The 52,231-nt window shown below is 45.5% G+C and overlaps 4 protein-coding genes across 4 annotated transcripts in view; 3 read left to right on the top strand and 1 right to left on the bottom strand.

Annotated features, from left to right (window-relative positions):
• Nucleotides 1-3,335: 3,335 nt before the first annotated feature.
• Nucleotides 3,336-16,759, top strand: LOC130384888 (uncharacterized). Its single transcript, XM_056593285.1, has 3 exons — nt 3,336-4,170; nt 4,371-4,666; nt 16,700-16,759. Exons 1-3 carry the CDS (start codon nt 3,342-3,344, stop codon nt 16,757-16,759), a joined length of 1,185 nt encoding a protein of 394 aa, XP_056449260.1. The 5' UTR covers nt 3,336-3,341.
• An 11,823-nt stretch (nt 16,760-28,582) lies between these two features.
• Nucleotides 28,583-33,121, top strand: orai1a (ORAI calcium release-activated calcium modulator 1a). Its single transcript, XM_056592018.1, has 2 exons — nt 28,583-28,875; nt 29,383-33,121. Exons 1-2 carry the CDS (start codon nt 28,762-28,764, stop codon nt 29,938-29,940), a joined length of 672 nt encoding a protein of 223 aa, XP_056447993.1. The 5' UTR covers nt 28,583-28,761; the 3' UTR covers nt 29,941-33,121.
• Nucleotides 33,122-34,982: 1,861 nt separating this feature from the next.
• On the top strand, nt 34,983-47,066 carry LOC130384887 (histone-lysine N-methyltransferase SETD1B-A-like). The gene is made up of 17 exons (XM_056593284.1): nt 34,983-35,126; nt 35,322-35,420; nt 35,512-35,782; nt 35,918-36,030; nt 36,236-37,252; nt 37,431-38,078; nt 38,211-38,327; nt 38,713-38,737; nt 39,126-39,349; nt 39,909-40,011; nt 41,597-42,100; nt 42,199-43,221; nt 43,395-43,561; nt 43,666-43,791; nt 44,134-44,253; nt 44,767-44,904; nt 46,893-47,066. The coding sequence occupies exons 1-17, from the start codon at nt 34,983-34,985 to the stop codon at nt 47,064-47,066; spliced, it is 5,013 nt and encodes a 1,670-aa protein (XP_056449259.1).
• A 4,998-nt stretch (nt 47,067-52,064) lies between these two features.
• hpdb (4-hydroxyphenylpyruvate dioxygenase b) overlaps nt 52,065-52,231 on the bottom strand; it is a 5,141-nt gene continuing 4,974 nt past the window's right edge. Inside the window, exon 14 of the mRNA XM_056592707.1 lies at nt 52,065-52,231. This exon is cut by the window's right edge and continues 779 nt beyond it. The gene's annotated coding sequence lies outside the window, so the exon portion shown is untranslated.

Below are 52,231 nucleotides of genomic sequence, written 5' to 3'. Positions count from 1 at the left end.
TGGCTCAGCCTGACACACGGCCGGGTCACTTACCCGGTACTTCTCGTTGATCTCACTGAAGTTACACAGAAATACGAAAATGTCAAAAAGGAAAAAAGGTGGTGAAGAGGCAAAATAATTGGGTGGCGCTCAGAAGTTGAGGTTGAAAAGGAAAAAAATGTTGGAGCAAGACGTAGCCAAATGTGCTAAATTAACCGACCTTTTCCGTGGAAAAGCCAAGGTTGACGGCGACGCCCCCGTCAGCGAGACCAATGGTTCGGCGGGAACAGGACACAGCAGTATAGCTATGACAGGTGCACTAGCGAGCATGTTTGGCAATATAAAAATGACTTGAACTAATTATGGAAGTACCTGAGACGTCGGAGAACAATTCATAATATTGTAATGCCCACGGAAGAGGCAGTGAATGAAGTATTGATTAGAGAGCGATTTATTAGATACCACCGCTAATAAACCATTGGAACACTGCAACACCAGTAACCACAGCAACGCACAACAAACCCCGGCCCTCCCCCATCTCCCAAACCCTGTGTATGTGTATGACAATTTTTTTCCACTAAAATAATTGTATCTTGCACTATTTAGATAATTTTCAGCCTTGATTTTCCTTTCTAGGCACATGCAATTTCTAATATTTTGTACATGGACAAGATTGCTTATAAAATATTTCCCAGTGATCTTCACAATATTCTAAACACATGCACATCCCAACATTGACATGCCGTTGCAATGCACATATCCACGGATAAGGACTAGTTTTTATTATTTTACACGTGCCAAAATTCTACGTGCGCTATTCCCGCGGTCTCATAAAAGGCCTCTCCATCCCAAAGTCCCGGGCCAAATTTTTGGGCCAGTCCATCCCTGGCTTGAGCCATGTTATACCTTTGAGTAGTTCCCCGTTTGTAAACATGTTTGTAAAAAGATTGCTTTGTAGTTTTTTCTTAGTTACAAGTCTGCAAACAGCATTGTTATTATGAGGCTTGATGCCCCAAGAAAGACGGCTCGGACTGCCTGCCCCGGTACAGCCACCACCCATATCCGAACTTTTGCGGGTACAAGTGTCACAAGGAAATCCAGAGAACCCTCAAGATGTTACACAATAGCCGTAAGGCAAAAAACAAACCATGAAGAACTGACACTTGCATTTATTTCAATATCCAAAATAAATAGTATGTAAAAAGTGTGTATTATTGAAGAAATTAAAGAAAGGTGGAGCAAACATCTGTTATTAAAAAAAAAATTGAAAGATTTAAAAAACATATGAATACGCATAAATAAATAAACTATATAAATACAATATTTATTTAGAATGTTTATTTGCAAGCATTTACACATAAACATAAATGTGTCCCTCATCTTCCAGACACAGCATCTGCATCTGACAACTCCTGCGGGGACTAGCGACAGCATCTCTGAATCCATTTCCTCTAATGCTGTACATTAGTGTCGTACTTAAGCAGATACATAAATGTTGGCCAACACTCTTACACTGTCCGTTCTGTTCAACAACCAAAGATAAAACAATTCTAATCTAGGATATAACATCTCCCCGTCGACTATAAAAAAGGATGGGTTTATTGTATCACCCTTTCAAAGTGTATAACCTTGTCTACTCTTTATGAACATCTACCTCAGGCATCGCTCCACGCATTCCCCCGGCTTCTTTGAAAACAAATGCACATGGCTAGAGTAGAAGTGGATGGGGAAGGGTCATCAACGAGTTTTTACGACAGTGTTGTAAAATATCTCCTCCGAAGCTGTAGGGGTATGGAGTCAGTTTCCTGCTATAATTCAAACCTGAAAAAAAAAGTTTCAAAGGCTTGTAAGTCTGGGTTTGAAAATTCAACACCTTGTAAAAAAGGGATTATAACCTGAAAAAAAATAAAAATAAAATTCAAACATCTGTAAACATGATTTTGTGTTCTATTTTATCTTCTCCATCATTTTCACCAACACATTTTCAAAGTTCAAACAATTTCACCAGCGCATATGCAGAGTTTCAAATCTGGCACTGTTCTAGGTGCGGCCACACCAGACGCGTATCTCGCGTACTTTTTACGCGAGATACGCGCGTAAAATGTTGCTTGACCATTTTGTGTCAAAAATGGTCACATACGCGCAATACGCGCCATACGCGCATACGTCACTCGCCTAGATGAGTCCAGTCCATGTCCATGCAAGTGAACGGAGCGTTCCCTCTTCGTCATAACTATCAAACCAAACATCCTTCACATTCACCGAGCGAACATTACGAAAGTAAAATGCACATTTCTCGCTAAAAATGTTTCCATAAACGCATTTAATGGCGTAACTATGTTACTATTTCCACCCAGAATAAAGAAAGTTGTCGGCCGTGGCTGTGTGTGTGTGTGTGTGTGTGTGTGTGTGTGTGTGTGTGTGTGTGTGTGTGTGTGTGTGTGTGTGTGTGTGTGTGTGTGTGTGTGTGTGTGTGTGTCTTGCCCCAGGATGAGGCTCCTCACGGTAGAGGCTCCAACACTTGGGTGTGTGTGTGTGTGTGTGTGTGTGTGTGTGTGTGTGTGTGTGCGTGTGTGTGTGTTGCCCCAGGATAAGCTGCGCTGGAGTCCGAGGTAGGAAACCCAAACGCCGCCGTGTTTGGGTGATAGAGTTTAGATCGGGTTAGATTAAATAATCTCGGATATAAATAACAATAATCGGGTTAAATAACTTCACATGGTGTGTCTGGTGTGTTTCCAGCATTCGTAGTGTTGATCAGCAGATATATAGTCCGCCAAGACGTTGAGGTTGCTAAAAACCAGAGACTCTGTCCATGCAAGTGAACGGAGCGTTCCCTCTTCGTCATAACTATCAAACCAAACATCCTTCACATTCACCGAGCGAACATTATGAAAGTAAAATGCACATTTCTCGCTAGAAATGTTTCCATAAAAGCATTTAATGGCGTAACTATGTTACTATTTCCACACAGAATAAAGAAAGATGTCGGCCGTATGCTTCTGTCCAAGCTCACTACCCTCTGCCAGTGACGTCGGGTCAAGCTCAACGCTGATTGGGCAACGCGGCTATCGTCAGACGCGTATCTCGCGTACTTCGAGACGCGAAGTACGCGAGATACGCGTCTGGTGTGGCCGCACCTTAAGGGCCCTTACATAGTCGACGCGACGCTACGCTACGCGTCCAAAAAGCTACGCTACGCGACGCTTCGGCCGCCAGTCTACACAGCATACGCGAACGTCGCGGGCGTAGCGGTGTATTGCATTACATGCAATACACCACTTACGCCACGGGCGGCAGCAGAATCGCCGGTTTTTTTCGCGTCTTATATTGCAGGTGACATTCCGAGTGCCATTCCGATCAAAATGTCTACGGAAGAAGAGTGCATTTTATTGCTCCTTTTACACCGGCAACGACAACGCAGGAAGCGCAGAGATAGGCGGTGGTATGTGCGCCCTTTGAATACCACACGAGATCGGGATGGGGAATTTGTTTCTCTGGTGCTTCCAATGCGAAGCCTGGACGAGGAGAGGCATTTCCAATATTTCCGTATGTCGGCGCCAAAGTTCGATGATCTCCTTTCGCGAGTCATCCGTTACCTTCCCGACTCACACCAAAACCACCGGAACCCGATCGGGGCTACCCAAAGGCTTGCGGTTACCTTGAGGTACCTGGCAACCGGCATCGGCCTGCAAGCTCTTTCGGCGAGCTACAAGATGGGCACCAGCACTGTGTCGGGCATCGTGGAGGAGATGTGTTCTGCCATCTGGGACGCCCTTCAGGGGGAGTTCGTGGCCTTTCCTTCCCGCGGTCAGTGGCAGGACATAGCGGAGGAATTTTGGAGGCAGTGGCAGTTTCCCCTGTGTGTCGGGGCGATTGACGGGAAGCATGTCAGACTCAGAGCTCCAGCACGATCGGGAAGTGACTACTACAACTACAAAGGTTTTTTTTCAATTGCCCTTATGGCTGCTGCTGATGCCAACTACAGATTCATTTATGTAGATGTTGGCGCATACGGGCGTGAGAGCGATGGAGGTGTCTTGGGTCGCAGTGCCTTCGGATCCAGACTGGCAGAGGGCAACCTCAATCTACCCGCCCCTGCTGTCCTACCAGGCACCACAACGCCCAGTCCTTATTTTTTTCTGGGGGATGAGGCCTTTCCCCTACAGGTGAACCTGATGCGTCCCTATCCAGGTGAGAATAAAAATATTGAATATCTATTTATTGTTTTAATTACATTCATTAATTATACATGATTTAATTAATTATACATGAATTAGTCTAACGAAAAAAAATGCATAGCATAGCCAGGCAGGCACACAGTGCGCGCAATGGCACACTTGACGTCATTGCGTTCTGTGTTCCTGCATGACACTTATTTGTCTTCTCATCAGGTACTAACCTGCAGGATAGGAAGCGCATCTACAACTACCGACAGGCCAGGGCGAGACGCGTAGTGGAGAATGCCTTTGGCATATTGGCTGCGCGCTTCAGAATCTTTGGCCGTCCAATTGACTGCCAACCTGAAAAGGCGGTGAAGATTGTGAAGGCGTGCGTGGCTCTCCACAACTTCCTGGCATCCACCGAACGAGCCAGATACATGCCCGCCTCCTTTGTGGATACGACCGCTGACACCGGAGAGGTCCAGCCTGGAGAGTGGAGGCAGCATGTCGAGGGGGACCGGAATAGGGTTATACAAATAAAATTGAATTGAACTGAACACTGAACTGAACTGAATTGAACTGAATTCCTCCGCTATGTCCTGCCACTGACCGCGGGAAGGAAAGGCCACGAACTCCCCCTGAAGGGCGTCCCAGATGGCAGAACACATCTCCTCCACGATGCCCGACACAGTGCTGGTGCCCATCTTGTAGCTCGCCGAAAGAGCTTGCAGGCCGATGCCGGTTGCCAGGTACCTCAAGGTAACCGCAAGCCTTTGGGTAGCCCCGATCGGATTCCGGTGGTTTTGGTGTGAGTCGGGAAGGTAACGGATGACTCGCGAAAGGAGATCATCGAACTTTGGCGCCGACATACGGAAATATTGGAAATGCCTCTCCTCGTCCAGGCTTCGCATTGGAAGCACCAGAGAAACAAATTCCCCATCCCGATCTCGTGTGGTATTCAAAGGGCGCACATACCACCGCCTATCTCTGCGCTTCCTGCGTTGTCGTTGCCGGTGTAAAAGGAGCAATAAAATGCACTCTTCTTCCGTAGACATTTTGATCGGAATGGCACTCGGAATGTCACCTGCAATATAAGACGCGAAAAAACCGGCGATTCTGCTGCCGCCCGTGGCGTAAGTGGTGTGCAATACACCGCTACGCCCGCGACGTTCGCGTATGCTGTGTAGACTGGCGGCCGAAGCGTCGCGTAGCGTAGCTTTTTGGACGCGTAGCGTAGCGTCGCGTCGACTATGTAAGGGCCCTAAAGGTGCGGCCACACCAGACGCGTATCTCGCGTACTTCGCGTCTCAAATCGCCATTTTTTCCATAGGGAACCATAGTTTTAATACGCGTATTACGCGTTTCACGCGTATTAAGCGTATAAGCAACATTGTACGCGCGTATAGCGCGTATGTGGCGCGTATATTTACGCGCAATACGCGCTATACGCGCGTATATCGCGTATATTGCGTACATTTCAAGAGTTCAAAAAATTGAACTTTTTACGCGAAGTACGCGAGATACGCGTCTGACGATAGCCGCGTTTGCCCAATCAGCGTTGAGCTTGACCCGACGTCACTGGCAGAGAGTAGTGAGCTTGGACAGAAGCATACGGCCGACATCTTTCTTTATTCTGTGTGGAAATAGTAACATAGTTACGCCATTAAATGCTTTTATGGAAACATTTCTAGCGAGAAATGTGCATTTTACTTTCATAATGTTCGCTCGGTGAATGTGAAGGATGTTTGGTTTGATAGTTATGACGAAGAGGGAACGCTCCGTTCACTTGCATGGACAGAGTCTCTGGTTACTAAGCAACCTCAACGTCTTGGCGGACTATATATCTGCTGATCAACACTACGAATGCTGGAAACACACCAGACACACCATGTGAAGTTATTTAACCCGATTATTGTTATTTATATCCGAGATTATTTAATCTAACCCGATCTAAACTCTATCACCCAAACACGGCGGCGTTTGGGTTTCCTACCTCGGACTCCAGCGCAGCTTATCCTGGGGCAACACACACACACACACACACACACCCAAGTGTTGGAGCCTTTACCGTGGGGAGCCTCATCCTGGGGCAAGACACACACACACACACACACACACACAGCCACGGCCGACAACTTTCTTTATTCTGGGTGGAAATAGTAACATGACATAACATTTGGTTTGATAGTTATGACGAAGAGGGAACGCTCCGTTCACTTGCATGGACATTGGACTCATCTAGGCGAGTGACGTATGCGCGTATGGCGCGTATTGCGCGTATGTGACCATTTTTGACACAAAATGGTCAAGCAACATTTTACGCGCTTATCTCGCGTAAAAAGTACGCGAGATACGCGTCTGGTGTGGCCGCACCATAACAGTGTATTTCATTGTTGCCCGGTTTTGAAGCCTTGTAAATGGGATTCTGCAAACAGGTGTTCATACATTGAGAAATACCTTTTGAAAGGTTGAATATTTAGTTTTAAAAACTTGTAAAGGTGTACGTTTACGACATTGCAACGTATTTTTTCAGAACTGGCTTTTCAGCACTGACTTTTCAGAGATTTGACCACACAGGCGCAAGCTTTGAGTCACGTGAATATTGGCAGTGTTCTGACGCCACTCGTTTTGAAACTCCTGACAGTCGAATCTGAAAAAGAAAAAAACTTTCCTGGGGGCGGGACCATTTAGCTCTAAACCTATTGGTTGCGCTCGGCTGACGTACATTCCAATCACATGTGCCGTTCACCGGGCTGTGCGTGATTGACAGTGCTCTGCCGATGACACGAATAACAAGCGACTTTCGCGGTTGATTTTGATTTCCATTTTCTGGAACCATGGCTGTTTCCCAAAGTGAAGGCTGCAGCCTTGCTAGGACGCGTCCTTGCTAGTCGCGTCCTATGGAGTTGAGACTCTAGCTGTGTTCGAAATCGTTCCCTATCATGGATGTAGTGCACTAAATAGGGTGCACGCCATTTTGTAGGGTGTTCGAATTCTCTGTGGTCCACTATATAGGGCACTATATAGTGGACTTAAAATAGTACATACGTTCCCTACATGTTACTCCCGTATACCACAATGCAATGCGGTTGTATTTTTCCAGGGGAGAAGAAGAAGCTGAATAACCGCGAAAACGAATACATTTAATGATGGAGTCTCCGGCTTGTGTTTAGAAATGTCAACAATTTATTTGGGATTTAACATTCAAAATTAATTGAAAAAAACTGTAACATTCAACATCAATACAACCTCCAGCCCGGTTTGTTTAGATGATGTCGGCGCATCACGTCACACAAATACCAGGCGCATTTACTGGCGCAAATGACGTTTAGAAATGTTAGGCGTAGTGTCCGAATTCTCGTTCCCTATTCCCTATATAGTGCACTATATCATGTACACTATATAGGGAATAGGGAACGAGTGTATAGGGAACGATTTCGAACACAGCTCTGGTTCCAGAAAATGGAAATCAAAATCAACCGCGAAAGTCGCTTGTTGTTCGTGTCATCGGCAGAGCACTGTCAATCACGCACAGCCCGGTGAACGGCACTTGTGATTGGAATGTACGTCAGCCGAGAGCAACCAATAGGTTTAGAGCTAAATGGTCTTTTTCAGATTCGACTGTCAGGAGTTTCAAAACGAGTGGCGTCAGAACACTGCCAATATTCATGTGACTCAAAGCTTGCGCCTGTGTGGTCAAGTCTCTGAAAAGTCAGTGCTGAAAAGCCAGTTCTGAAAAAATACGTTGCAATGTCGTAAACGTACACCTTTACAAGTTTTTAAAACTAAATATTCAACCTTTCAAAACGTATTTCTCAATGTATGAACACCTGTTTGCAGAATCCCATTTACAAGGTTGCAAAACCGGGCAACAATGAAATACACTGTTATAGAACAGTGCCAGATTTGAAACTCTGCAAACGCGCTGGTGAAATTGTTTGAACTTTGAAAATGTGTTGGTGAAAATGATGAAGAAGATAAAATAGAACACAAAATTATGTTTACAGATGTTTGAATTTTAGTTTTTTTTTTTTTCAGGTTATAATCTCTTTTTTCAGTGTTGCAAAACCTTTTTTACAAGGTGTTGAGTTTAAAACCCAGACTTACAAGCCTTTGAAACTTTTTTTTTCAGGTTTGAATTATGGCAGGAAACTGACTCCATATAGGGGGCGCTGTGTAGAGAAAAGTGTGTGCGCAAACCAAGAAAACAGCGAAGAAATGGCCGATCCTGCATAGTGGGCCTTTAATCCATCACTGAGGCAGAAAGTGTACATTTAAGATGTCAACGGGTGGATTATTTTTTAACGCAAACAGCTCGTTTAGACAGACAAGAGTCGTGGCTTTAGACAAAGTAACGTGTATTTGTGAAAGGCATGTTTTATTACGTTTTTATTAAGTTTGTTTGCATTCTATACAAAGTGAATGGAGCGCTGTGCAAAGTCAATGGAGCGCTGTGGGCTGTTTATTGTTTTCCCCTATGATGGTCACCGTAGAACCGGTGGGCGTATTTGACACGAGCAATGGGCGTGTTTGGCATATGGCTCCGGCTGCAGATAGACCTACTTGGTGGATCCTTCAAATCCGGCGAAAGGAGGCTGCATTTGTCGGCCGCATTTGAAGGAGCCTTCGAAATGTGACAGCCTTGACGTGTCGCAGTGACGCAGTCGGCCTTCGAGGGATGGATCCCCTGAATTGAGACACAGCCATAGTTCGCCTTTAATAGGTCCATGTGGTCGCCGGTCGTCGGTCACAAAGGCATGTATATGAGCAATACACACTCTTATACAGAGTTTGTCGCAGTTGTTTCTGTTGTGGCTTAAATATTTGGATGGTTACCTTATTCATTAAAAAATATAGCATCATATTGACACATTGATCAACTTTATGTAGGCTGGATTGTTTACCTTCGATATAAGACATGATATGGCCATGATGATGGAGCAATTTAGAATAGGACACTTGTTTGCTGTTATCATTCTAGATCGGGGCTGATGGCTCTATTGTTGTATTGTGTCCATCCAGTGTGATTACTGAATCATTCAGTAATCATACTGGATGGACACAATACAACAATAGTGTAGGTATACAATATAAGCTTGACGAAACCCCATTTCCCTGTAGTGAAGAGCAGGAAACTAGATCCTGAGTTTAAGACTTGCCTTTTTTCCACCAAAAATCCTTCCAAATGGTTAATTTTATGAATACATGATATAAATGGGTATAAATAATCGTTTTTCCGACATCTAAGATTTTAATAATCTGGAACAGGGCTGTGTTTACTTGACAGTGTAAATATTGTTTACTTTTAAATATTATTAATTACTTTTATATTTAATTATTTAATAATGGGAAGTGCACAGGGAGAAGGCCACAAAAAATAACAACTTAAACATCAACATCTGGCCATTGTCAAAATTAGCACACATGGAAACGGAGGTAAGCAGTGGGGTATACTACGAACCTCGATTAGTGGGTTAGCGAGGTATGTTGCGCCCAACGCCTGGGTTAACTGTGACACGAAAGTCGCTCTCTTTTAGCGTTGCTGTATCACCATGGTGACTTATGCTGCCGACCAAACCTGGTAGGGGGAGGTTATCAGCTAAGACTTTCGGGTTAGATCGGCTGCTTAAAGCTAAGTGCAGCTTCCTAGCCCCTCCTTGGACAATGGCCTCACCATTTGTGGTGTTCCCGTGGACCCCCGAGCCCGTATCGTACAGGGGTCTCTCCGGAGACAGGGTCTTTCGGGACAGATCCGATCCCTTGGCATTGCCTGAGGATATTTTTTAGGAGGGACACAGTTTCTTATCAGAGGGTATTTGCTATTTGATTGTCCTTGTTGGACCTTACATAGGCAATGCTACACAAAGAAGCCGTGCACTTACTGTTGCGAAAAAATACGTTGTGCCGTGTTCTTCGCAAGGTTGTAGCTGTGCTCAATACATTGCTAAATGTGTTGTTTCCTAGTTTTTTGCACCACTCAAACTGTCAAGGAAGGATTTTATACACATTTATGAAAAGAAAACCTTCGCCTCTGTGAGAGAGTGGTAAAGTGGAGGTAGCACGTCAGTCTTGAATTTCAAGTGATGGGCATTCATGTGTAGCTTAAAATTGTTATGTCATGTGGAATACTTATCCACTAAAGGTTATAGGCAAGATTTGAACCCCAGTAGCTGGCGTTCGGGTCTCATAGTAGGCTAATCAAAATTGTAGAATAAATCAGGTGCGACGTTGCTTTTGCATTTTGAAATCATTATCACTCTATTGGGATTTATGCCAAACAATTCTGCATTTGGCGTAGTTCTTTTTTAGACAGTATGCAGAACATGCAGAATCTTTTCACTTACAAATTTACACTATTGGCTGTTTTTTGCCAGCATGCCTCCCTTATTATGTGCAACTGTGTTGCCCCTAGGTCTTATCTGATTCTTGAACTCCTCATAGGAGTTCATTATGACTATCTGTTCCTCTTGAGTAAAATATACTCCTCTTGATCTATCCATTTCGTAAAGGTGAGTAAAATGACGCGATAAACGCCCTTTTAAACGCCCACTAAAGCGGAAAACCTGGCTTGACCAATTCAGTCGTAAGTGAGCTTTGTGGTACGATTTAACTCTGCAAGTTTTGTATTTGTCGATCCAGGTTTTCCAAAGAAAACCTGGGTATGTTCAGCACTATTTTTAGTTTTCCCAACTGTTCTCCAAAAAGTTTGCTACCACTTTGACCACAGGGGGCTATAATTCGTGCTTCAACCTCAATGGTCACTCCCCGGGCCCGGCCGTTCGTCAAAAATAAACAAGAGATTTTGTGTTCACGCACACATTAGGCAGAACTCTCTTGTATTAGTAAATGGCCATTTGCGATGACTCCCCGGTGTATATTTGCAGATCAAATAGAAAGACCCTTTTCATGATTGCTAACAAAGCCCTTTAGTCTCTCTTGGAATCCATGTGCTTCAGTCAGAAACGGCAAAAAGAAGCACAGTGAATCATCATACAAGTACTCTTATCGCAAACACTAATGAGTGTTTTATGGAGGAGGAGACAAGAATCTGTATTGGAAGTGGGTCATATATTTAGTAGAATAGTAACATAAATTTCAAATGTTGTGCTTTCTTGATCAAGAAAAGGCAGACAGGTTATTTTTGGCGCTTGCGGATTGAAGACGGCAACTCCCATAATGCCAATCAGCGTTCACAATCTGAGGGACGTAACATAACAGCCAATCAGCGTTCACTCCCTGCAGTCCAGCGTGAACAGTAGCATGGAGGAGAAGTGATTGCTGCTGTTTGCGGACTCCCGGAGCTCTATATCTAAATAATATAATATAATATATAGGTATCTATATAATATTTAAGCAATAGATCACGCCAGGCTGTGGTATGTGCTCATTATACCACTGTTAAGGGGCGTTGTCCGGCCCCGACGCGCAGCGGAGGGCCGGCGACCCCCTTCACAGTGGTATAATGAGCACATGCCACTGGCTGAAGTGATCTATTGCTTTTATACAACGGTTACTGTTATGGCGAAACGAAAGTCATAGACACACTACATTTAAAAAGAAACCAAGTAGCCGTTTTCTTAAAGAAAACAAAAAAGTAGTCCCTCCTGGCTGCCGCTATGCATCGACGGTCGCTATGCAACACACTTCAGCGTCCCTCCGAGAGAAGGCTCCGAGAGAAGGCTCCGATAGAGCGGTTCGCCGGCAATTTATCCTATGGAGCAGTTCACTCGCCGTGTGCCTAAGCTTTCGTTAGTCTCTCCATCGCCTTGCTCACTCCCGGAGTAACAACATTTACATCCTCTCCATCATCCAACATATGTTTTACTTTGTAACTGTTTCTACTTCCAGGCGCGGAGTGATATGCAAACTTTCACAAAATGATCGGGCGTCATAGCAGTTATGTATACGCTCATTATACAACAGTTGGGAACCAATCAGATCGCTGGATTTAGGTCCCCCGTTGTATAAAATGTAATATATAATATCATGGCCAAAAGCTGTGTGCATCTCCGGATGATATTATGAATTAAAAACTGCGTCAGGTTCTCGGACGTCTCTGGTACTTCCACAACAAGTAAAGACTCGTAGTGGGGGTTATCTCGGCCACAGTCCTGCAATTGTTCAGATAGAGCAGGGGTTTTCAAAGTGTGAGAGAGTGAGCCCCCCCTCAGAGAAAAAAATTCAGCTGAGCCCCCCCCCCCAATTTCTTTTTCTAAAAACCTGTGTTTTGAAAGCTATTTTAATTATTTTACACATTTCAAACATCTCCGATCATAATTTTTTAACATACTTTTTAAACATATTTCTGAAACATTACAACATCTTTTTGCGCTTTTAAACAACACAATTTAACAACTTTATCTAAGCATGTTTTAGCTTAACCTTTTTTAAATACATTTGAACATCTTTATCTGTGTAAACTGCCAGTTTACAGATTCATTCAGGGTCCCCGACTCTGAATTTTCTGAGTCGAATCAGATCTGCCTTTTCAGTCCAGAGATTCGACTATTCGGCGGGGTTTGTTTACCGGCGTTGCTATGGTGACCTAAATCAGTGGTTTTCAAACTGTGGGGCGCCAGAGTTCTTCAGGGGGGGCGCGACGTGAGAAAAAAATAAACCCGGAAAAAAACCCTGAAAGACGATGATTCAAATCATCAGTCGTACTTCAACTTTAGAAGTAACATAACTAAATCAATTTTCGACCGTTATCTTCGTGGCAAACCATTTAACAAATCTACACACTTGTATCTTTCAATAATATCTAAACAGAATTTCGATATCATTTAAAATGTATTCAGAATCACAGTTTTAGTTTCATACCGCTTCGTTTTCAGCTGTTTTCATTGAAGACGTCAGCCCATTCTACTTCTAGACATCGTAACTCATTCCTTTTTCAACCGTTTACCATCGTTCAAACCATTAAACAAATCTACACACGTGTGTCTTCAATACTATCTAAACGGAATTTGGATAGCATTTATCATTTTTTCAGAATCACAGTTTTAGTTTCAAACCGGCGTCGTTTCAGTTGCTTATAATAATTTAGGTCACCATAGCAACGCCGGTAAACAAACCCCGCCGAATAGTCGAATCTCTGGACTGAAAAGGCAGATCTGATTCGACTCAGAAAATTCAGAGTCGGGGACCCTGAATTAATCTGTAAAACTGGCAGTTTACACAGATAAAGATGTTCAATGTATTTTAAAAAAGGTTAAGCTAAAACCATGCTTAGATAAAGTTGTTAAATTGTGTTGTTTAAAAGCGCAAAAAGATGTTGTAATGTTGTCAGAAATATGTTTAAAAAATATGTTAAAAAATTTGTTTCAAATGTTTCAAAAACATGTTCCAAATGTTTTAGAAATTATGATCGAGATGTTTGAAATGTGTAAAATTATTAAAATAGCTTTCAAAACACAGGTATTTAGAAAAAGAAATTGGGGGGGGGGCTCAGCTGAATTTTTTTTCTCTGAGGGGGGGCTCACTCTCTCACACTTTGAAAACCCCTGACCTAAATTATTATAAGCAACTGAAAACGACGCCGGTTTGAAACTAAAACTGTGATTCTGAAAAAAAATGATAAATGCTATCCAAATTCCGTTTAGATAGTATTGAAGACACACTTGTGTAGATTTGTTTAATGGTTTGAACGATGGTAAACGGTTGAAAAAGGAATGAGTTACGATGTCTAGAAGTAGAATGGCTGACGTCTTCAATGAAAACAGCTGAAAAACGAGCGGTATGAAACTAAAAACTGTGATTCTGAATACATTTTAAATGATATCGAAATTCTGTTAGATATTATTGAAGATACAAGTGTGTAGATTTGTTAAATGGTTTGCACGAAGATAAACGGTCGAAATTTTATTTAGTTATGTTACTTCTAAAGTTGAAGTACGACTGATGATTTGAATCATCGTCTTTCAGGGTTTTTTTCGGGTTTATTTTTTTCTCACGTCGCGCCCCCCCTGAAGAACTCTGGCGCCCCCCAGGGGGGGCGCGCCCCACAGTTTGAAAACCACTGGGATAGAGTATCCGACGGGTGACCTGCACATGCACAATTTGGAAGAAACGGGGGGAAAATAATGTACTGTGTCGGACACGGGTGCTGGTCGGGTCGGACGCCTGAACAGCGCGGGTCGGTCACGGGTTTTGCGATTTAGGGCAAGGCATCTCCGGTGCTGGAGATGTTATTGAGGAGCAAAGGAGTCAACTAAAACCGTCTGCAGTGGATGATGTGCTTTTTTTGCACAGCAATTTAAGGCCGTGTTCACATCAAGCGTTTTTTGTGACAGGGGAAATTTGAGCCGACCGTTTTTGCACAAAAAAAAGAAGTTGGCAGCGTTTTTTTTCCTAAAAGTGCAGAGAGCGTTTTTTCTACCGCCTAGCAACGAACCCATTCTAGACCCAAAGTTACTCGCCTACTACGTATCCAGGCTACCCACAGTTGTTACAAAATGGCAAGAAACAGGCGATTGGCACTTGCATTGGCCCTAGCTGACGACGAGGAGAATCATGTACCTACACGTTTGTGGGTGCACGATATCACTCGGGGAAGGCAGCAGCAAGGTGCCTACCATAATTTAGTCCAGGAGCTTCGTTTCGATGATGTGCGATTTGCAGCGTACTTTAGACTGAACAAATGTCAGTTTGAACAGCTGTTGCGGATCGTTGTGCCATCCATCGCGAAGCTGGACACCAAGTTCAGACAGGCCATTAGCCCAGAAGAACGGCTCTGCATTTGTCTACGGTGAGTTGTACTTGCTAACTTCCCTCTTTGATCTAGCATACCATGCCATGATTATAGCGAAGTCAGTATCATTTTACAAGCTGCCCAAAACTTTACAGTAGCCTATAGGCCTAAAGTCAAATCTGAAATGCAGTCTAGATTTACAAGGGCATTTAAAATGTAAGGTACTTGGCAACAGGAGATTCCTTCAGGTCTGTTGCCTTTAGCTTCAGGGTGGGTGCCAGCACTGTGGCTGGAATAGTAAACAAGGTGTGTGCGGCGATATGGAACTCTCTCCTGGCTGATTACATGCCCAGGACAGATGCAGCAGAGTGGAGGAAGATAGCTGCTTTGTTCAGCCACCTTGCTTTTCCCAACTGCCTTGGTGAAATGGATGGGAAACACGTCGTCATCAAAGCTCCTCCAACCAGTGGTTCTTTGTACTACAACTACAATGGAACATTTTCCATAGTGCTACTTGCAGTAGTAGATGCAATGTACCGATTCAGGGTGGTGGATATCGGTGCCTATGGCAGGAACAGCGATGGGGGCACACTGTCGGCCTCAGCCTTTGGTACTGCCCTGCGTCAGAACACCCTGGGGATTCCTGCAGTCTCCTCTCTCCCAGGCGCAGAACATCTTGTGCCAATGACACATGTGTTCCTGGCAGATGAGGCATTTCTATTGTGGCGAAACATCATGTGCCCTTACCCAGGCCACAACACTAGGGAGAAGAAAGTTTTTAATATTCGTCTTTCCCACGTGCGTAGGATGGTAGATCGTGCCTTTGGCATAATAGCATCACAGTGGAGGGTGTATCGAAGGGTGCTGGGCGTGTCTCCTGAGGTAGCGGAGAACATCGTGAAGGCCACCTGCATGCTACGCAATTTCTTGTGGTGGGATGGCAACACAGTGCTACCTGGTGGAGCATCAACCGAACCATCTTTAGGCCTTCAGAGTGCACCCAGGTTTGGTACCAACGATGCCACCAGAGATGCAGTGGCTGTGAGAGAGAAATTTGCTGCATATTTCATGTCTCCAGCTGCCCGAATACACTGGCAGGATAGCTGAGGCACACCAACAGCTTCTGCAAACCAACAGCTCTTTTAAGAGCTACCCAAAACCACTAAAGCAATTCCATTCCATCACCATCTAACACTAACAAAAACATTTCACAATGTATTATTTTCTGTAATGTAGCTTGACAATTTATCCAGTCGGCATTTATGAGAATTCCACATATGCTGACATCATGGTACAAAAATCTGAATATACCTCATGTTTCCTCTTGTTGTTTGTCTCTGCAGGTTACAAAGGTTCTGACTGCACTGGAAGATCACCTGAAGACTAGCCCACCCTCTGATTCCTTGCCACAGCCCCTACACCCCATCATGCTTACAATTGAGTTATTGACATAATAAAACAGTGGTGGCAATCTCAAAATGTTTGAAATAGTGTGATTCATATGGATACCATAATAGATAGTTAAAAATCGAAAAAAATATCTTTGGTACAAAATGAAGCAAATACATATATTGCAGTGTTTTGATTTATTGCGATCACATGAATTAAATAACATACAAATATTAACTTCATTGACATTTTTGGTAAATAAAAATATTATCCTATTATATCATTATATTATCCTATTATTCGCCGAATTCAATATCAAAAAGTAGGGTTTGTAATCCTCACCCTTGCCATTGCCAGTCTGCGAGGCTCAAGCCTTCGCAGTGCAGGGGCAAAACTTAATAAAAAGAGCTCATGCTCGACCTGCTCCCTGTTTATAGCCTCACAGTGCTCTCCTGCAACCTCCTCCCTGGGACTCGTGTAGCTCCTCGTGGTGGTGGTTGTGGTGGTGCCGGTGTTGGTGGTGGTGTACGTTGGCTCCTAGGACTTGCATTGCTGTGCACAGCAATTGCAGCCTGTCAGGGACCAAAAAACACAATTAAATAAATTAACCCTCACGGCTCATACTATTACCATACCAGGTGAGACTTGTTAACAGATATAACCCTTCAGTGTCATAGCATCACAGCAGGGTACTGTCTTAAATCACCTACTTCATAATCCTACAGCTTGAGCTAAATTTGACATAATGACTCTTGATTTAACCTACTTATCATTACCTCACTCTCACCTGCTGTTCCTTCTCCTCCACTCTCGTATATGGAATTGAATATACTCTCTGCTGTCTCTGTAGTTTCTTCCTGAGGGCTAGAGTAATGACTAGCTGTTTCTCTGTCCTGGACGTGGGGTTCCACGATAGACAGGATCCCCATATACTTCCAAGGACATTTGGTGCCTCCTCTGATCCACAATCTTTTTTTTTTTTATTTTCTCTGCCTCTGGTACCTGTCCCTTAAATACTTCCATTTAGCCTGACAGGCCTCCCCTATGTAGATAGGTAAACAGTTAGCTACGTCTGGGTCTAGGTCTGCTTGTTGTGCACCGTAACTGCTATTCAGATAATCGTTATTTCTTTGAACTATCTCCCAGAACACTTTTATCAACCGTCTCCAACGACATAACCTACCACTCTAAACGGCTGTGCAAGCTACTAACCGGAATAGTTGAAAATACTTTTTATACTTGCATGGACATTCAAGGATCAACCCGATCTGCTTCCATATAGACTTTTTGAGGTGGTAGAGCCCATTAGACATATCATAGAGAATGCTACGGTTGAGAAGGAATTGGGGGAAAGGAACTTTGGCTTTGACTCCCTGAAGTAGATGAACCATGACATGGAGGAGAAAGGGAATGTTGCCCGCGATTGTTGACCGCAATTGTCTCCTGCCGGAGGATTGTTGCCGTGCCTCGGCGCGGGCAGCGGGGCTCTGGTGGAAGAAAATCGCACTCAAAAATCGCAGGCAACAATCCCTTTCACCTGCATGTCGCAGTTCAGTCTACTTCAGATTGATGTGGAAGTGGAAGAACCAGAGACATTGGAGAACCCGACGCAGTTGTTTGAGATGATATTATGAAGAAACGACTGCGTCGGGTTCTCCGACGTCTCTGGTCCTTCCACATCAATCTGAAGTTGCAGTTCAATCTCGACTCCAGAGAGTCAAAGCCAACGTTTCTTCCCCCAATTCCTTCTCCACCATGGCCGAGAATCCATACACGGGTCTCCACTTCAGCTGTTTCTCATTGCAAATTTGCTTCTGCCATGGTCGGAGGTTTGTGTCGGTCTAGTTCTCTAGCTAAGCGGTGAAGAAACATGGCAGACGTTGTGCATACATCTTGCACGCTAGCTCCCCCCCCCCCCCCTCATTCCTTATTGGTGGGCTTACAAATTTGCGGAACCAGTGGTTTGTAGTTCTTGCCCCTTCTAGCAGGCAAGCAAATGGTGTGTTCCTGAACCCTCGGATGCTAGCCTTCCGAGTTGCACTTTTGACGTCATTTCCGGTCTTGTAGCATTTATAGCGTTCCTGTTCGACTTTGTGATTGTGTCATGAAAATGGCTATTCATTGTTTATTGTTAGCTACATTAGCCTCTTTAGCAAACCAGCTCGATAACAAACAACACAACTTTACATTGTATTGCACGCACAGCAAGACCAATTTATGCAATGCATAAATTGGTGACCGGAATAAAGTAGCAATGTAATCAAATGTGCAAGAGAATTCCGAGAGTTGAAGAGAAAAGGGGGGCGTGACTCCGAGAAATGCCGCAAGAAAGCTGGGAGATTTTGCGACTTCCAACTAGGAAGACGGCGTCCGAGGATTCAGGAACACAGCAAAAGTTCTACTTACCTGACATAAAACGCGTCATTTGACGTCAGGTCAGTAGAAAGGAGGACAGCTGGGCCAAGGGAAGACTGGGTTAGAGAAAACTTATTTTTATATATTATAATTATATATAATATATTTTCATATATTATAGATTTTATGATAGAACGCTGGTTCTGTATTGGTGAAGTTTTCCTTTAAGATTCATAATATCAGAGAATATCCCCGTCATTCGGCCGCGGCGCAATTAATGAATAAAGATCGTAATAAAACATTTATTGTGACAGATGTGCCCGAATTTACTACTTTTAACCTTGTTGATGACCAAAATTTAGAAAGACATGTACTTTGAATTCAGCCTTGGGTGAAACCGAAGTGTTAGGCCTACATCTTTCCTGCTGTCGGCTCCCAGACCGTAGTCAAAGAGCACAGGAGAGACGTTCCCTCTAGGGCCAATGTTCTCTCGGGTGCAGGGACGTCCCTAGGAATTCAGGGCCCCATGACAGAATTAAGTTATGGACTTAACACTTTTTTGAAAAAAAGTGTTAATTTACACCTAGGAAAGACGGTGACCCTATGAAGACGCTATGGCCACGTTGCTTGGCAACGCCTGCATACGGGAGATTTTAAATAGTCCGCTCGACTTGTAAAATAATGTAGGCTTTTTGTGGATGGTAGGCTATTGGATATCATGTGAATGGTAATGCAAACGATCTTTTCAGTTTTATCATCCAGTGCAGGCTGTAATTATTTTAGCTACAGTAGCGCTAGCTGCTAGGCTAGGCATGTTATCAGGTTGTTGGGAAAGTGTAGAGGAAGGAACATACCTTTGTTGGTAAAAAACTGGGTGACGAACTGTCGACCGCTTTGAGCTCTTTCCTCTCTCTCTTTCCTCCCCTGACAACCTGACTTCTTCATTTCACCGACTGGGATACACACAAACTGACTTTTGACTGCTAGTTTAAGACACTAGCAGTCTGCACTTGCTTCACAACGATCTGCCTGGCTGCTACTTTGCTCTGCAGTAGCGTAAGACTTGGGCTGTACCAAATAATGACAAATGAGAGGGATGATAAAAGGGTGAAGACTTTCTAATGATTTTGTAAAAATGGAGAAACAAACCACAACAAAACAACGAAACAAACCGCCTTAATTTGATAAGAAAAATTTGGCATAGCTTTAATAATACCACCAGTGTCCTCTGGGGCGCCCCCGTCAGTGCTGCGCCCCTGGAATCATCCTAATTTACCCCCTCGTAAGGACGTCCCTGCTGGGTTGTAATGGTGTGTTCCTCAATCCTCGGATGAAAAACTTCAGAGTCGAAAGTCGAAGATCTCCCAGTTTACTTACGGCACTTCTCGGAGGCAAGTCCCCTTTATGTCTTCATGTTTCGGAATTCTGAGAGTAGACTGAGAGCAGTGATGACGCTCTCAACTAAATGGCTGTGCCCTTGAAGAGATTTAATAGGGTCCAATCAGCAAAGCTGCTTGGTCCCCTATTGTTTCTGTAACGTTTTTTTCCCCCCACAAATTCTGTAAAGTCATACTGCATATACCGTAAGTCGAAAACTCTTGAAATTTTCAGGTATGGATACCAATGACCCCCAATATCCATGAACCCAAATTTACTTATTTCTCTTCACCACATTGACCTGGACTCAAAATTCTTTCATAATATGAATCTCTAGATTCAGATGCATCTATAAAACCCTGGAAATGAAAAAAAAAGTTTTTACTTTTCCCACAATTTCATATTAAAACCAAACATGATAAAAAGATTCACAGGCTACAAAAATAATCAAAATTTCACCATGTATTGCCACGTGAAATCTTTAGACCAAGCCTCCAAAAAAAACATCAAACAGAATTTGTTTTATTTTGTTCCATTTGAGAAATATTGGCCAATATAGTTGGAGCAGTTAGCCCATTTTTCTTATATGACCATTTTGTTATTGTATAAAAAAACATAAGACTATTAGGTGGATACCAATACCCCCCATTACCCATAAACCCAAATTGTGGTACTGCACCCAAAGGTGGCGCTATTTAAAAAAATATGAACCAGCCTTATTTTTCCTTACCAGATAGACCTGGACTCAAAATTCTTTCATCATGTTAATCTCTAAATTGAGATGGATCTTTTTCACCCTGGTCTTCTTCTCAATTTTTTTTTACTTTTCCCACAATTTGGCAGAAAAGCCAAACGTCCACAGTCTCGACCCATTTTGCCTATATGACCATTTTGTTATTGTATAACTACCATACGGCTATCATTAGGTGGATACCATTAACTTAATTCAGATCTGTACTATTTTAAGAAAGCCCTTCATTCTCTTGTGAAATGTGTGCATGGAGTTTTCTTGATGTTGTGTGCTTATCAAACAACATTTTCAAGCTGTGAATGAGGCTTATTGCAGTTCAGGAATGTCGGTGGCTCAACAGGATAAAGCTGTGTACTGGTGATCCTTAGGTTGAGAGTTCGAATCCTGATTAGAGCATTATGAATAAGCTGAACATGGCATTTTGTCATTCCCAATGATTTAAGAAACACAACATTAAACAGCACCTGAAATTCATCAGGCAATTAACATTCCGACTCATTAGTTTCCACGAATCTGACTGCCAAGACACAGTATGCATTAAGGGGAACTTCTTCGTTAACCATTTTTCCTTCATAATTAACTCTGTCAAATTTATATTTCTTCCGTTAGTGTTCTTGACTACAAATGCTTAATTTTCCCAGAATTTCAAAGATTTTTCAAGTATATGCTTTGAAGAAAGGCCTTAATTCACTTGAGAAATGTGTGCTTGGAGTTTTCTGGATGTTGTGTGTGCTTATCAATAGACATTTTGACCATGTGAATGGTGCTGCAGTTCAGGTTTATAAGGGGAACATCTTGGTTTATAAGTGGAACATCTTTCCTCAAATATGATAATTATATGTTATATTTCTTCCATTAGTATGTTCTTGACTTTTAATTTTGCTCCGACCCCGTAAATCAACGCTTACGGTTATATTTTTCTTTGTATTTGTGCCCTGCGGTCATTTCTGATGTCGATTTGAAATGCTCTTACACACTTGATTACATTGCTACTTTATTCATTGCTACTTTATTCCATTATTCTTTATTCTTTATACATTGCATGGTCTTGCTGTGCGTGCAATACAATGTAAAGTTGTGTTGTTTATTTTTGAGCTGGTTTTGGCTAAAGAGGCTAAACAATTGCACAATAAACGGTCAAACTCTTGACATGAAAAATTTAAATCCATAAACAACATATGTGTAATCCAGGGCATATAAAGACTGGGAACAGAAAATAATCACTTTCTGTCCATTGAAACTCATTCATATTTTACGATCTCAGAGGTCCCATGGGGGTCTACCAGAAGGGGCGGACTTACGAGCTCTATTAAGTCAAGAATAAAGGACATTCCCATGTCCCAACAACGGACTGCGCTCCCGCCATGGTCGGCAGACACGGGGGAAATGTCAGGTTGATTGAAGAAAAAGTCAGCCACCCCATCATGAAACTGCACTGCATTATGCACCAAGAAAACCTGTGTGCAAAAATGTCCAATTCGGATCTTACGCCTTGTGCCCACTGCCTCCGTCCGTTGACTGATCCCCATTGACTTTGAATGGGGACGGACACGCAATGCATTGTAGATCCGTGCGCTGAAGGCTCCGTCAAAAAGTTGAACAATTTTCAACATTTTCGCCAGCGATGGATCCGTCATCCAATCAGATCACGTATGCAAATTTAAGCACTGTGACACTACTCAGGCTCTGACGACCCTGGAAGCCTCCCCCACCCGTCAGCCACGCCTTCTGAGTCCTTTGACTGACGGTGCAGTGGGCATGAGACGTCAATGAGGTTATTGCTGCTGTGGCAAAGGTGATCAACTTTATAGTGAAGCGATCTGCACCACTGACGCACCGACAGTTCCAGTCCCTGCTCGAGGAGATGGACAGCGCATACAACGATCTCCCTCTCCACTCAGCTGTGAGGTGGCTAAGCTGGAGCGGTTTGTCGACTGCTTCGATGCTGTCAAGGCCTTTCTGTCCAAAAAAACCTATCCACAGCTTTGGGCCGATGACAGCATTCAGTCTCGAGTCTCGGGCTTTCAGCAGTGTCCCGCGCGCCCCAGCAGGCAGTAGCGAAGGGCGCCGACCGCCCATCGGATGGCGAGACACTCCTTTTCGACTGTGCTGTACCGACCCTCCTGGTCCGATAGGTCCAATAGTCGACCCCTTCCACCTGCTGGGTCAGGACCGCGCCCAACCCCCTATCCGACGCGTCTGCCTGCAGGGAAAAAAGGGAGATCAATGTCAGGAGCACACAGGACCGACTTTCCACAGAGAGCTGTTTTAATAGCCTCAAACGACACCCGACATGGCTCCGACCACTGGACTGTATCTGGGGCCCTCTTACGGATGAGGTCGGTCAAGGGGCTGGCCAGGTCGGAGAAGTGTGGTACAAACTGCCGGTAGTACCCTGCCAGCCCCAAGAACCGCCTCACCTCTTTCTTGGTCCTGGGCCGAGGGGAGGTGGCGACCCCTGCGGTCTTCGCGACCTGTGGCCGGACCTCCCCCCCCCCCAGGTGGTACCCCAGATACTGGATCTCCCTCCGTCCGTTCACGCACTTCTTCGGGTTGGCCGTGAGCCCCGTCCGTCTCAGCAACTGAAGAACGGCCGCCACCTGCCGCATATGCTGCTCCCACGTTCCACTATAGATGACGATGTCATCAATGTAGGCAGCAGCATACACGGCGTGGGGCCGTAACGACCGGTCCATCAGCCGCTGAAACGTGGCCAGGGCCCCGAACAACCCGAACGGAAGCACCTTAAACTGGTAAAGACCGAGCGGAGTGAAGAAGGCTGTTTTTTCCCGGGCTGCTGGAGACAGCGGAATCTGCCAGTTGCCCTTCGTGCAGTCCAGGGTCGTATTATAGGTGGCCATGCCAAGCCGGTCAACGAGCTCGTCGATCCAAGGCATTGGGTAGGCATCAAACTTCGACACCGCATTCACTCTACGGTAGTCCACACAGAACCGGACAGACCCGTCCGGCTTCCCCACAAGCACGACGGGACTGCACCAGTCACTGTGAGACTCCTCGACCACCCCCAACTCCAACATGGTTGCCAATTCACGCCGCACCACATGTTGTTTGTGGACGGGCAGCCTGTAGGGGCGTGTCCGCACCGTTAACCCGGGCTGCGTCTCGATGTTGTGAGTAATTAGCGGGGTGCGACCGGGCAGGGGCGAAAAGACGTCGGCGAACCGGAGTTGCAGACCGGCAACGTCCCGCGCTTGACTCCCTGAGAGACCCTCGCCCTGACCGACCGGGGGGGCATCGTTCCACCTCTGTAGGAGGTTGATGTGGTAGGCCTGCTTGTTTTCGCCCCTGTCCGAATGCGCTACCTCGTAATCCACGTCCCCAACCCGCCGTGTGACCACAAAGGGCCCTTGCCACTTCGCGAGTAATTTGCTGCTAGAGGTGGGCAATAGTACGAGGACCTTATCCCCCGGGGTGAGATCGCGTAATCTAGTCCCTCTGTCGTACAGGTGTCTCTGACTCTCCTGGGCTCGGTGCAAGTGCTCACGTGACAATACCCCTAGTGAGTGAAGCTTTGCACGCATTCCATGACGTACTGGATTTCTTTCTTGCTGTCACTGGACCCCTCCTCCCAGTTTTCTTTAATGAGGTCCAGGACGCCCCTGGGCTTGCGCCCATAAAGCAATTCAAATGGGGAAAACCCCGTGGAAGCCTGGGGCACTTCCCGCACTGCAAACAACAGAGGGTCTAGCCATTGATGCCAATTCCGAGCATCCTCGTGCACGAATTTAAGGATCATTGACTTTAACGTCCGGTTAAACCTCTCACACAAGCCGTCCGTGGCTGGATGATAGACGCTTGTGCGAATGGCCTTGACCTTCAATAACCCGTAAAGTTCCCTAATCGTGCGTGACATGAAATTGGTGCCCTGGTCAGTGAGAATCTCCTTCGGGAATCCCACCCGCGATAGGACATGAAACAACGCCTGCGCAACACTCTTCGCGGATATGTTGCGCAACGGAATTGCTTCGGGGTACCGGGTTGCGCAGTCGATCAGGACTAACACAAATCGATACCCGTGTGCGGAACGTTCTAATGGCCCGATAATGTCCATGCCGATTTGATCGAAAGGGGCTTCCACCAGGGGAAGGGGCCATAAGGGAGCCCTGGGGACGGCTGGGGGATTCACCAATTGACACTCGGGGCAGGATGCGCACCAACTTCGCACCTCTGTCCGAATCCCCGGCCAGTAGAACCGGGCCATTATCCGGTTAAGTATTTTGTCGTACCCTAAATGGCCCGCCATTGGGTTATAATGCGCCGACTGGAAAACCATTTTCCCGGCGGTTCCTGGGTACCAGCAACTGGGTGACAACCTCCTCCCTCTGGGTGTCACGACTCACCCGATAAAGCCTATCCCTAACCACTGTGCGGGTAAGTCAGCGCTGCGTCTGGCCGGATCTTACTCCCATCAATAACTATCACCTGGTCGTAGGCTGAGCTCAGTGTTGCGTCACGAGACTGTTCGAGGGGGAAATCCTCCACCGGTGGGAACCTCGGCGCTGGGACCTCGGGTTGGGGATCCCCCGCTTCCCCCGATCCCTGATCCCTGACCCTCATAGTCCCCCTAACAGCCTGTGGAAACCCAGCCCAATCCAACCCAAGAATCAGTGGATGCGTGAGGCTCGAACTAACCGCCGCCTTAACACTATGCTTTTTCCCCCCATAACGAATTTCGATAGGGACCAAAGGATACTCGTGCACATCTCCGTGTATACACCTCACCACAACGCTCGACACCTCCACCAATGCCTCGGACCGCACCAGACGCTGGTGGATCATGGTCTGCATGCAGCCTGAGTCCAACAGCGCCTGGTACGTACCCCGCTGTATCCTCACCGGGATACGGTACGCCTCACCGGGACCGTGGGGAGGAGACGGGGCACCGATGACGCGGACGACCTGACCCACCTCCATCATAGGGCATTCCCACCGGAAGTGGCCAGGCCGCCCGCACCGCCAGCACCCCTCCCCTGCCGTCTGAGCGCCCGTCTGTGGAGTGGGGGGGGGAAGCAACTCATGTGCCCGCTCTGGACCGGGCCCTCCCCCTCTCGCCCTTGGTGCCGGTGTTGGTCTGTCCCGCCGCGGGGCCGCCGCACCGTTCCGTGGGCCTGCTACCGGCGGTCGCTGGCTCGCCGTTGGTGGCGGCAGGTGGCTCTCTGCTAGGACAACCGCAGCGGAGAGACTCTCGGGCCGGTGATATTGGACCCAGGCGGATGTCCTGGCCGGCAGCCCCTCCACAAATCTCTCCATGGCCACCTGCTCCACCACCTCCTCCGCTGTATTCCGGTCCGGAACCAGCCACCTCCGGGCCTGGCCCTTAGCTGTTGGGCGAAGGCGAAGGGCCGGTCCCCCTCGCCGAAGGCCAGCGCCCGAAACCGCCGCCGATGTTCCTCCGGGTACAGGCCCAGCCGATCCCGGATGGCTCGGGTGATGGCGTCATAGTCCCGTTGAGCCCCGACCGGCGGACTGTGGGCGGCTAGCTGCGCCTTGCCCGTCAGGAGCGGTAGGAGACGGTGCGCCCACTCCTGGCGAGGCCACCCCGAGACCTCGGCCACCCCCTGGAAGGTCCCCAGAAAGGCCTCTGCGTAGTCTGTTTCCCTCATTTTCTGGATGTGAATGTTGGGAGTAGCCCCCCGGGGTCCCTCGCCACGTCCCCTGGAGGTGAGGAGCTCCCGGAGCATGGCTCGATCGGCGGCCAAGGAGTGGGCCAGTTCCGTAAGCACCTCGCTCTGCGCGTGGTGTAACTGGCTTTGTCGCTCCGCCATCTGGACCATGTGCCCGAGCACGTTTCCCAATGGGGACTGGTCCATTTTATATGCGCTCGCCCCACCTTGGGCTCCACTGTAGCAGGATAATGAGAGCGGGGAGACCAGTTTCCTTTGTCCCTTTGTTGGGAGCTCTTTTATTAAATAAAGCAAACTTAAGACAGGCTCCAAAACTATATCATAACGGTTGAGATCCATGCGCTTCCTGGTTCTGTCGCGGTTTAGCACAGTCTCTGGATCTCTCTCACTCAGGTAACGTCTCTCTCAGGTAACGTCTCTCTCAGGTAACGTCTCTCTCAGGTAACGTCTCTCCCCTATTGCAACACAAAGCAGGCACATAAATACACATTCCCTGATTGGACCTGATCGCGGGCACCTGCTCGCAACCAGGTCCAACCCCCCCCCAGCCGATCCGGTGTGTTCCCAACCATCCCTTACTTCCCCCTGCAGGCCAGCCGTCGCACGTCCCCCCCCCAAACTGTTGTTTGTTTTTGTATTTTGCTTTTTGCTTTTTGCACTGTTGGTAGTGAGCACCACCCCAATGTCGTTGTACAAGTTTGCACATTGACAATAAAGTCTGAATCTGACGCCTCCACCAATGCCGCGGACCGCACCAGATGCTGGTGGATCATGGTCTGCATGCAGCCTGAGTCCAACAGCGCCTGGTGCGTACCCCGCTGTATCCTCACCGGGATACGGTACGCCTCACCTGGACCGTGGGGAGGAGACGGGGCACCGATGACGCGGACGACCTGACCCACCTGCCTGGAATTATGCCCTTTATGGTGCATTTTGAACAGATAAAAAAGTAGTTACTAATTTGCGATTAATCACGATTAACTATGGTAAATATGTAACAAATTGCAATAAAATATTTGAATCACTTGAAAGCCCTAATATATATAAATATATTTAACATATTACATTAGTAGGTTCAGTTGAGGTGGTTTGGGCATCAGGCAAGGATGCCCCCTGGTCGCACCCTAGGGATAGGGAGGTATTCCAGGCACGTCAAGCGAGGATGAGGCCTCGGGACTAGGTGGAGATATCACCACACTCTCCAGGGGATTGTTTCACACTGAAACAATCCCCTATCTTAAACTCATTATCTTCCACGGTACAGGGTTAGTAAAACACTAACCCTGTAGTCCCATGCTCGCGAGCATCTAATGTTAACATGAAGGACAGGATGAGTTGGGCTTCTCTATCTTTATGTGCAATGCTGGTGCCATTGAAACCAAAATATTTCTTTATAAATTGTTGTTTGAACGGTATTGTCTCCATGAATTGTATTTCAAATACTAAAGTTTGTGTAGCCTGCCATGATCTCATCCCATCACAGGGGCTGTTTGAGACTGTTTCATCTAGAGGGTCAGACTGAGTCAGTTCTAGAGGGAAGTAAGACCATGTTGATAACCATTCAACCTAAGTTGTTCTTTAGAACCATGTTAAGAACCATTCAAACTCGGTGGTTCTTTAAAAGCATATTGAGAACCATTCAACCTCAGTGGGTATTTAGAAGCATGTTGAGAACCATTCAACCTCAGTGGTTCTTTGGCCAGCGCTTTTCCGAACATTGTACATTTTTGTCATTCATGTGGCAATGTTTGTCCCTAGGTTTTTAAAGGTTAGAATGAAGATTAATGTACTGCTTAAGGCATAACATACACCATTAAGCAAAGAACCTTTCAATTCTTATCTTTACTTTCTAAAAAAAACAAAGTATTTTTAATTGTCATATTGATTGTAACAAAAAATAGATACGGTTAGATATTCCTTAATTGCAAAGGACATTGAGATGGTGTCATAAGTCTGTATATCATCACTTGCTAAATACATTCACTAATTCAATTATTTTGAAACAGGGGCCAAGCTTTTTTCAATGGGGCACGTGCCCCCTCAGAAACGCCAGTGCCATCCACATGTGAACATTTCATATAGGGTACACGCCTCGAAGTGGGTTGGTCAGGTATATACATTTTTACAGTTATTCTCCATACAGAGGTAATGCTTCGCTTCACCACAAGGGGGCAGAGTGCTCCTAGGAGCACGGTACTGAGTGCGCTACGGTAAACAAAGTGAATTGTGGGTAACTTCTACTTCCTGAATATGTTTTGTCAGTCAGCTGTTGCAGGAAACTTTTGACACATCTTTAATAAAAAAATAACTTTTCAAGAATACCCATTATTACATGCAACGTATCCAACGAGGGCATCCGACATTCACAGGGGACTGTATTTCAAACTATAAGTAAAGCCATAAGCATCTGACGGAATGAGTTTGAACGAGCACTCCTTGCAGGCGCTGTCATGGAGAAAACTTTATTTGAGTAGAGCAAAGCTGAAAGCTACGAGTCGTACCTCTGCTCTTTTGTCAGGTTTCGCCATGGTAAGTATCCTATACTATACACGGCCCTTTTAACGTCGTGCGTTAAAAGGTCAGTGTGATATTTATGTCTTGTTTAATGCATTCAATGAACAGCTACATCGACTTGTGACGCCCTTGGTGGCCAGCATGGTTGTACCCACCACGTCCTGCAGTGATAGACCACAAGTGACAACATGAGGATCCATAGGATGTGATATTCAAACTCAACATGCTTTTTGATAATATTATGGTGATAGGATTTAGAGGAATGGCCAAATATTCTCAAAACTAGTGTTTAACAATCAAAACAAATTAAGAATGTACTGGCAAGTACAATCTAACACATTTCTTGTGTTGTTAAATAAAGATTTTAGTAAAGCTTTAGTCATTTAGGCCAGTGTAACCAGCCAAGCATGGCACGTGGGAGTCGATGGAATTTTTGTAGATTCTTGAGTTAGTAAAGTATCAGAGATCACTGTCGTTAGACTACGTAACACTACTGTTATAACTGTTTTTTGTACCTGCCAGGTTGCCATGGTGGAGGTCCAGCTGGACCCCAACCACGAGTACCCCCCTGGGCTCCTCATCGCCTTCAGCGCCTGCACCACCATCCTGGTGGCGGTGCACCTCTTCGCACTCATGATCAGCACCTGCATCCTGCCCAACCTCGAGGCCGTCAGCAACGTCCACAACCTGAACTCGGTCAACGAATCCCCGCACGAGCGCATGCACCGGCACATTGAGCTGGCCTGGGCCTTCTCCACCGTCATCGGCACGCTGCTGTTCCTGACGGAGGTGGTGCTCCTGTGCTGGGTTAAGTTCCTGCCGCTGCGGCGCCCCGAGGACAAGGACAACGGGCAGATCAGCCCCGGCGAGGCGGCCGCCATAGCCTCCACGTGCATCATGGTGCCCTTCGGCGTGGTGTTCATCATGTTCGCTATTCACTTCTACCGCACGCTGGTCAGCCACAAGACGGACCGGCAGATCAAGGAGCTGGAGCGCGTGATCCAGCTCCAGAACCAGCTGGACCACGGGGGCGAGGCGGCCGATGACCTCCAGGGGTCTGTCCACTTCCCCATGGTCTAGAGGGGGGACCCGCCCAAGACTTAGGGATGTAGTCATAACGATAAGAAACGTTTTATTCTCTACTAAATGGGGGATGAGAGGTGGTGTTTTTAGTTTCACTGGTTTAGAATTTTAGCTCAGTCCACCTTGCATGTTCATTGCTCTCCACTTTATATCTCATCGGATCTCTGTTGTCAAGGTTATTGTCGCTGGACTCATAGTCGTCTGCCATAAGGCTTATCTGGGAACTGTTAAAGGACTGCCGTGTGATTGTTGTTTTATGTTTTGGAAATGCCATCAAGGCTTAATTCATAGAAGAGGTTCAAGTTAGTGTGCAGGGTCAGGGTTAGGGTAACTGCTCTTCCGGCACTGGCAGAAAGCCCTGGGATACTTTTGATTGGGTGATGCTTTTGTTCATGCATGCTGTTTGGCGATGTGCATTGTTGCCACAGTTAGACTACTGTAATCACAGAATGCGTTGTGGTACTGTATCTGTTACATAACATGTACTTTGGGTTATTTCTTCTCCCTACTTGCATGGAAACTGCATGGATATTGCAGTTGAAGTGAGGGGCGTATGTGAATTTAGCCTCAGGGGTAGGGACCCAGTATTTATCCTTTATTGGTGGAGATATTACATCCTTTAAAGGCCGGGATTCTCCCATTTTGCCAAAGAGATCTTGACTACAAATTGCCATGTTCCTTTTATTCAAGTCCAGTACTTATAATTAGGTCAATATGTTGTTCTTCAACAACACAGGGCTGCCCAAGGGATATGGATATCCTAAGCTCATTGGCCTTCCAGTCATGCTGTACTGTATAGGAACATTTGTTACTGTAAATGTCCCTTGGTGTTGCAAACAACGGCAGCTTGTTTATATTTTAGTGTTTTGTTATCACGCTGCAATGCAACATCACAGTAACCGTGATGTGTTATTAGTAGGCAGCTAGAAGTGGAATGAATGTGGAATTACTGCACATTAAGGGCTGCAATGAATAATTGTTTTCATAGTCGATTAGTTACAAAGATAATTTATTATTACATTTATTAATCTAGGCACATATAAATGTGATGAATGATAGCCGAAGCCCACCACAAGTTACCGGAGTGTAAATTTGCCATCATAATAGAAAAACTGAAGTGTTAATTTTAAATTGAACCAAATATTTAATTTTCTGTAGCAGTAAGCAGAACAGATTTGATATTTGTAGTTAATTACATTCGATTTATCTTCTGTCGATCGACTAATCGATTAATTGCCTAATCGTTGCAGCCCTGTTCTGTGTGTGTGTGTGTGTGTGTGTGTGTGTGTGTGTGTGTGTGTGTGTGTGTGTGTGTGTGTGTGTGTGTGTGTGTGTGTGTGTGTGTGTGTGTGTGTGTGTGTGTGTGTGTGTGTTGTTTACCCTGTTGGATGTAAATCAGAATATCTCCATCCAAGTGTAATACATCCATCTAGCTGAACTTGATCCACTTTCTACACTGAAAACTTTCAGTGCAATGGGTACACCTCGGCAAAGAAAGTATATATTTTTATACTCTTAAGCAGAAGGCACTTATTTTATTATATTTGTGTCATTGATCATAATAAACAAGTGTTTACAAAATAACTTGTTTTTTAGGGCTGCTGACATTTAAATTGATCAAGACAAATGCCAAAGAACAATTGAATACTGTAAGGATAGTACAAAACATCATTGATTGCTTATAAAGAAAATATTAAATCATTTTTTAAGTTTTGGTCTCTCAAGTTATATTTGTATTATCTGAAACATCCTAAAAGACAAGTTTTTTTTCCTACTGCCTTAATGTGTTATTTATTGGTTTTAGTGACAACTTATTTTATTAGGTGATACACCTTTCAAGTATTTGAAAATATTTGCTATATGTAGGCTTATTTTAAATGCATGGTGTGATATGGTGAATATTTTATAGTAAATCGAATTACTTCTATGGTCCATATATGGAGTATGATCTTTATTTTGCAAATGAGAGACAATTGTGATTAAATAGATTCTATAATTTCATTTGGAATGTCATGTGGAAAACTAAATTTCATGGACTACAGTTTATTGTTTTACGTTTTTCAAACTTGACATACTGCCTCTTGGACAGCTATTAATACATAAAGCTGTTTTTTCAAACCCCATAATTAAAAACTTGAACTAAGAGGTACTTTTGGCAGATTGGTTGATGAAATAAAATAAAACGGATGAGTTTTGACTTTCAAACAAAACTTAACATCGTATTTATGAATACAATGTTGATCTCATGACTTTGGCATTGTCTGTCATTGCTTTCTTTGCTATCAAGGATCGACCACAAATAAATGCTTCCAGGAAGTTTGAAGGCACAAAATGATATGTTACAACAGGAAATTGTCTCACATGACCAAACGTCAAAAATAGATACATTTGTTATATCCTCAGTGGGAATAACTCGATAAATGTGCATTTTATTTCCGCCGAATGGCCACTTTGTTTCCCTTGAAAGAAATCCATACAAAAACTCCTCAAGATAATCATGACACAATACTCCGTTAAAGGTCTTTCAAGCATGAATACGATCAATAAAGTTAAAGGCAGAAGAAAAGCATTCTAAAAGGCAAACTTACAAAAAATATCAATATGGGGGTCTAGGACATTCAATTGACGCAAACATTGGGGCACAGCATGACTTTGGGGGGAGACAGAGACATCTGGTCTCTCTAATAAGAATCAGGGCATTAAGGTTTACTAAAATATCAGATAATATACTATAAATCTAGCCCTACAAATGATGTAATTAGTAGGTGACCTAGAGGTCAAGAACACTTTATTGTGGGATAGAAAACCTGGTAAACAACCTATTCTTTGTTTTAGGTTGGAGATCACATTATGTACGACTTTGTGTATGTTTCTATCAGGCTAGGCTCTATCAATAGAATTCGAACCTGAACATGTTGGTGACATTGGAACTCTGCTCTTCCTATGAAGGCAGATTTAATTAATTTAATTACAGTCCTATTTCCAACTTGACCGTCTTATCAAAGGTCCTTGAAGGAATGATCAATTACAAACGAAAGGAGTTCCTGAGTGCTAATATCCTTTCATGTACCAGTCTGGCTTTAGGAAATACCATCACAGCAAGAAGACCCCAAAATGTCTGTGACAGTCTTTACATCAACCTTTTAAATGCCTTCGCGGCTGTTGGCTGGTTTTATAATAACCTCTTTAAAAGGCCACTGTTCAATTTGACGGAGCTTCATCAAGTGTATGACCCAGGGGTCCCACAAGGCTCGGTTTTGGCTCCACTATGTTTGCAACCTATGTAAAAAGGTTTCTGATGCAGTTTCATTTGTATGATGATACTGTTATTTCCAGTAAGATGATCTAACTCAATGTAGGGCTTTTAAAAGGTTTGAAAGGTTTGAAGACAGGAACTTGTAACTGCTTCCTTATTTAGATCTGTTTCCTCCTGTCTGTCTTTTTAAGTCAATGACTTTGTTTGTTTGTAAAAGTTTCCTTATATGTTATTTGAAATGTTTTATGCTGCAAGCTTTGTCATAGCTTCGTCAAAAAGTACATTCGTGGTAAAGAACCTCGTAAATGGGTCATCACCTTTATTTTCAAACAGTATGGTGTGATACCGATGTTCAAGTTCAGTTTCTAGTTCAAACAAGGTGGTAAAGATTGAGTTCTCATTTTTTATTGAAAACAACGTTGCCCGTGCCTACATATGACCCCCCGCACATCATATATTGGCATGTGCAGTCAACAATGTTTCTTGTTTGATGTCTAGAAAAGCAGAGCCTAATTTCAGGGGGTGGTAAACACTGTCTACTTCCCCTAACCATGGATAGGATTTGTGCAGTGACAGAAGTGCAGAAGATGCTTTTGCTGACTGTTGGTCAACACAGATGTCAACACCTAGCGACGGTATAAACAACATGGAAAAGTGGAAAAATACAGAATGTGAAACCTTTTTATTAGATTTGTATGGATCTATTTAAATTCATATAGGCTATATTTCTATAGCGATATGGTGCATTTTTAACAGCCATCTTGTCAGTGTGGACAATGAAGAAAATGACCCCAGTTATAATTCCATGTCCCCTGTTAAATGATTAATTTCACTCTCATTTACCCATAGGAAGCCTCTCTGAAACCAATTGCTTACAGCTTTATCAGGGAGTTATGCTGAGCTTTGACATAAGTCTGTTTCATTCCTCTGAGAATGTTATTGCTGAAGAAAATGTATAAAAATACTATAGAAAAAGTGCGACGTCTAGAGGATTTTGTAGAAACACGTTCTTTTAAAGAAAAGAATACTGCATTGCTAAAGGTATTTATTTAATATAATCAACGATTATATACTATTATAGAAAGAGAAATGTTCTGGATTTATTGCCCGTAAGCTGAATTTTACCATTCGTTTGTGCTCTTTATTCAATTAATTTTAGTGCTTTTGTATACGTAATATATTCTCATATTTTATTTTAGGTTTATTTTAGTATTTTAAAGCTTTTGTTCTATTTCGTCTGTGCTTATTTTAAGATAGGCTACTTCAAAAATCCTCGAAAAGCTTTCTACATGGTCCACCACAAACAGATGTGCCACGAAATGCCTCTTTATTATTGTTTGTTGTTTATGGCAACATCATATGATCTATATGTCCCTTGTGTCTCCATGCACAAGTTCACGCGTCACTCGCGGAAAGATCAATGCGCGCACCTGAACCACCGTAGCACGTCCCTAACATCGCGAATCACGACCGAGGAACATGCAGGTCCCTCCAAGGATGAAACCTTAGTCGAGGTAAGAATCTTTTAACCTTACTTTCTTTGCTTTGATTCAAGTTATGGGTGGTATTATTTGTGTAACTTCGTCGAAATAACCAACATCAAATCTATTTTTAGTATGGAGGATAGGCCTACAGGTGATGCTCTCCATCACCTGTTGGGGTGTGTTATAATGGAGGACGTCTTTTACTCAGCACCGCCAGCTCTAACGGATGGACTTGTTGTGCATTGTTGTTATTAATACCATGTGTGTGTCTGGTTATATTTTCAGGTTTGACGAATTCAATGGAAAGCGAACAACACAGCATTGACAGAAAGAGAGCGCCTCAGCAGTGGAAAAGTTGCAAGCTCATTATAGACCCTTTGTTGACGAATGGATTGTACAAAGTATATCGCTACGATGGACACTCTTTCAACATCCCCGTAAGAGTTTCATTTATCTTCAATCCATATTTAAATGAAATAACAAATTAAAATAAACATTGTAGCCTACGTAGCGCGCTATTCCCACAGGCAGGCGCCGTTTCAACGCAATAATAAGCAGGCTGGTTTCCCTCTGCATAAGCAGGCTGGTTTCCCTCGGAATAAGCAGGCTGGTTGACTGGTTTCCCTCTGCAGGTGGAGGACCTAGGAGTGTTCCCCGTGGAAACTGTTCGTGATCCTCGCATCTGTCGCCTGTGGAGCAAGTGCACAAGCGCTGAGTTAGCGATTCCTAAATATAAGGTAGTAAAGTATTATATTCATTGATGCACGATTAAGAACAAGTTTAAGATTGTTATTCATATATTTGTTTGTGTTTCTCATTTTTGTTTAGATCGACGAGTACTATGTGGGTCCAGTTCCTCCTAAAGAAGTGACGTTTGCCCGGTTAAATGACAACGTGAAGGAAGCGTTCTTGACCGAAATGTGCAAAAAGTATGGTGAAGTGGACGAAGTGGAAATATTCTACAACCCTAAGACCATAAAGCATTTAGGAATCGGAAAAGTGATTTTTGACACTGTCAAGGCTGCGAGAGACACTGTGCGACACCTCCATGACACGTCCGTGATGGGGAACATCATCCACGTAGAGGTCGATCCAAAAGGTAGGTCTCACACATCAATAAACCTGATATTTTTCTTAAGTTGATTTATTGTGATGTTCGACATTATATCTTCTTGTTGCTGACCAAAATACCATGAGTTAATTTTCACCAGTTAATCCTCCATACCTCCCGCAGGTGAAAACCGGAAGCGTTACTTCAAACTTCTAGTAGATGGAATTTATACCCCTTGGACATTACCAGTGGGAAGCAATGAGCAAAGCCTTCAAAGTCTTATTGACACTTTACCGGTAATTTGCTGTTTTCTTAAATTTTTTACATGAAAAACAACAATACTGTGTATTTAAACAATCAACCATCCCCTGAATAAATACATATTTTCTATTACAATGTATTAGTATGTTTTTATGCTATGGTTGCTAAAGTCATTGCCAAATTCAACATAAATGAATCTATTGATCGTCTTACGTTATCTAACACACTTAGTCTCAACAGGGCTGTAAACCTCCAGGAAGAGAGAGTTTCATCTGCAGTCCCACCAGCATCAGTACCCCTCTGTCTCTGGACACAGCCTACTCCAGCATCTGCCAAGACACCCCTCAAAGCTTCGGCCTGACCCCTCGTTCTCAGGGAACCCCTTGCACCCCTTACCTCTCCGGGACACCCCTCTCACAGGACTCCTGCTACTCCAGCCTGCAGGCCACCCCCGTCCAGCAAGGGGACCCCCCCGCGCACACCATCCATACCGTGTCCCGACGGGACGTCTATCGCAAACCAGGGAGGCACAAGGGAAGACACCGCAAAGCCTCGTACCTCAGCTGCCTCTTCAAGCACTTCCGCCCGCAGCCGCCGCTGCCGCTCTTCAGCCAGACATTGGGGGCAGACAGCGGTTCGCAAGCGGCTTCGTGTGTCGAGAACTCGCCGCCCTCAGGTGGAGGGCCCACAGATCCCTCCTCCAGCTTCTTCCCCTCCAGATCCCAAGGGGTCGTCACCACCGCCCTCAGTCTCGGCCACGGCTCGCCCTCCCAACTCCTCGGCACAAACGGCTTCTCCGACCGGGATGACGGAGCGCTCTCCCCCCCGGCGTTCCGTCCGTGCGTCACGGAGCTACCGCCCTCTCCGGTCGCCGCCTCTCCGGGGGGCCTCCGCGATGAGTCGGAGAGCCTGGACTCCCGCATCGAGATGCTGCTGAACAAGAGCCGTGGCGCCGGCGACGCCTCCTTCCCCTCCTCCACGTTACCCGCCGGAGACGGTGCAGAGGGCGTGGAGGAACCGCAGACAGCCTTTTTTGCACACCGCTCTTCTCAGTACCGCCCGGCCTCAGACCCGGTGTCGGTGGACTCGGCGTGGACCGGCACTGGCTCCCTGACGCCGAGCCGCCGTTCCGGGGCCGTTAGCCCATCTCCTGTCCCTGAGGACGAGGAGGAGGACGAGACGGTCCAGGCAGTGGCCTCTCTCCTGAGAGTCACTCCGTCTCCCCTGCTGTCCCCTCTCAGAAATACAGGGAGGAGGGTGAATCCTCAACACTCAAAAAGACTCAGATCAGAGGTAAGAGTCTCTGTAGAGGATGTTGTGCTGAAACAGCAGTATTTGTGTTATAGTAGTGATTACAGCATCTAATGTTGGTGGACGTCTTTTGAGGCCTAAAACTGCCACCGGTTTGTTCTGTTCTTCCTCTTCCCACTCACAGGATCGCTATGTCAAGCAGGACAAGAGGAGCCCTGCGAGCAGAAGGTCTGCAGTTTTCACATCCAAAGGAACCTTCCAGTCTCCTCCCCCCTGCTTCCCTGGCCCCGCCCGGATACCGACCCCCCACTTCAGGTTCCCCCTTCCCTCCATCCCTCCCTCTGTTCCCCTGTTCCCTCTGCGCCTGCCCAACGGCACCATCCCCTTTCCTCCGCCCTGCTGGCCCCCGCCTCCCTCTCTGGGCCCGGGCTGTGGCATCGCCAGACCCCCTCCGTCCATCCCTCCACCACCACCCACTTTGCTCGGGCCGCGTCGAACACTTATGGCACCGCCCGCTGCTGCTGTTCATCCTGGGCACTCGTACCCTTTACACGTGCAACCCCCCCAGCACCTCGGCATGCCCAGCCTGCCAGGGCAGGCCAGCGCCCCCTGGGCCGGTCTGCCCCTGCCCCGCTTCAACCCCTTCATGCCTCCGCCAGGGTATGAGCCCCGAAGGGAGGACCCTAACAGAGGGACCGTGGAGAAGGTTATACAGGTGTTCATGGAAGAGCTGTCGTCCATCATTAAGAAGGACATCACACGCAGAATGGTGGAAGTGGTGGCCTTCAAGGCCTTTGACAAATGGTGGGACGACCAGGAGCAGAAGTCTAAAGTAGGTTGTGTCTGCATGGGATTTTATTGAAAAGGCAGATGTTGCAGGTTCCTTACGAATCTATTAAACAGCCATGCTGAGTAATATGAAAGAAAGTGGTAATGCTATGGTTTGATTTTGTTTTTCTCCAAGATGTTCGAGGTCCCTTTACAGACAGGCTCAGGAAGACCTGAACAGAGGGCTAAACCAAAGAAGCCACTATGCCCGATCATCGGCCAGCATAAACCAGTTCAACTGCCCTCCTTCAAGGTAACATCCATTAGGCTGTAATGTGGACTGTAATGTCCACCCTACCATGTGTTTCCCCTTGTTTCCCCATGGTGCTCCTCTTCTCACCCCCCCCTCCTACCTGTGTCTCCCCACCTTATGTCTTTTTTTGATCATGCTGTTGGCTGTGCTAGCTCTTGCTGTTTTTAGTGTTTTATGAATTGTAAGGCGCCCTTGGGTGCCTTTAATTAAAATGGATTATTACTATTGTCATCCAAAACCACTCAGCGTGGCACGGAAGCTGTCACAACGTCATACCTTCTCTCTCTCTCTCTCTTGCTTGACGCAGGTGAAAAGGAAAGAATCACTTGACCCCGGCACCTCAGAGGCCTCACAAAACACACGTCACACGTCACCTCCACACCAGCACAACGTTCCACCTGAAAACACAGGTAAGTCGTTGGAAGTACTGCAGACTTCAACATGAATGTTGCATGAGTGATTGTTAAATGAGTGATTGTTCAATGAGTGAATGTTGAATGAGTGAATGTTGAACAAGTGAATGTTGAATAAGTAAATGTTGAATGAGTGAATGTTGAATGAGTGAATGTTGAATGAGTGAATGTTGAATGAGTGAATGCTGAATGAGTGAATGTTGAATGAGTGAATGCTGAATGAGTGAATGTTGAATGACTGAATGTTGATTGAATGAATGTTGAATGACAGAATTTTGAATGAGTGAATGTTGAATGAGAGTATGTTGAATGAGTGAATGTTGAATGAGTGAATGTTGAATGACTGAACGTTAAACCCTCTGCCTCTACATCACACACGTATTAGAACCAGAGAAGGTACGCGATGGCGACGAGCTCAGGTCGGAGACGGCTGACGCGTGGAGCGGCGGCGGTGCAGCGCTCAGACGGAGGCACGCCCGGCCGTTGCTGCTGGACGACTCCGACGACGAGGCGGAGGAAGGTGGCGCTGCGAAGACGAAGGAGAATGAGATTCACCACCAGGAGGAAGAAGAGCGTTCCGGAGCGGTCAGGGCAGCTCCTCTCACCCAGGTTAGAAAGGGCCATCGTACAACCAATCGTAAAGGGTGTGTGCATCGTGACGTCACAACGCAAGGACCGCCTCTGTTTTGGAAGCATAGGAGCATTAGGAATGTTTATGATAGTATTGATGTTTTGACCATTGTTTCATAAGTAATTGTGAAATCGTTTGTCATTTGGGGGTGTCATTGTTGTGTTTGAAAGGAAAACTGCCTTTGTTTGACTCATGCGAGTCAAGCAAAGATTGTTTTGGCCTAAGTAACTACAACTCTCTCTCTCTTACTCTACATGGGTATTTCCAATAAAAATCCCACGATGCATTCTGATGTACAGGCCTTATACTATAGGTGGCCAAATGGGACAATGATCTGTGTTGATCAAAATGTAACGCATTTCCACCTTAACTAAACTTAATAACTAAACAATATAATTCAAATGACGAATCAGGTAAAAGTAAGGGTAAATATGGAGAATAGATCTCATACGATTCACAAATCAACCCCTAATGTCATTGTGAATGTATAAACTGTTTAAAAGTTAAAAATGCGTGTGTATGTTTTATCCGTGTCAGTGTAACACAGAGGACCATGATGAGATGGAGAACCAGAATGTACAAAGTCAGACGGAGCATGAAGAGGTCATCATCTCCAGTGCTGAGTGTTTCTCAGACAGCGGTATGATACTAACATTGTATATATACTGGTATGATTAAATGGCCCTGTTTGCGCTAGCCTTTTTAATCTCTTCAAACGAGTATCGAAAATTAAAAAACGCTTGTGGAATCCTGATGCAACGAGAGAGGTTCTCTCCATCAAAACAGGGGGGACGGGGGTACGAAAGATTTCAGACTGGGGTTGTCATTACCATCTCTAAAGGTACTCCACCGCCACGTGCCGGCCGTACAGAACTTCACCGTGGGGTCAAATGACCTGTCTCCTAAATATATTATCATTGATTACGAAGAACCAATTTTTTTTTTATATAAAGAGTGCAAGGCCACAAAGGGAAAATGATGCTGGTTGCAAATATATAAAGATAACTATAAATACAACAAAAACAAGTACAGTATAGGACACTTCAGATTACTGCATGAAAAAGCGTTATGGACACTATGACCATGATCTAATTATTAACAATCATAAAATGAATAATGTTATAAAATTAACTATGTAAAAAAAATTGGTATAGAGCATGAAAATAACGACTATAAATTACATGAACTGTAAATCTTCCACTTCATGGTGATGATGCTCAATCCCAGGATTATCAGCCTTCACATTACATTAGTGCACTGAAGTAGACTGAAAACAAACCACTCAATACCAATCATCTCCGGATGCTTGTGGTGTTTGCCTTGGTATAGTATCAGTATTGGTATTTCAATATTCACGCAGGTATCGTATCGAAATCATAATCCTGATATTATTACAACTCTAATTGGCATCCATTCTATTCCAAACTAGCATGCAGCATCTCCCATAGCTGTGACTTGAACTGCACTTCTTCGTCTCAAAGTCTTGTAAACAAAGACTCAAAACTTCTGGATTTGTTTGTTTTTGTGCACTACTGGAGATAACTACCAAGCCAGGGTATTTCTTACTCACTTCCCTGTGATGGAAAGAACTTAGATACAGTGATTTGAGCTGCTAAACACATCTGGAATATAATGGATGTCAATGGCTTTCTGATTTACATTGCAACAAAGATGATGTCAACAATTAATGGTCTTAGAAAAACCAAGCAAATCCTTTATCAAAATGTTGACATAAATCGTGAAAATAAAGCTTACCAAGCTTCTGGCGTATGCCATATTATCAGCCCACCTCAGTTCTTATAAAGACAGGTCATGCTTCAGATATAGAACAGTGGTCTTGCTGATCAACCAAAAACATACTTTCCCCCAGTACTGTATGGTTAAGGTGGCCGCCTTAACAAAAATCGGGCCCCGCCTTGTCTACCAATGTATAAAAAAAATTATATATATATATATATACGTCATATATTGCAATTATTATGCATTAACAAAGTGCAAAACTCTCGTAGGGAAAGAAAATATACTTCCATCAGGTACAAAAAATAAAGGTAAATAATGTATTGATGATACTGTGCAAAACAATAGTCGTGCAAACTCAACCCCCCCCCCCCCCCCCCCCCCCACCCCCCACTTGACCACCTTGACTAAGACATTTTCTGGGGGACACACTGCTTTAGATAAATAAACTCTTGCCTCTGCAGTGGTTAATCTCTCTTCTCTTCCAGAGTCTCTTTCAGAGGTGTGCAGCAGCTTCTGGGAGGACAGCGATGGCTCCTCAGTCTCCGGCTCCTCAATCTCAGGCACCGAGAGCAACAAGGCCCCCTCGGTCTCTGGCTCTGAGAGCATGGAGGGCTCATCGGTCTCCAGCGCCTCAGTCTCAGGCTCTGAGAGCATCGAGGCCTCCTCCGACTGTGACCTCAGCTCTGAGGAGGAAGACTATAACCGCAAAGAGCCGGACAGCGATGAAGGCTACATTGTTATATCATCGGACGAGGAGCGGATAGACCTGGAGTCCCCTGCCAGCCCCCGGGCTCCCCAGACACCCCAGACCCCGCAGACCCCTCTCACCCCGGGGGCCAGGCTGGAGCTGACCGGACTGCAGGACTGGTACGATGGTCTGGAAGGAGAGAGTCCTGGGAAAGACCAATACACGGACCTGCTGGACCCTTTGCTGGAGAACTACCCAGCAGGCTTGCACCCGGGTCCCCTCCAGTCTCCCTTCATGCAAGGCAAAGAAGAAGACCATCAGAGATGTTCAAATACGTATACTTCCAAGAACTAAAGGACAATCTTTTGTAAATGTATTTCTTTTTTTTAATCTCTGCAGGGATGGAGGCCACCTTCGACCTGCCGATGGACAGCCCGGAGTGGAGACCGGACTCACCGGCGACCCTGGAGACCCTGCGGCCGCCGACCCCGACCGGCTCCCTGGGGTACGGCGACCCGGACCTTCTGGTGGGGGGCAAGCCGACGCCCCCTGCTGCGGAGGCGGCCGAGCGGCCACGCACCCCCGGCCGCGGCATCGCCGGGGAGGACTCCACAGACGAGTTCCTCTCCCTGCCTCTGACGGGACGCCTGGTGGCCAACCCCCTGCTCTCCCCCTCCCCAGAGCTCCACGCTTCGTACCCCACCGACCAGGACCGGCCCAAGACCCCGGGGAGGGAGGAGGGGAGAGGATGGGGTCTCCCGCACGCCTCCGCAAGGGTCCCGGCCACCCCAGGAGGAGCGGCGAGTCCCTCGAATGAGGCCACCGCCGCGATGTTTACACCCCCGCTGTCCTTGTGCAGCCAACCCTACGTCAGAACTCCCAGGACCCCTGGCCGGGACATTGTCCTCCGCCACGGACCTCCCGCCCGCAGGAGGAGGAGGAGGAGTGGGGCGATGGGAGGAAGGGGTGGTCCGCCCTCTGAAGGGTCTCCTCTTCCCCACCGCTTTCTCCCAGACACCTCAGCAGAGCCCCAGGCCTCCAAGGGCCCGTGGGTCACCTTGGCAACCGCCTCCAGGCCTCTCCAAGGGCTGGAGAACATGCCTGGGCTCCTGCACAGTGACGGCCAGAGGGGGGCCTGCCGGGAGAGCGGGGAGCAGTGGCAGAGGGAGAGGAGGGCGAGGAGGAAGAGGAGGAGACGGTGGGTGCGCCAGCGGAGACGACGGAGGTGGTCTAAATCCCCTCCCTGCCGGTCGCCCCCCTGGTCCCGGTCCCAGTGCGAGGAGACGGAGGTCCTCCACGACGTGTGGAGGGAGGGCCTGGATGAGGAGGACGCTCGGCTCCTGCTGCTCTCCCACCAGAGGCTGCTGCGCCGGGACAACGGGCTGGGCTGGCTCAGTGACACCCTGTGGGTGCCTCACCCCCATATCCTTTAAAGATGTCATTTCACAGCGTGGTTGATCAATGCACAGCTTAGAGTTCTTAGATATTAAATGTCAACCAGCAAGAACTCAACAACAATATGAACTTGGGTTATTTTCGGTCATACTGCATACACCCGCCCACCCCAGTGACGTTACTAGTTGACATCCTTGACTCCTCACCACTGACCAGCAGCACCCCAGGGAGCGATGAGGACCGCGATGCCGAGCACGGCAGTGGCTGCGCCCGCAGCGAGGGCTTCTACACCATCAGCCGGACAGAGAAACTCAAAAATCTGAACGACGCACGACTGGCCCCGGAGCCGCCGGCCTCCAGCGCACTGGTATCTGAGCCGCACGTCCACACATTCACACAGAGCGCCGGTACATCCTGGGCTCCCTGGGGGTCGGTGGGGTAAAGGCTGCTTGTTTTTTTCTCACCCCACAGGGCTTCTCCACGTCAGCCCATCCTCAGAGCTCGCTAAGGGCCGGCTCCGACTTCAGGTCGGAACAGCGCCGCCTGCTGTCCTCCTTCAGCTGTGACAGCGACCTGGTCAAGTTCAACCAGCTGAAGGTCAACTCACGGATCAGACAGCAGCAGAATAATCCAAATTCTGATAGCAGCGTTGCCCTCTGCACTACGCGTTCATTTGCATATAGTTAACTGAAGTGCCACTAAAGTGTTAGAAATTGCAAATCTTTCGCTATTTTCTCCACTGATTATTTGCATTTATAACTGCAGTGAAAACCTGACATAGAATAGGTTAAGATTAAACAATCTCTCTCTCTCTCTCTCTCTCTCTCTCTCTCTCTCTCTCTCTCTCTCTCTCTCTCTCTCTCTCTCTCTCTCTCTCTCTCTCTCTCTCTCTCTCTCTCTCTCTCTCTCTCTCTCTTTCTCTCTCTCTTCGATCCTCAGTTCCGCAAGAAGAGGATCCGTTTTGCCAGGAGCCACATCCACGACTGGGGCCTCTTTGCCTTGGAACCCATAGCAGCAGACGAGCTGGTCATTGAGTATGTGGGCCAGACCATCAGACAGGTGAGAGACACCTGTCCCTCGCTTCAACCACTAGTCTAATCTTATGTAGACTAGATTGTAGACAACACCTAAACTTCCTTAATCATCATTTAAGGTAAAACGATTGATACAACAATATATTACTTCTATCTAGATATACACAGTTTATGTTGAACTTATAACCACACATAACACCAATACATAAGCATATCTAACCTAATACTTAAAACTGCCATCTAAAGCCATCGGTCATTAGCCCAAGTTGTCCAACACATAATCAACATGCTCGCCAACACAAACCATGACATGAAACAGCTAAATACAACCAGTCATAACCGTAGTTACCCTTAACTATAACCCATCCATAGACCCCGTTATTCCCCGCCTCTCGATATAACAGAAAGGGTTGTTTCAAAGGAACCCCCCTTAACCTTGTCTTAGTCCCCCGCCTCTCCTCCATTATACAGACAGGGCCTCAGGCTAGTTCAGGTGGGTCACCAACCCGGACCTCACCCTGTGTTTGACGAGCCGCAGGTGATGGCGGACATGCGGGAGAAGCAGTACGAGGAGCAGGGCATCGGGAGCAGCTACCTGTTCAGGGTGGACCAGGACACCATCATAGACGCCACCAAGTGTGGGAACCTGGCCCGCTTCATCAACCACAGCTGCAACGTGAGTGGGCCGTATTTATGTATGTTTGTATTGATTAGTCACATACACGTACACTAGAGGAGGAAAATCGAATAGTCGGCCCAGGTTCTTGCATGCCATCGTAAATGAGTTTGGTATTGCATATCATGCCCTTTAAGCATGCCTGCCAAATCCTTATTTGTTTGATTATCCTACTTAAATTACATATGTATTCTCATATTTTTAAGAATAGAATACATGTGTTATTATACCCTATATCTACACCTATTGTATTTGTTATTTATGTTCACATGCCTCTATCATTTGCCATAGTACAGTATTTCAGCTGGGCTGTGTTTTAGGGTTAGGGTTAGAAGGGAGGGAGGGAGACTGGCATGAAGGGAGACTGGAGAAAGCCTTTCATGCTATAAATTCAAACATTTATTTATTCATACGAATGCATGAGCGATGATAGGCTGCACTGCAGTGCGAGGTGAAAAGGCTGGCAACAAGCTGGCAGATTCTCAGATTAAACAACGGCTTGAAGTTACCATTGAAAACACACATTTGTACACATTTATATACACATTTTGTAATGGCAGGTTGCGAGGGGGACACGGATGTCTCTTCCTCCGCTTATAAAGGGCGTTTCGGGTGAAGTTACAACAATATGCAGATTTGGGTGAGAGAATACTTTAACCAGGCATCACTCACCTACAGTATATCGCGTTACCTAATAAAACATAATAAAACAAAAAAGTGATAATAACTACGATTTAATAAATACAATCAAGGACGTAGATTTGCATTGGGACCTAAGGACGTGTCCCCACCAATGTCAAATTACGACTTAAATGTCCCCACCAATATTCAGGTTGAAACGAAAAAAAAGTGCCTCATGCGGGAGAAAAGGTTAAATACCCACTTCGGTACCGCCTCCCAGCATTCGTCTTCCTTTTTACACACTGCCAGCCGGTTCGGTCACGGCTTCTAGTGAGGAAGGTTCCTCTGCGTCTTTCTCATATATCGCACCATCTCTCCCAGTCTTATCTGGTTATCACTGGTTATCACTTGCTTGCTACAGCCTATATAATCCAGATAACCCAACAGACAAACACACGCACACACGCACAACCAGGTCACTATTCAGCGCATGAATTTGAGGAAAGTAGTGAAATGGCTATTATAAAAACAACAATAGTAGACTATACAATAGTATTACGTAGACTACAATAGAATGAACACGTGCCCTTCTCCAGCTACACCTACTCATGTTGATATCGCTGCGTTGTCTCTGTCTAGACAACGCAGCAACACCCCCCTTCCCCCCCCCCATGTGTGTAGGTTCCGGGAGGGTGAAATGGGGTGCTAGCTCAAGCCGCAATTTACCTGCTGACCATGCCGGGAAAAAGGCGCACATAAGACGGGCATATTTGGCCGTAAAACATACATGTAAAAACGTCTTTTGAGACAGATCTGTTTTATAATTTAATAGCTGGACGGAATCTTTGTCTTTGCTTACCAAGCATATGTGTACAATTGGAATGGTGCTATACTAAATGTTTTACTGCATATGCATCAACAGAAAATGCATCAAACAAAGTTAAAGTCAGGCGTGCGTCGTACGTTATTTAATTTAGTGTGTGTGTGTGGGGGGGGGGGGTCTTGGTAGTGTCCTGGGAAGGTTTTATTTATTAATTTTTTTTACTTTTATCATTTGGATTTTTATTAAGTCATTTCACATTTATAAGTTCTAATTTTTTTAGAACTTTTTTTAGAGCCAACAAAGCTCAGACCAAACCTACGCCCTTGAATACAATCTAATACTTCTGAAGATATCCTACTTGAGCAGTCACTCAGTAGAAAGAACTCCTAACATAGGTCTGCATCAACTATTTTCATTTATAGCGTGGTATAAAAGACGATGCTCTATAATGCAATACGTTATATTCATGACAACAATGGTCTATATAAAGAGTTACACGGAATGGTCATTGTACCATACAAAAAACTGTCCTTCTGCCCCTCAGCCCAACTGCTACGCTAAGATCATCACGGTGGAGTCCCAGAAGAAGATCGTCATCTACTCCAGGCAGCCCATCGCCGTCAGCGAGGAGATCACCTACGACTACAAGTTCCCCATCGAAGACGAGAAGATCCCCTGCCTGTGTGGGGCTGACGGCTGCCATGGCACCCTGAACTAGCCTGTTCTGCACCCTGAACTAGCCTGTCCTGCACCCTGAGCTAGCATGTCCTGGGACCCTGAACTAGCCTGTCCTGGGACCCTGAACTAGCCTGTCCTGGCACCCTGAGCTAGCCTGTCCTGGGACCCTGAACTAGCCTGTCCTGGCACCCTGAGCTAGCCTGTCCTGGGACCCTGAACTAGCCTGTCCTGCACCCTGATCTAGCCTGTCCTGCACCCTGAGCTAGCATGTCCTGGGACGCTGAACTAGCCTGTCCTGGCACCCTGAACTAGCCTTTCCTGGGACCCTGAACTAGCCTGTCCTGGGACCCTGAACTAGCCTTTCCTTGGACCTTGAACTAGCCTGTCCTGGGACCCTGAACTAGCCTTTCCTGGGACCTTGAACTAGCCTGTCCTGGGACCCTGAACTAGCCTGTCCTGGGACCCTGAACTAGCCTGTCCTGGGGGGCCATCCAGGGGGCCGGCTGCGGTCAATACAGGGTCCTGGGTAAATCCGGTGTTGGCTTGACAGAGGACAATTCTAATACAATTCAGGGAGAAGTTACAACTTTATACTGATAATTTTCCCTCCCGACAGGAGTATAACCTTAAATCCTTCAGGAAGTTAATTTAATTATTATGAAAAGGAGGTTATGCTCCAGAATTAAATTATTTAGAATTAAAGAATTTAAAGTTTCGGAGTTAAGGGGGCTGTAGGTAAGATTCAAGAGTTGTAAAGATAAAGAGCTGAGGAGAGCAATATTCATGGTGCTTTCAGTCCCCTGTGGCGGCGCTAAGATCTCGCCGTCTGCAAGCCTGTGATTGTATGGTGGCCTCCCAAACCAATCAGAACAGCTGGGCCGTGAGCAGCGTAAACTTGTGTCCCTCCCAGAGGAGCAGTTCACCAGAACAGTTTCTCACAGAGCATTTCACTCTCTAGTAGCAGATGGAATCAACATTCACTCAACCTACGGCACATTTAAAGGGTTGATATTATGCCACCAGGTGTGAGTATAATTAGCTATTAGAAGCCGTTTGAAAACATGCCCTTCCCTGTGCCTTAGTGACATCACTAGTGGGGGTGTCCAACTAGATGTATGTTGGATAGATGAGCAGCATCTGCTACAGTCCACTGCGTAGGCTGGTCGACTGATCTATCCAGCATACATCCAGGTGGACATAAATTACGTAATGTGTTAGTACAGTACAAGGTAATGTCCAGTTTAAATTCACTATCTACCCTTGTTTAGCATCCAAATGATTAACTCTCTCCTTCAACCTCATTATGCTTTCATTTGAGATAGCGAATAGCGGCTTGTGTCAAGCTCCCCTCCGGGACGTCAGCCGCCACCCATACTGGTAAATGGACTGCATTTATATAGCGCTTTTACCCAAAGCACTTTACAATATTGCTTTGCATTCACCCATTCATGAACACATTCACACACTGACGGCGGTGTCAGCCATGCAAGGTGACAGCCAACTGGAGCAGTTAGGGCGAGGTGTTTTGCTCAGGGACACCGCGACACTCAGCTAGGAGGAGCCGAGGATCGAAAAGCAACCTTGCAATTACCAGCCAACCCGCTCTACCTCCTGAGGTACTGCTCCAGAACATTGATTGATTATAGAAAGGAATTATGGGATATAGCAACGAAGAGCGCTGGTTCATGCGTTTACGGACATTACAATGCAAACAGTTTTACATGTACTTAAAAAGAATCACCCTCAAGTGATGTTGGATGTTGTTATTGTATGTTCATTACTTAAATATATTACCCTAATTTCGTTCGGATGACTCTTTATTCTTAAACAGTTTATACAGAAACTATTGACATGGTCCAAAATTCCCACCACAGGGGCCACATTGTTCGTATTTATTTTTTATTAAACTTTATGTTACCAGGCAAGTCCTATTGAGACGGCAGCAATTATTTTCTGAGGGAGCCGTGGCCAAGATAGCAGCTATACAGCTACATGTCAACATTATTATCAGTGATGTATAGTTTTATATTGTAACTTTCTTTTCAACCTATAAATGTGGTTAACATACCTGTTTCGCATTTCCAACCCAGAATGTCAGTTATTCGAAGCACAAGACCTTGCCTTTTTCCTGCTACACACACACACGCGCGCGCACACACACGCACATGTATATATATATATATATATATATATATATATATTAGGGATGTCCGATATTGGCTTTTTTGCCGATATCCGATATTGTCCAACTCTAAATTTTCGATTCCAATATCAGCCGATACCGATGTCGATATTTGGGTTATTTTTCCTCAAACCTAATTTAGGTAACATTACATATCTCCTGTTGTGGAATTAACACAACATGCTTAATGTTATTGTGATGCCCCACAGGATGCATTCTTGAATGCAACAAGGCTTTCCAAATGTTAACATTGTCTGTGCAAAATAAGAAAAATACTTCAACTTAATTTAAGGGAAAAGTGCCATGTTTATTTTAATTTTTTTTAATGGTCTCAGACAACAGTTTGGATTACACTCTCCCTGAGATAATCTTGACAATGCCCACAACAAATAGGGCAAACTTGACTTCACAAATGATAAAACATTGTACCTGAACAACTATGTGCAACATAGCAGTATGTTTCTTTAACTAAAACTCTATAACCTTAATTGAATAAATGCACAAATATGAGTCAATTACAATGTGCACTGTACTGCATAATTTTGAAAACATTTAAAAAAAATCCGATACCGATATTGACAGATATTACATTTTTATGCTAATATCGGGCCGATAATATCGGTGGGCCGATAATATCGGACATCTCTAATATATATATATATCAGTGGAGGCTTCTCCATTGAGGAGAGGGAGGAAGATCCTCCCTAACATTGTTGAGAATAAAAAATGTAGATTGCCCAGACTATTGTAATGAATTAATGCCCTTAAATATGACTACTTTATTGCCTTTGACTATATAATGTTAGTTTCCCTGGGTAAAGGAACATTAGCACCCCCTATCGCCTATTGACAATTACTTCAGGGAGGAACGTCCTCCATCAGCCTCCGTTGACTCCCATTCATTTTCCCGAAAGTACTGGCGGCCGGTGAATAACATGGGTTTCAATGGGAGAGAGGAGGAAAGTCCTCCTCTGAGTGGGTGGGACCTTAAGGGGTCTGATTCGCGCAAAAATCTATCCGTCGTCGCTATGAACCAATAAGCAGGATCCCTGGATGTTGAGCAGTGTTGACAGATTGGTCCGATTTCCCACCCAACTGGGCTACTTTTAACCATGTTAGGCTGGAAAAATTATCATATATATCTATAATATATATATATATATATCTATAATATATATATATATATATATATATATAGATATATATAGATATATATAGATATATGTATACACATACACAAGCACACATGCACACAGACACACGGAAACAGACACATACACACATACACACAGGTTTATTCATTGTACTATAATCAAACAACCTAAAGGTCAAATTGTTGAAATACAGTTTGACAAAGACAAAAATCTCAGCACCAACCTTTCCGCCTTTGTCTGTATATGTTGTCTGAAAAAATAAAGTCACCAATGTTACAAAGTTGGCCTAGAGTAGACTACAATAGTGAGTACTTTTGTCCCCTATACAAAAGGCGAACTTCTTCCTCTTTCCAGGCCATTCTCGTAGTAAGTCATATGTCTTCTTGAATTGACATTCAAATGCTGCCTGCCACTGTGTTCCCTCCACAGGGACGTATGAAAGAAGCATCATCAACACACCCACTAACTGAGAAATTCACCACATAATCTTTTCCTCCGGAGAAAATACTACCTCAAGGGTCGTTTTTTTTCAGGAGAATTTTATGGTACAAATGTCAGGGAATGTTTTTCACACATACAGCCCATCAGGAGAATAGCTGGAGAATATCAGGAATTGCAGGTATGTCTGAAAGCAACTTATCTGTGTGTGGGGAGGGATCAGACTCAGGTTGGAGTAACCGATTTTGCGAATGGTCCAATCCCTGACTTTAAACTCTTGGATCGTGTCTGTGGATTGTAAATGTCGTCTTGATCGGTCAAGGCTTCGGGTCGGTGGTTACACTCGTCCATCTGCGCTCGGGAGTGAGGGTGCGGGTACCTAACAAAGCCAAATTAAGGACGTGGTGAAGTCTAAGCTGTAGGGTGCGTTGTGGTGGTGGGATGGAGGACTGGCTGGAGTGCAGATAAAACCTGTTCTGTTTGTTTGAGGAGGTGGCTTCATATTGGGATTGCTGTGTAGGACATTTGCCTTTGCTTTGACCCATCATCACTTTAGCCATCTGCTTGGGTCTCCGCCCTACCTGTACCAGTCCAGGTCTGTGGTTGGGACCGCTGCTTGGTGGGATCTGCAGGACGGGGAATAGAGTGAGTGGGGGGCGGACTGATGTGTGTGTCAATGGATTCCAATGAGGGGGAGACTAGGGCGATGGGGGGAAGGGATGCAAGCTGGTTTGAGGAGGAGGAGGAGGAAGAGGTGGGGACGGTGTCTGTTGATCGTAGTGGGCCAAAGGTGTTGGTTTGGCCGTGGGGGGGAGCGTCAGTGTGTTAGCGAGGGCCTTTTGAGGGCAATCCAGGGTGCAGGCTCCTCTTACGGTAGCTCGGGAGGGTGGGTCGGGTGCGATAGATGGTTGGCGGGGGGGGGTGAAGGAGTGGGGGGGCAAGTAAGGAGGGCTGGGGAGGGTTGGTAGAAGGGAGGGAGTAGGATGGTGGGAGGAGGTAGGGAGAAGAGGGGGATATAACGGGTACTGGAACTGGAGTAAGGTGCTCTCTATATCCTCTAACCCAGAGGCAAGGTTTATTGAAATACCATAACCAGGCATCACTCCCCTTTATAAATACATAATGCAACTAAAATGTGTTTGATAAAACCCAACCAAGATTAAATAAATACAATATAACACTTCAAGAGTCTTTTGACGTCTAGCCGCTCTGAAGATATCCGACTGGGGTAGTCACAGAAGGAACTCATAACAACGGTCTGCATCAAGTATTTTTATTTATAAATGGTAAAGAAAGCGATGCTATATAATGCAATTCGTTATATCATGACAACAATGGTCTATTTAAAGAGTTACTCAAAACGGTCATTGTACGATACACCAAACTCTCCTTCTGCCCCTCAGCCCAACTGCTACGCTAAGATAATCACGG

The sequence above is a fragment of the Gadus chalcogrammus genome, chromosome 6 (genome assembly GCF_026213295.1).
Source record: "Gadus chalcogrammus isolate NIFS_2021 chromosome 6, NIFS_Gcha_1.0, whole genome shotgun sequence".
Taxonomy (NCBI): Eukaryota; Metazoa; Chordata; class Actinopteri; order Gadiformes; family Gadidae; genus Gadus; species Gadus chalcogrammus.
Note: the sequence above shows the minus strand (reverse complement) of the source record. Positions and strands in the feature narration are given on the sequence as shown.

Coding starts and splice junctions, on each gene's coding strand:
- LOC130384888 (XM_056593285.1), top strand. CDS start 3,342: ATGTCTACGGAAGAAGAGTGCATTTTATTGCTCCTTTTACACCGGCAA. Junction 4,171..4,370: donor CCTGATGCGTCCCTATCCAG/GTGAGAATAAAA, acceptor TCTTCTCATCAG/GTACTAACCTGCAGGATAGG. Junction 4,667..16,699: donor TCGAGGGGGACCGGAATAGG/GTTATACAAATA, acceptor GGACTCGTGTAG/CTCCTCGTGGTGGTGGTTGT.
- orai1a (XM_056592018.1), top strand. CDS start 28,762: ATGAGTTTGAACGAGCACTCCTTGCAGGCGCTGTCATGGAGAAAACTT. Junction 28,876..29,382: donor TTTTGTCAGGTTTCGCCATG/GTAAGTATCCTA, acceptor TGTACCTGCCAG/GTTGCCATGGTGGAGGTCCA.
- LOC130384887 (XM_056593284.1), top strand. CDS start 34,983: ATGGAAAGCGAACAACACAGCATTGACAGAAAGAGAGCGCCTCAGCAG. Junction 43,222..43,394: donor CCTGTGGGTGCCTCACCCCC/ATATCCTTTAAA, acceptor ACATCCTTGACT/CCTCACCACTGACCAGCAGC. Junction 44,254..44,766: donor TGGGCCAGACCATCAGACAG/GTGAGAGACACC, acceptor GACGAGCCGCAG/GTGATGGCGGACATGCGGGA.